This window comes from Neovison vison, chromosome 6 (genome assembly GCF_020171115.1).
Source record: "Neovison vison isolate M4711 chromosome 6, ASM_NN_V1, whole genome shotgun sequence".
Taxonomy (NCBI): domain Eukaryota; kingdom Metazoa; phylum Chordata; class Mammalia; order Carnivora; family Mustelidae; genus Neogale; species Neogale vison.
This window is the reverse complement of record NC_058096.1, coordinates 17144504-17216592: the sequence shown is the minus strand read 5'-3', so window position 1 is coordinate 17216592 and position 72089 is coordinate 17144504.

Sequence of the window (72089 nt, the reverse complement as noted above, 5' to 3'; positions counted from 1 at the left end):
CCTTACCTCCCATGGAGGAGAATCACAGCCTCTCAATTCGGTGCAGTAATTTTCCTTTCCTGCTTCAAGATCCCTACCCCAGGCCTTGCTGAATTCTGAGCTTCCTTAGTATCCTCTCTTTTTGTGGCCTGATGGTGGGTGCAGGGAGCGCCTCTCCCTGGCCCTTCCGGAGTGCCTTACAGACTCTGGGCCAGCCCTTTCCTCAGGCACCATCTGCTTTGCCAGTTCTAGTTCTCAGCAGACTTGCTTCAAAACTAGAGGTTATTTCAGTCACCTTGTGCAGTGCAGTTACGCAGGGCTGGTCCTTTTGTGACGGGCTTATTTCTCTTAGCAGAATGTTCTCCACGTTCAGCCATGTTAATCGCTTATAAAATAGTCAAACTCACAGAAGTCTAGAGGAGAGGGGTGGCTGTTACTATTCAAAGGGCACAGAGTTTCAGTTCTGCCACGTGGATAAGTTCCAGAGATCTGCTCTACACCCCCATACTGTATCGTATACTTAAAAATGTATTGAGGGTACGTTTTGTGTTAAATGTTCTTACCACGAAGCAAAACAAAACCAAAGAGTACACTTTGGGAGTATGGAAAGGAGTGTATTTACTCTGCTAGCTTCAATATGAATCCTAAATTTAGAGGATGAAACTTTACCTGATCAGTCCTTCTCTCTTTTCCCCATCCTTTACCCCCTTCTCCAAATCCCCTTGTATTTCGCAATGGTCTTACATGCATCTGGACACGCCAATCCACACGCACAATCTGGCACACATTGGACACACAACACAGATCAGCATATGCATGCACGTACACACCATCACCCCTAACTCAGTTTCCCCTCTAGGCTGCACTGACCCATGCACAGAAAGTCCTGAGAATAGAGTTGCAATAATAAGAGGGTTTCACACCAATTTCTCTTCACCCTTTGCAAAGAAAACTTTCTTGAGACAGACATAGTAAAAAAAAATTTTTTTTTTTTTAGCGAAACTTACTGGAATTCCTGATAAAACATAAAACTATTGCCTCTGCTATCTGCCTAAGATGTATTACACAACATTCTATCTGTTGTGATGGATACCATATACTTCAGAGTTAATTTTACTTAATATTATGGAAACTAAATTTTTGAAAAGATAGATTTTTATTTCTCTTATACACAGAAATTTTATACTGTATAAAAGTCTTCAAGTGAATAATGTACATGTGTATTATTTAAGACATACAGGTGCTATCTGTAAAGTAAAACCGACAAGTCAGTTTTTATGCTGACCAGCTGTGAAATGTTGTTTTAGCTTTTCTCACACAATTATGCGCATATTACTTGCTTTTATGAGTTACCCAGTTTCTTTTTTTTTTTTTTTTCTCCTTTATTTTCCGGAAATCATCTCAAAATCAAACCTTACTGGAAACACATGGAAAATCAGGAATTTCCAGCCTAAAGTAATTTGAAACACTTGAGGTTTTTATTTTTTCCTTCATGATGGCAAATTTAAGCAAAGGTTTCAAATTCTGTAATGAGTAGTAATTGCAATAGGTAGAAGTTGTTTCATAACAACAATTAATTTTTTTTTTTTTTAAGTTAAAGTTTCATGGAAACAATACCTTATGCAAGCTCCTGAGTATCACAGTCTTTGTTGACACACTTCAATCTCTCTGTTAAATGTTTTTGTCTTACTCTGGTCAGTGAAATAAGATGCTGACCTGTTAATTTAAACAAAATTGATAAACACCAATCAGTTACTGCCTCCCTCCCCACTGGGCAGGCAGGAAATAGGAACAGGAACCATGTAGTCAATTGGCCTACCTCCCATCCACAATGCTGGAGTCACTGCAAGTCCCTTGATGGTTTAAGAAAGATACCCGGAATCATTTTTTTATGACTGTCCATGGATTAATACGTATCTCTCTAACACACATCTTTCCCAGTTAGGCACTAACAGATGGAAGAACAGATGATTCTCCATGAAGACAGCGGTTCAGGTAAAGGCTTTGACTCAGGTAAAGGCCTTTTACTCAGGAGGTGTCCTTCTTCCTACACCCCTCTTCCCGTCCCCAGGATCATTTTGGAAACGCCAAGGGAGAATGCCACCATTACTATTGCCTGAACGAAGATGGGATTCTGTGTCTCAGGGAGGACCCTTCTTCCATGTCAATCACCATCAACTCTCTCCCTTTTCTCTCCCCAGCCAATCAGACTTGAGTCTGTTGGAAACTTCCTTTCCCCAGTAGCTGGAACACTCCAGAGTCCCAACATGATTGCTGTCTCTGATCTTTGAAAATAGGAGTAGATGAGCTTGAGGCAGCAGGAAGAGACAGAGAAGTAAAGTTTGATTGATTTCTAGTTCAGGGAACTTATCTTTGATGGCATTTTCCTGCATTCTTCCCCAAAGCCAGACTCTTGCTTTGTTTCTCTCTTTTCCTCATTTTGGGATCTTCTTCCAATCTATCCACACCCTTTCCAGTCCGGGTACATGATAAAACCAAGATTCCCCTTGACCCTCACACATGCAAGACATCAAATTTTTCAAGAACATATCTGGGTAAGAAGGGATGGACTTGTCACTCATAAGACTGAAATCTGTGTTCAGAATCATCCATAGGGAGTCTTCCCTGATGTAAGAAAGATGTTAAGGTTTGAAGCCAACAGCCAAGAAAGAATTCTTGAGACATCTTTGACAAAGGTGATTTTATTAAAAGGGACAGGACACATGGGTAGAAAGAGCTGTACTGGGATCACAAGGAGTGGCCCATTATATACTTCCAAATTGGGAGGGAGTTAGAGACAGCTTAAGTCTCTAAGGAGTTTTGGAAGCAATTTTCCAGGACCTTGATGGGTCTAGCTATTGTTGGGAAAATGTCACTTATTACTGTCTAATAAGACCTTAGTCTTGAGACACATCTGATGTATATTGGTAAGTCACATGCTTGGGGGATGATTGCCAACATGTATCTTGGGGATGGGGAGTAGAGAAAAAGGAAGTTTCCAAAAGAATTTTTATATGTTAAAGTAGATTTACAGGATCCTGGGGGTTGGGCTAAGGACTGCCTTTGCCCTTAGCAAAGTATTAATATCGAGGCAACTGAGTTTCTAGAGGAAGATCACTCTGCTTGTTTCAGGGACTTGTCAATGGGCTAGCCATAAGTGGTAAGGAAATTTAATTTTTCTTTTGCCTCTGTTTCCCACATCACTCACCAGATCTTCCCAGAAAGGTTATCAGGTCTTTGATGGCCCATGTCAGTTTAAGTCCAAAACTTTTAGGTGACTCTGTTGAATGGTACCTGAAAGGGTTCTTTTGATGCATAACTTTAGAACTGATTACAGTAGTTAGATGTGAATTACTAAACACATATTTACAGGTAATTATATAAACGTTAGCATTGTTTTCTGCATTTCACATTTTTGTTTATTTCTGCCAAAGCATTAATCGCATTGTCATTATTTCATTTGGCATCATTTCATTTCGTCCGTTAACAGATAAAGTGGCTTTCTTTCAGATAATAGTGTAGATTAAGACTCAAGGTGGAGGCATTCACAGAGGGAAACTGTCATGTATTGCAGAGAGAAAGTCTCTCCCCTATATTTCACAGATAAACCCTAGAGAACTTTTAGAAAACAACCACAGTATCTCTCATTCGTGTCCTCCTGTGTTGATACTCCTGACAGTATGAAAGCTGTTAATGGGCTTGTCTTTTTGTCCCTCCTGACATCACAGAGCGTGAGGACTGCTACCCTCGTCTACACGTACCTCCGGCACCACCAAAACAGACTTGGGCTTAACTGATTTCAGTTAAATCCCACAAGATTTAAGGGAGGAGAGACAAAGCAAAATAATAATAGTAAAAATAATAATAACAATAATAATAAATTATTATTGCTTATTCTTTATCATCTTGGCCTGAATTGAAGGAAAAGAAAAAGAATGACAGGTCATGAAAAGAACCATGACTCTAACTTAGTTTAATAGATGCTTTTGGATTCTAGACCCTTACATCCAGAAGAGAATTCAGGCAGTTGTTGGTACTTAAGGAAAGACTCCGTGATCCTTGTCTTCCCCACCACACAATGTAATATATCAGACCCTTAGGATTTACGGATATGGTATTCACATGTCCAGTCACTGGGTGGTTCCTTGAAGAACTTATGTATATAGTACACAGCGATTCATGACTTGAAATGTGGTCAGCCTAGCAGCTGTCTGGCATTCCTGGTTCTGGGTTTTGTTTATTTCATTTTGAATACTCATTATCACGTAACAAGCAAATAACGTAAAGAGATTGAGCAAAAACTAAAAGCACAACTCTTTGTTTCTTCCAAAGAAACCTCCTAAAGCCTCACAATGTGACCTTATCCGGAAATTGGGTTGTTGCAGATATAATTAATAAGATGAGGTCATACTGGGATCAGGCGAGGCTTTAAATCCAATAACTGGTGTCCTAAAAAATCACAGTTACTCACACACACACACACACACACACACAGAGGGAAGATGGTCATGTGGAGATGATATAGAGGCTGGAGAGACACAGCAGCTCAAGGCAAGGAAGGCCAAGGATTGTTGGGAACTTTCTGGAAGAGGCAAGGAGGGATTCTCCTCTAGTGCCTCCAGAGAGAGTGTGGCCTGGCTGACCCTTTGATCTTGGACTTCGAGCTTCCAGAAGGTGAGAGAACACATTTCTGTTGCTTGAAGTCAAAACCAACAAAACACACCTACAGCTTTTTGTTCAAAGGAGGTTAACTGCTATTGGTGGTGGTGGGAGTGACAAGAACATAAATAAGCCTGTGCTTTAAGATAGAAAAGAAGATGGAAACAGTTGGAAGGAGAATCCGGTGGTGGCTTAGATCTACTGCATGAACGTTTTCATCTCTGGAAGGATAAGGAAAGGAGGTAGAAGGGATGGAACCTCGAGGTGGTTAGTGCAATGCAGTTTACTCACCAGGGAGATGAACATTTGGAGAAAGTTGCAAGATGGCAAAATGCATTGTTATGCACAAGAAGTACACCACAGTGAATCGCCAATAAAGTGAGGTCGAAAGGTGAGAAGTACAAAGTTTTCTACAAAGCTGAAGATGGCGAAGATGAGACACAGGCAACTGGGTAAAGCATGCCTGGAGTAAAATATTGGTTGGAAACTTCCAGAATCATTGTATTTTTTGCCACATGTGAAGTCAACAAATGCATTATTTCACTCATTGCCCCACAGATGTTTTGAAGAGAAGCTTGTAAGAAGAAATAATATGTCCAATAAGGAAAATACCTTCCCAAATGCTCATCCATGAGATGGGTAAGAAAACATGGGAATTTAAAGAGGCCAAGGATAAAATGACTCATCTACTTTTGTGGCAATGTAACATATTTTGGGATTAAGACTCACTTGTTTTCCTGTTCTGTCATTTCCCAACCTTAAGGGACTTGAATAAGAACTCCTTGAATGTTTATTGACATTCCATTAAAAAGAGTATAAGCCATGGCCAATTTTTTTTATTTTTTCCTTCAAAAATGTCCACAAGTACTTTGTGCTAAGGTAGGATTTTAAAATGTGTGGGTTCTCAATGTTTTCTTCATAGGACGGAGTGGGATGCTTTCTCTTTCTTAATTTTTCTGCTGAAACAGGGAAAATAAATGTCCAGCCTCTGTAAAGCAGGAATCTCATCTATTTTGGAGTCTTCTATCCCTTTAAAAGTTACTGATAACCTCTAAAAATTTGGTTTATGAGCAGTCCTCTATATGTGGTTATATCTACTAATAGTTAGGATAATACAAATGAGACCTTAAAAATAAATATTTGTTGATTCGTTTGCTAATAACAACAATAAACCTATTCAATGCTAATTTAGGTAATATATTGTTTTTGAAAAACAACCAAATTCTCCAAAATAAAAAACATTTAGTAAGGTGAGTGGTATTGTTTTATATTTTTGCAAATCTCTCTAATTTGGATTCTCATACCTGCTTCTGTATTTGATCACTGTGACATCATAAGTCACATACCTTCCAGTGTGATGTCTTTATATTATTATAAAAATTACCTTGATCGGGACACCTGGGTGGCTCAGTGGGTTAAAGCCTCTGCCTTCGGCTCAGGCCGTGATCCCAGGGTCCTGGGATCAAGCCCCACATCGGGCTCTTAGCTCAGCAGGGAGTCTGCTTCCTCCTCTCTCTCTGTCTGCCTCTCTGTCTACTTGTGATCTCTGTCTGTCAAATAAATAAATAAAATCTTAAAAAAAAATATTTTGATCTTCGGGATCTCCTGAAAGGGTTTGAAAAACACTGCTCTAGGAACTTGGTACTTGAAACCAGTGTCTTCACGCCTTGGGATCTTATAGAAATCCAGAATCTCAGGCCTTGCCCCAGATCCACTGGACCTGCATTTTCAGAAGCTCTCCACATATGTCACACACGCATTAAAGTGAGAAAATGTGCTGTTCTAGGATACAAATCAAAGGACACTGTTGCTTGCTTTGCATCTCTTACTGACGTCTCCCTAGACGAAAAGAGAGGATCAGCTAATAGGTAAATGAAAAAGAAAACTGGCTTGACCAATTTGGATTGGTCAGAGTTCCCCATTGGGAATAATTAATATGGTAAATATCAGTATGCTTAGATGAACCATTTTGTTTGTTTGTTTGTTTGTTTGTTTGGTGGGGTGAGTTCTCTGTGCTCAAAGTTGTATGGAGCAAGGTTGGTAAATACCTGGTTTATAATTCTTCCTAAAATTAGGTCCAAAAGACTAAACAAGGAAGTCAAAAGGAAGGAGAATCAAGTGTGTGTGTGTGTGTGTGTGTGTGTGTGCGTGTGTGTACATACACAAAGTAAATATGTATCTAATATATATTTAAGATTTATTTATTTAAGAGAGAGTGTGTGTGTGAGCAGGAGGGGCAGAGGGAGAGGGAGAGAGAATCCCAAGGAGACCTCACACTGAGTGCAAAGCCCAACCTGGGACTTGACCTCATGACACTGAGATCATGAAATGAGCTAGAACCCAGAGTCGGATACTTCACAGACTGCCCCACACAAGTGTCCCATGTGACAGTTATATTTTGATCCTTACCAGGGTCTATGGCTTATTTTTCAGCTTGCTCAGAAGGGGATGTTTGTGATAAATTATTACCCTCTTATGTCTTTATTACCCTCCCATGTCTGTAAAGCCACCAGATGTTGAGTCTGCTGTCCAAAGCTTAGTCCAGTATGTGAGCCCAGTATTTATGCTATTGTTATTGGAGATGAAGTGATAGTCCAGAACTTAATATTTGCTCAATTATGCTTTTTTTGACAACAATATGCTGTATTCTTATTGATTTAGAGGGTGTTATTTTTAACAAGGTGTTGAGACTTATGATCAAAAACTCACCAAGCTTATGTGAGTTACCTGTTGAGTACATAAACTTATACTAAGTTTATACGTAGACATGTTTACATCCCTCTGCTCAAAAATGTCACAGAGATGGATAAGGTAAAACAGAAAAATAGGAATAGGTGTTTTGTAAAGGGTGTTTCTTTGGACCAGAAACAAATTCAGAGCCATAAAGGCATAGGTTTTCTGGACTCTGGGGCAGGTGGACAGTGGCACTAGGACTCAAGTTCTATAAGGGACTAGGGGTAAAACTATGGTGCTCAATAATACATGGAGGTCTGCGAATAAATAGTTTTTACTTGAAAGAATAGGATATTATAAAACAGCATGAAGGTATAATAAAAAAGAACAAGAGGGGAGTGTAAAAAGGAACACATTAGAAATACGGGAAATAAAAATACATTTTAAAAATATAAAACTAATATTCTGTGCCTAGAGCTGACTGAGGATACTGAGAGGTCCATGCCACTGGAGAAAGGTCAGCAATCCAGTTGCCCTGGGAATGACAGGCACAGCTTGCCTCACAGGGGTGGCCTGGGGGAACACCATGTGCTGGTCAGGACCCAGAAGCAGGAGATGGCAAGCACTGAGACCTTTACTGGTGTTTCCACAGCAAGGCAAGGCAAGGCAAGGCAAGGCAGGGTAAAGAGTTTAGGATTATCTAACTAGGATCATTTCATCAGGCTTTGAGCCATAGGTGAGGTCCCTGGTGGCCTGATTCATGGCCATGGGATGATTAAGGCAGAGGAATACTGTTTTCTGTAGTACATGAGCAAGATAGAGGAGGTATGGCTCTGGATTGGTCGGCTTGCATATCAAAGCCTAGTCCTGGGATGGACAGTGCCCAGTGCCTCCCTAGTCAGAAAGCTTTTTGTTTGTTTGTTTGTTTGTTTTAGGATGTCAGAACATAACAATACACAGAAAGTAAATTTATATACAATAGACCCATATACTCTGCATGCAGCTGAAGGTGATGACTTGGAAGAAGGTGCTGAAGATTTAATCCACCTAGTGTGTCTCTGTGTCAGTGCCTTTCAGCTGCTATGACAAAAAATACCACAGGCTGGGCGTCTTGTAAACAACAAATCCTTATTTCTCACAGTTCTGGAAACGATGTCCAAGATCAGGGTGCCCATATGGTCTAGGGGTCCTCTATTCGGTCACTGAAAGGAAGGGACTTTATAAGAAGTGCAGAAGGCTTTTTAGTGAAATAGAAATTAAGTATAAATAAATGAGAGAGAGAAAAAAAAGGAAGGCTAATTCAGGCTCAGATGGAGATAGAATTAATGAGCTTTAATAGTGAGGAGAGAAGAAAGAGAAAATTACCAGCTAATGTGTGGCAGTATCAAAGCAGGATTTAGCTTTAACGTTAACAAGCAAAAAATTTTCTATTGGGGGGAACTGAAGGAAAATGGGCAACAGGTACAAACTTTCCTTTATAAAATAACTAAGTACTAGGCATATCAGGTACAGCATAAGGATCATAGCTAACACTGTTGTATGATATACAGGGAAGGTGTTAAGAGATTAAATCCTAAAAGTTCTCATCACAAGGAGAATTTTTTTTTCTTTTTATTGCATCTATACAAGACGATGGCTGGTAACAAAGCCTGTTATAGTTATCATTTCGCGGTATCTGTAAATCAGACCATCATGCTGTATACCTTAAACTTAAGGAGTGATGTACATCAGTTATTTCTCAATAAAACTGGAGTGATGGAGGGGGGGAGAGAGAGAGAGACAGAGGAGAGAGAGAAGTAGAGAGAGATTTCCCTTAGCTAAGCTGAAGGGAAAGAGAAAAATAATCAGGTTTTTGGATGGTGATGGTGTTTGGTTTAGGAAAGTGAATTAAAGTTTGAATGCCTATATGTGGGACAGCACTCAGGCTAAGTGAGTAGGATAGGGCTTTCTAGTATAGTTTATACATGAAACTGAAGAGAAACACTTCCCTGTTTAATTTTGTAGAGTGATCCACAAGAAGGCAGAGGCTAGGGAAAGGGTTGCCATAGGAAGCCTTAGCCCCCACTTCCCAGTCCTCTCCAAAGAGGAGGCTTAGAAGAGATGCTTTGACCACATACAGGTGTGGCAAAGGGGATTCTTAGAAAGTAGAGCGGAGGACTGTGCCCTTTACCTCAGAGATCTCACTTTTTCCCTGAGTTTTCTCATGCTCTAACAAGCTCAATGAGGCACTTGTTTTAAACAACAGGTGGTTCCTCACTTACATTGATTGGACTGATGATAAGTCCCATGCTCAGTGCTCCGCCAACTACTCAGAGCTCTGGCAGGAGGCCACGCATGTTATGTAATTGAGAATGTCTGTTTTCTGACGCGAACCAATTCTTAAGACTTCAGATGGCCTCCTCACAAGCCTGTGCTCCCTCTGCCCAGGTTCTTTTTGACTCCTGGTCTTAAGTCTGCCTTACCAACAATTAATAAAAATCATGGAGGATACATGATGAAAAGCTTTACGACTTACCTTTGTGAACATATTCTTTCATTTTTTAACCAAGTGGTACCAACAGCCAAATATTTACTGTGCACTCTCCATGTGACAGTCTCGATAGCATCATTTTATTTAGATGAATGTATTTAATCTTTTAAGAAATTTAGGAGAGGGACATTATAAATTCTATTTTGCTTACAGGTATGTTAAAACTTGAAAATGATGTGTGACTTGGGCAAAGACAAAGAGTGGTATGTGGCAGAGGGGAGACTAATCCAAGTTTCCTGACTCCAGATCTTGATCCTTAAGAGACAATATTGTTATTCCCTCAGAGGTCCTTGGTTGCTTACTTTTATCTACAAAGTATTTCTATGAATTATATCTTCAGTAAACTAAGTATTTTTGTGTGTCTGGTTAGTGCATTACTCAAGTATATTAACGTCTCTATACTGCTCAACTTCTATACTGTGCAGTATAGAAATTTATGATTTAGTGAGAAACAGTTTTAATAGAGAAACTGATCACTTTATGAAAAAAATTGAGCATCAGGATATTGATTAGAAAATATCCTCTTATTACAACATGGCATCCATGGGAAAACAAAAGGGAACTGGAATCATTTCATTTACAACTCATGTGGTGAGCTATACATTTAACGAGTATCTTATAGCAATTGAGGAAAAGGATCAAGTAGAAGGCGAAGTCTTTGAAAGAAAAATTTCATCTTCGTTTTTTCAATCATCTTTATTTTTTTGATTCTTTGGAATATAGATGATGTGATATTGACCTAAAATCATAGATTCAGAAATCTAACCAGTTCCTTATGCCTTGACATCGTCCTTGTCAAGAACAATTCTTGTTGATGTTTCTGATGGTTTATATATCATTCTGAGGTGTGAATGGACTGTCTTCTGAAACCAGTTTACTATCTACCAAGAAACCTTGGGAGATTCTTACTGCCTTCGTGAATTTTCCTGGTCTAAGATTGGATCATTAGCTTTGCAGATAAGAAATTGGATCTTTCATTTTCCTGGCACACTCACTTTTCAGATCTGGAAACCCTCCTTGATATGTAATTTCTTTGGCATATTACATTTACTGATAAAGTCAGCAGCTCTGTTAATAGTGGAAAATGTTTCTTTCCCCTCTCATCATGTGTTCTGTCCAATAATGGGCCCACAAGAGAATAATCTCTTATCCTGGCTACAGGAGTATGATTTAATATATACCAACAAATTTATGTACTCTCTCCTCTTCTACTACTGAGTTAGTTCCTTTGCAAACGCTTAAAATGTTTTCTAAAATAGAATAAAAAACAGAATTTATTTGGTATAAGGAATTGTTGGAAAATTTTATGAATTATATAGCATTTAGAAATATTGAGAAAAACATGGTAAAATTATCACCCAGAATAACATCTTAATAGTAGGGCAACTATAATTTTTGTGTATTTTATTCCAGCCTTTAGTTTTACAATTTTATCAATTTTATTTTTTAGTATACATATTTTGAAGTGAATACTACAGGGCTTAGAGTTAAAAAAGAGTATTCCCATGCCTCCACACCTAATAGTTCTGCCTTTCAGAAGCAACTATTTAAAAATGTTTAGTTATTTCTTTTGATACTGATGTCCATATTGATTGGTGGTAGGCTAATAATGATTTACCAGTTTTGATAATCACACAATGACTTCTTATAGTAGCGAAAGATTGATCTCTTAAATAGTCTTCCTATCTATACCTAAGAGTTAAATAAAAGCTTGGATACGATCAGTAGTTTGTGAAAAGTCCCATTTTCTTAATTTGCAGGAAGCAAGTTTTTTGGCTGAGCGAAGAAAGGGAAGGAGGTGTCAGAGGCTGGAGGAGAGAGGAATCTTTGAGGCAGGAAAGTAGGAGAATAAATTGCTTAGTCTTTTTATTTCAGTGTATTCTTGAGGAGGTAAGGGAGAGGCTGTAAATACATGTGGTCAATCTTGCATGGTTGAAGAACAACAATAATAATTTTTAAATGAAAACAGTATCTAAAAAACGCATCTAACTTACTATACTGTGAGTTTTATTTAGATGAAGTATGGTGGTAATTTGTATATTTTAGATGTGGAGAAAGGGGAACCCTCTCACACTGTTGGTGGGAATGTAATTGGTGCCGCCACTTTGGAAAGAAATGTGGAAATTCCTCAAAAAAATTAAAAATAGAGCTACCTTATGACTTAGCAATTGCACCACTGGGTGTTTAACCCAAAGACACAGACGTAGTGAAAAGAAGGGCCATATGCACCCCAATGTTCATAGCTGCAATGTCCATAATAGCCAAACTGTGGAAAGAGCCAAGATGCCCTTCAACAGACACATGGATAAAGAAGATGTAGCCTATCCATGCAATGGGATATTACTCAGCCATCAGAAAAGATGAATACCCAACTTTAACATCAACGTGGATAGGACTGAAAGTGATCATGCTGAGGGAAATAAGTCAAGCAGAGAGAGTCAATTGTCATATGGTTTCATTTACTTGTAGAACATAAGGAATAACATGGAGGACATTAGAAGGACGGGAAAAGTGAAGCGGAGATCAGAAGGGGAGATGAACCACAAGAGACTGGACTTTGAGAAACAAACTGAGGGTTTTAGAAGGTAGGGTGATGAGGAGATGGGTGAGCCTGGTGTGGGTATTTGGAGAACATGTATTGCATGAGCACTGGGTGTTGTACGTAAATAATGAATCATGGAACACTACACCAAATACTAGTGATGTACTGTATGGTGACTAACACAACATAAAAAAAATCAATAAATTGATACATTTTTGAACTCCAAAGATATAGCATCTGTAGTTGAAATGAACAGAATTTCTACTTATGTCCTTTAAACAAACTAAAAGCAACACCCATAAATATGCTGAAGTTTGTTTGTCATAGAAAAATTGTATTTTTTCTCAAAGAACAAAATCTGGGTCAAACACACCCCAAAATATGTGCTTTAATTATTTGATTATTTTAAATAGTGTGTTTATGAAGTAGTTTGCTGTGCTAGGAATAGCTTGGCATTGGGGTTGAAGAATCACGTGTTTCGTTTGAAAGTCCATTCTGCCAGGTAAATTTCCTCATCTATTAAAATGTCCAAAATAACATTTTCTTCATCCATTAAAATGAGAAAATTACCAGTTTCCATAACTATTACAATAACATTTCTCTTCAGCGATGATGGGTGAAATAGAATTATTTTTATAGATACTTTGGAGCCTTTAATAATTAGAAATTGCTCAGGTCATGATCTCAGTCAGGGTCCTGGGTTGGAGGCCCCTGCCAGGCTTGTGCTGGGTGTGGACTGCTTGGGATTCTCTCCCTTCCCCTCTGTGCCCCCACTCTATTTGAATGCTCCCTCTCCCTCTTTCCAAAAAAAAAAAAGAAAAAGAAAAAATTTCTCTGTTGCAAAATTTTAGAAAACAATGCTGTGGAGTACCTCCCAAAAGGATATGATAAAGTTAGAACTCAGCTCAGGTTATGAATGGGACCCTTTTTACATTCATGAAAAGGAACCATTCACCAAACAAAAAGGATGCCAAGTCCATGTACATAATTCTTGCTATGGAAAGTTTCTCTATTATTTCAATTTACTTTCTTTTGAACAAAGACATCAAACTTGTGAGATGTTCGTATGTGGTCATTAGCCTGTGACGCTTTGGACACTGATTGATTATCAATAGAAAAGAATTACCAAGCCCATAAACAAAGAATGACCCTGCCTTTCAAGCAAAAAAGAAAATAAGAAAATAATCATTGTTTATTTTTGTGATCCTGTATCATTGCATCATGGGATGGGTGGGGAAAAAGAGAGGAATATTCTGGTTTATTTCCTAGACTGCTACATTTTTTAAAATGTGTTTGGACCCCATATAAATGTAATAAGTATCTCACTATATATAAATGTGTATCATTTTATATATACCATTTTGCTGTGTAAGAATTACTAAATTACAAATGCATTTTATTTGAATTTCTTTGTTAAGTTTGCTCCTGGAATTTTAATGAAGCTCAATACTGAGTGTGCCTCATTATCTAGTTGATGTTCACATCCTCAGATGTCCATATCCATAGATCACTGTACATTGTTATATAGTGCTACAGTCTAAGAAATTCATATAAAAGGAGGAGTAGACTCATATGGAATGCCATGTATATTTAAAGCCAAAACATTTCAAAGTCAATCAATCATTAAAAAGTTACTACGTTGCATTTGTGCTCAAAGAGAACATTTTTATTGACAGCCAATTCACCTCTTGTTTGAGCAAACTTTCACCTTCTTAATGGCACATTTACCACCTCCCCTGTCTAATTTACAACCTCTTCACCTACTATCTTTTACTTTCTACACTGCCAACCCACTCAAAATCCAAAGTGAAATAAAACAAACACAAAAAATTAAACATTGCCTGAGTGACTTGTTTCCTTCCTCACTCCTCTTGTGCTGCTTGACCTTCTTAAGGTCCTGGAATCACCCCAAGCTGAACGTCACCAGCGCAGAGCCTGGACAAAGTAGGTGGACAGTAAATATTTATTAAATGAATGAATGAGTTGAGTAAACAGTCTGCAAGCTCCCCCATCTTTCCTTTTTCTGTTCATAACATTGGCATCCATTCAATCCATGGCAGAAAAAAGGCAAGACAAAGCAAAACCAAACCAAACCTTGGATTCCTCCTCATTCCTGACATTTAATTTGGTCAGAAAGTCCAGGTAATCTGCACTCTAAAAAATAATGAAATTTATCTCTTCCTCTCTGTCATATTATCATATTATCTTTGTCATATTATCTCAGCTGGTGTGTTGCAATTGTTTTTTAAGTGATCTCATCTGTCAGCCCTCACTGTAGCTTCTAGGGAGAACAAAGAATCATATATATATATATACATATATATATATATATATATATAATAAACTCCTATTGACTAACTGTGTCAGAGTTTTTTATAAGAGTAAGTCTAAAATCTTCAGTACCAAATCAAAGACCATCAACTATAAGCCCCCAGATTGCCTCTGATACTCATCGCTGGCTTTCCTTACATTCATTTCACATTTCGGTTAAATAGAATTGCTTTCTGCTTTTCAAACACCTCATAGACTTTCATTGCCCCTACATCCTTTTACTTCTTATTTCTGCTACGTTAATGACCTCCTTTCTCTTATTTATCTGGAGAAGATGAATATAACCTGTAATTATAGCTAAAAGCATTGCTGTGATCTGCTCCTTAGCCCAAGGAGAAACCTCTTTTTTTTTTTTTTTTAAAGATTATTTATTTATTTATTTGACAGACAGAGATCACAAGCAGGCAGAGAGGCAGGCAGGCAGAGAGAGGAGGAAGCAGGCTCCCCGCTGAGCAGAAAGCCCGATGCGGGACTCGATCCCAGGACCCCGGGATCATGACCCGAGCTGAAGGCAGCGGCCTAACCCACTGAGCCACCCAGGCACCTCTTTTGTGCACTTGACCTTGTTGTAAGGGCTTGACATGTGTCTGGCCTCCATAAAACTGTGATAATCTCTGTGGAAGAAACCTTCTCTACTTTTGTTTGTACCTGTAGTAGTAGTTTCCTGTGGCTTCATCAACAAATGATCACAACTTGGTGTCTTTAACAACAGAATTATGTTTTCTCATTGTTCTGAAGGCCATAAGTCCAAAATCAGGATCATGAGACCAAAATCAAAGTGACGGTAGGGATGTGCTTTCTTGGTGGGTTTTAGAGGGGAATCTGTTCTGTGTCTCTGCCAGCTTTCAGCATTTTTTGCCTTGTAGCCCCACCATCCAATCTGCTGCCTTTCTGGTCACTTTTCCATTTCTTGTTTGTGTCAGATCTCTTTGACTCCCTCTTATAAGGACACGTGTGATAGGATTTAGGGGCCTGTCCACATAATCCTGGATAATCTCCTCATCTCAAAATTCTTAATTTGATCACATCTGCAAGTAACTTTTTTTTTTTTTTTTTCTTTTCTAAATAATGTAACACTTACTGGTTCTAGGGATTAAGGGACCACTATTCAATTCACTGTATCTGCTCTGGTCCCGAAGTGTCGTGTCCATCTTGACACAAAATACGGTCACATCATGCCCTCATTTCCAAAAGTCTCACCTCATTACAGCATCAACTCAAGTCCAAAAATCTTATTTAAATATCATCAAAGTCCCAAATGTCATCACCCAAATCATCTAAATCAGGAATAGATGAGACTCTGGGTATGATCCAACTTGATCCTCTCTACTGTCAACCGTGAAGCCAGAAAAGAAGTGACCTGTTCACCAAATATGATGGTGGGCCAGACTTAGTATGGTAGATATAAAACTTCCTATCCCTAAATGGAGAAAATGAAAGGAAGACAGGGGTTGCTGGTCTCATGCAATTATGAAAACCAACGGCATGTTCCCTTGGGTTTCAAGGCCTGGGAATAATCCCCTGTGGATTTGGAGTCTCTGGCCTCCGGGTCTATGGCTCCAATCCCTGGGTTTATGGTTCCAGCATCTGTGCCCATTGTTCCAGCCTTTCCAACTGTGGCTGTAGCTTCTGGGACAAAGTCTATGCTTTTGGAGTTGTATTTTATTTTTCTTGAATGGTAGTACTTGTCTGCAACTGAATCATATTATCAGCCTATTTCCTGCTTCTAGAATTTTGGGAGTCTGGCAACCCTCCTTCATTCTGTCCTGACAGTTTGTTGTTGTTATTGTTTTTCTGATATAACATTTTTCCTCCTCCTCTTCCTCCTCCTTTTTCTTCTCCTTCTCCTTCTTCTTCTTCTTCCTCAGGATTTTATTTACTTATTTGACAGAGAGAGAGAAAGAGAGAGAGAGAGTGCACATAAGGAGGAGGAGAAGGAGCTGCAGAGGGAGAGGGAGGAGCAGACTCTCCCCTGAGCAGGGAGCCCAATGTGGAGTTCAATTTCAGGACCCCTGGATCATGACCCGAGCTGAAGGCAGATGTCTAAACAACTGAGCCACCCAGGCATTCCTGAAATAACATTCTTAAGAAATGTTGTGGCTCTCTGGTGTATGTCATGTGGATTCACTCCTTTATGCAAAATTGTTCTCCAAACATCTTACCTGTGCAATCCAATCTTTTTCCCTATGTTCTCCTGAGAAGGCTAAGGAGATGTGTGCGTCCTATGCCTCATCTCTTTGCATGAGCAGAAAGTTGTCCGGCCACACTTATGCCTTCTCTTTGGAACACAGTTTCCTAACAATGAACCTGCTAATTAGAACCTATAATCTTATAGGCTAAGAATGCCCTCAATGATCAAGTACTGGTTTCCTTTTTGTTTAATGATTTTTTTCCTCAAATTACCTCTTTTCACTCATATCTTACTAGAAACAGAAAGAAGAAACCAAGATGCATCTTCAACATTTTGCTTAAAATCTCCTCAGGTAAATAGCCAAGTGCATGGCTTACAAATTCTGCTTTCTGCAGAACTGTGGGGCACATTTGAGCTGTATTTATTGCCATTATATAGCAAGAATCACATTTCCTCCAATTTCCAATAACATGCTCCTTATTTCCTTCTGAGTTTCACCAGAAGTGCTTTAACATCTATTACCAGCAGTTTGGTTAAGGCAGTCTAGGCTTTTTCTAGTAAGTGTCTCAAAATTCTTGCACATTATATTTAATTACCCAATTGCCAAGCCACTTCCATGGATTTACTTATTTGTTACAGCAGTATCTTACTTTCTGGAACTAAAATCTGTATCAGTTCACCTTGCCCCAGAGAAACAGAATGAATAGGATATATATGTTGAAACGTTTATTGCCAAGGAACCAGCTTGTCCAATTCTGGTGGCTGGCTATATCACTCTAAAAATCCCTAACACAGGCTTTTAGAAGTCAGGATGGACTTCTCAAGCACCCTCTGAAGCTGAAGTCCAAAGTTTGTGTGCTTCAGAAATGCCTCAGTTCTATTCTTCAGGCCCTTCAACTAATTGAATCAGGCCCAACAGATTACCAAAGATGATCTCCTTTACTTAGAGTCAATGATTATAGAAGTTAATCACTTATATAAAATACCTTCCCAGAAATACCTAGATCACTCTTTGAAGAATGGGGGAATATAGCCTAGTGAACACATAAAACTAAGAATCAGAGTGCTCCAGTAGTTAGGATGGGTTCTAACATACAGTGGCTCTCATTTTCCTTATGCTGAATAAGCAAATGCATGATGTCTCACTCTAGGAGTTATACTTCTGGTATACTTGACTTTCTGTAGAGTTTGAATTTTATGGTTTGTTTCATAAATATGTCATCACATTATTTTTATTTTTTGCTCAATAAAATTTTATTTGAATTTCCCCATAGCATTTTATTTGAAATTATTTTTATCAATTACTATCCTACATCTCTTTCCATGTCTATTTCTTCTCTTCTAAACTGCCTCCCAGAACCGTGAATCAGAGACATTATCTAGTGATTGTTACTTCCTACACATGCTTTTCCAGGTTCTCCTAGAAAACTTCCAATACGTCAAACAGAAGTTGAATCTTTAAATTTCTCAAGATGGGAACTATTCTTGAGTTAATATTCTAAGGTATTGCAAGTACATCCTATAAGTTTACCAGTTTATCAATGCTGAAATCCTCACTCTGCATTCTCAAGCAGTTTGGAAATGAAAATAAACATATTATTCTCTGTCAGTTCTCCTCTTTCCCACGAATTACCAAAGGTTACTTATGGGGACTTGGCTTTTCTTCTTATAGTTTTGCTCAGGTCCTTACAACACAATTTACCAGGCTTAGACACTGTAACATGTCGAAAAGCTAATGTCCCTTGCTATCTATCTATCTACCTATCTATTTATCTATCCACCATGCATATATGCATGCCATATATTATATATAATATATGGCATATATAAAAATATATATATATTTAATTTTTTTGCTAATTTGAGGCTCAAATTTTAATGAAATGAATTCACATGAGTATGATAATTACTTCCTCTGATAGGGAAAATGAAAACAATATATAAAATGGTAGTTTATTCTACCCTGTGAATCCCAGTTCTGAAATTTACACAAATTTGTTCTGTATCTCATCTGTTTGGTTTTTTCTCGGAGTATAAATAGTTGTTGAGGGAATAATACATTTTTATGATTCTTAGCTTTTCTCAAAAGAGAAATTTTTGTGCTCCGTCTCTTCATTAATTTTTTCCATTATAGTTTTTTTCCTAGTAACCAGCATGCTTCCTTCTATGTTTCTGCTTGGCAAATACTCAGGTAACCAAGGGCTCTCTGTCCAGATTTGTGAAATGCCTCGGGGACATCATTCCTTTCTTCTCCATGGACAGAATTTTTAATTACTTCTGATGTATCACCTGCCCTCTCAGTTCTTCCTCCCCTGCAGAGAGCCTGTTCGTGTGGTCATTCATATACTTTTCCTTGAGCTTTTTGAAATCCTGGTCACTAAGTCTCGTAGTGTATGGTTGAAAGAGTAGGACGCCAGGCGATGTGAGTATACCAAGCTGTTAACACTTGTAATTTCGAATTAGGTCAACCACCCGGGAAATTCTCGATCTTGTTTGGTATAAAGTTTGAATCAGGTACTGTGGAATATTTTAATCTGGGTTCCCATTAAATTGGCTGGACAAATGCCAAACTGTGTGTTGTTCGTGATTTGTTTTTCCATCCTACCTCCTCCACTGTTACCCACATTCATCTGACCGTAAAAGGCCTTCTAACTAGGGCAAACTCATCCATGTTTGGGTTCCTCAAATGTTTCAAGCTATTTTTCCAACTGTTGGGGTTTGGCAAACTCTTGTCAGCTTTTTGCCAAAGTGGTTACTTTTTTTCTTTTTAATTTTCAAATCCAACTGTATTTCCAGGGAAATGCAGGCCATATGTTTCTTATTTATTTATTTACTTATTTATTTATTTATACATAACTCATAAAATAGTTTCTAATAATTATTTTATAGACACAATATCTGTATGCTACTCTACACCAATACCTTGGTCAATACAGAACTATTTCCCCTTTTGTACTTGAACTTAGATGAAAAATTTTGAACCACATTTGACACTCATATTGGCCAAGGGGTTGGAACGTTGGCAAAATGTAGTTTTCATTTGTCTTATTACCCTTAATAGAAATGAATGTTGCCTCTTTTGCCTAATTCAACAAAATAGTCCATTCCAATAACAAGTAACATATGAAAATAGTATGTTAGAAATCAATGGAGAATAAATTCTTTATATTGTGTCCTTAATTGCTAGACCCATTTGTTTTGGAATTCACTTCCCTTTCCACTCCCCAAGAGAAACTTTTTTCCAGGAAAGAACATAATACCAGCCCTTCAAGTAGCATTCATTGAGATTCTTTTTATTTTTTTCCACATAAAAGCTTTTACTTGAAGTTCAGTCTTGAGGTCTAGGATCACTACTTCTTGTACTAAGTATTGACTTTTTTCCCCTTTCATCTTAATTTGTCCTATCACCATTTAAAGTAATTTTTGTCCAGTGTGTTTTCCTGTATGTACCCCTATCACCATCACCGCACTGTGACCACATTCCTAAGCATCACTCAGTGGGTCTCTTTCAACATGAGTCTTATGTCCATCTCCTCCATCCTCTCCCCCAGCCAGCCACGGCACTAAGAATTGTGTTGGGCTCTTTATACAGACCTCAGTTAAATTATCTCAATTCCAAAGACAGAAACATAGATTTAAATCCCCACAAGATTAGGAAAATAATTGGTATCCAGAAATCATTGCTCAATTTTAGCTTGCATAGATATTAAAATTTCTAATGAATGAAATCAAATCCACTGAACTATGACAATATACAAATATAATCCTAAACCCTGAGCTCAGGGAGAAACTTCAGCTATGTTAAAAATTCCATAGAAAGTGCGCATGGTACTAGTTATCAGTCAGGCCAGGCAGCCTGAAAAAAATGACGCATTTGAATGGTGATCATTCCGGGAAGCTTTAGTAAGGGACTGTTTGCAAATGAATGGGAAAGATGTGAGGAATCAAAAGATAGGGAGTGGTAATGGCATAATGACAGTGGTAACTGTTGAGCCTGCATGTGCAGAAAAGAGGTGAGATCAGTTTCTAGAACCTGGGGATGAAAGAGCCTATAGACAGGGTTATCCAGCAGAAAGGAGCCATGAGCTTTGCCCTTTGGTTGAGGAATGCAGCCAGCCTGAGGCAACCTCAACAGAAGATAGCTGTGGAGGTAAATATCTTACCTCCTCTTGTGGACCGAATCCAACAAAAGCCAGAAGGCAACAATGCCTACTAATATAGTCCATACAGGTTAGCCTCCAAAGGTAGGGAGTCGAGAGAAAAAGATTGAGAAATAGATTTGAAGGGTAATCAGAAAATAATCTGGGACATACTGAAAGGGCCATCAAAGTCTCCTGTTCAGTGTAGAAACAAAGAGTGTTGACTAGAATTCCTACGCTGAATGGTTCTAGGTAACTTCAACACCTATGCAATTCATTTACTTGTGCTGTTTCTCAGGTCTTATTGGTTGACATGTACTGTACATGGGCAATGGGCCTGTGTAATACCAGGGTGATGTCCGGTCTCTAATCAGGAATGGGGAACATAATGTTTAGTATGAATATAAGGCTGAGAAGGATTATCTGGCTAGAGGTCATGGCCATGGAAGAATATACTCGGGTTTTACACTGGGTTGCATCAAATTTCTTTGGATCGTGGTCCTCAGATCTGATTCTTAAAGGCATCCCTCACCCCCTAATCCTGCACATCCCTTAAGAGAACCTCTTCTGATGGAAAGAGCATTGTAATTTTTTTTTTCTGTAGTATCTTTTCTTCTTTTCTTATTTGACAGAGAGAAAGAAAGAGCACAGGCAGAGGGAGCGGCAGGCAGAGGGAGAAGCAGACTCCCGGGTGAGCAGGAGCCCGATGTGGGGCTCGATCCCAGGACGCTGAGATCATGAGCTGAGCTGAAGGCAGAGGCTTAACTGACTGAGCCACCCAGGCGCCCTTTTCTGTAGCATCTTTATAAAAATTTAAATGTCTAATAAATGTAACATTGATTAAATAAGCTTTACTATTATACTGTTTTTGAACAAAAAGGTTTAATACATACTTGGTAAGGGAAACAAAAACAACAACAACAACAATAACAAAAAACACTTCTTCCATATTTATGACCAGAGAAAAAATACTAAGGGCACTTATTCTATGGATGATTGGATCATCCCTTAATTTCCTTAATTTCCCTTGTGAAATAGCAGGTATTCTAATAACCTCTCATTATGACAATTTGGTAGTGATCATCAGTGTTTGTTATAGGTAAAGTATACCAATTTAGACTTTAAATGATTCAACTTTGAAACAGGGACTTTTTACTAGGAGTTTTTTCAAGATTTTGAGTTAGTTGAAGAGTGTACTGGGATTACAAAGCGAGTCACTAAAAACTGGTGTCATTACAACTGCTTATTTGTGTGTGTCCATATTTTCTCAAAAGCACTCTGGAAACATAAATAAAATACTTTGGTTCATATGAGATAGAAACAAACATGCATAACCCACACTTTTTTTTTTTTTTTAGTTAACACCGTTCCATTTTCTTATTGATTAATTCTGCCATAAGTTCTTTGGTTTTTTTTAAGATTTTATTTATTTATTTGACAGAGAGACATCACAAGTAGGCAGAGAGAGAGAGAGAGGAGGAAGCAGACTCCCTGCCAAGCAGAGAGCCTGGTGAGGGGCTCGATCCCAGGACCCTGAGATCGTAACCTGAGCAGAAGGCAGAGGCTTAACCCACTGAGCCACCCAGGCGCCCATAACTCTGCCATAAGTTTTAACTTAGCAGATAAATTCACACCAATATTATTTTTTGGTGATTGTGAATTTCAGTGAGTGTATGAGTGTGATTTTATTTAGGAGGCAATTCTCCTTGCTAAGAAACAACATTTTTCCTAACTATAGATCTTATAGATTTGTGTCCATGGAGAAAGCACTGTTTAATAGGTCAAAAAAGGATAAACGTATATGATGAGTTAGCTGGTTATGCCTTGGTGGCCACAATTGCATCTTTCTCTTTTAAAATAAATTCTCTCTCTTTTTTTTTTTTTCATTTCTGTCTCAGTCTTCCTGGCTTCTAACCTGTTTTATTTAACATGTTTATTTTATTTAAAAAATTTAGAAGATTTTATTTATTTGAGGGAAAGAGAGAGAGGGAGAAGGAATGTGCTTGTGGGAGGTGGTGGGTGGGGTCAGGGAAGGAAGGAGAGGAAGAGGGAAGGAATCCCAAGCAGACACTGTGCTAAGAGTTGAGATCCTCCAGGAGCTGATTTCACAACTCTGAGATCATGACCTGAACCAAAGCCAAGAGTCTGGTGCTTAACCCACTGAGTCACCCAGGCATCGCAATTCCAGGTGTTTAGAAAGAGAACTGAGATTGAGATTCCTGTATGAGTGGCTTACTGATGGAGTGGTCTCAGGAAGAACTTTGAAGGGAAAGAGGAAAACGGGAAGGATCAAGGAAGAAACTAGACAAGCATGTTGCTCCACAAAAGTCTGGACTTACCCACAGGACACTCTGGAGCATGAATCACATTACAGAGGTTGCTCTGCCCAGAGGCAAGGGAGACTGGATTATTAGACCCCTGTTCTATTCGTCATTGGCTCTGGAACAGCCCAATGCATCTCCAGATGAGACTGCTCCCATTCTCCAATGGTGTTCTTCTGGAGAAGGGTGTTGGTGTGAACTGTTAACAGAAAACTTCTCCAGATTCTGAAGGGTAAATACAGTGCCTCAGTAAAAGGAATCTGGGTAGGACACCAAAAACTTATGTTACATATATTCTGGGAAATTTCTGGATATTCAGAAATTGGATATCCACTGGATAAATTTCACTCCATAATAGGAATGTGATATTTGAGAAAGATAGGTGATTGGCAGAAACCAAAATATACCTGTCATTTAACAAAGCAGTTGAAATTTGGGCTCCCAGATAAGGAAAAACATCAGCTTCTCATGTTTAGTCACCTTCTAAACACATTACAATCTATGTAAAATGTAGCCAGTACTGTATCTTCCTCATAAAATTATACAACTACAACACCAAGATGATTCAGGTGTCCAGAGCTATGACTATATTTGACTATCTAACTGATGAGCTCTACCATTACTCCATTACACACAGTAACATCGATGTGTAATTACTGGGATATTATCACCAGCTCCCAAATGTGGGACCTACATGACTATTATCAGCCACCATAATGATTAGAGAGTAATGGAGTCACCATGGCAAACTTCCCATTGTTACAGTTTCTGAAATAATACAAGTTCTAAAAGTGGCAAGGGGTTTTGGTATCTCTTCTCACATTTTAAATGCAAGTGTCCAGGTGCATACAACAGTAGACACTGAGAATTCTTTGGGAATTGTTGGCTTTTTGATACCTCTACAGGCTTTATCAATATATTTGAAGACCTTCTAAATTCATCGTTATGTTATTTTCCCATTACCAGACAAAGGCCTCATAATTTAAGGGCTGTAGAACCAGGGCTTCATTAGACTTTGATTACCAGGCCTAGGATCCCCTTAGGTAGGCATCACCCACAGGGGAAAAAGAGCTCCTAAGTGGGGCGTTGGTTACCAACTGTAGGAAAAACTGACCAGAAAGCTAATGTTGCACCCCTCACTCAAACAAATCACATTATGGAGTTGTTTCTAAATCCTACATATTGACCCAAATCAATAGTCTAAAAGCTATCATAACTGGGATACTAGAACACATTTCAGTGAGAGCTTTACAAGCTTTTACTATGACCTGACTATCTAACTAAAACTTCATCCCGACTGAAGTACAAGAGGAAAATGTTACCAGGTTCCAAGCACTGCTAAGGCACCACAAATTCTTGCCTCTGGAGCAGTATACTAGGGAAATTAACCAAATTGTCTAAGATGCATCATACTGGGCCAAGATACACTATTGGACCATAGTGTCACTGAGACCAAACCACCGTTCTTTAGTATCGACCACGACATTCCTATGCCAAACTGGCCACAAACAGAAGTCACAGGACTCACCAGTTGTTAAACAACACTAGATTCCATGAACCTTCAATAAATGCACAAGGGGATAAAACCATTCTGACCACCACACCCAACCCACAAGTCTTTATTGTTGCAATAGATGAAAAAGATTCCTCTTCATCTTTGCCTGACAACTGACCTTTAGACTAAATGAACGCACTTAGCCTTGCAATGGTGTGTGCACTGCCTTCCCCTCAAACAAAGCTCAGGTTAAGGTTTGGCAAGTAAGCTAAGACCTTTAACCAGTTTCTTCTTGCCAAGTCCATGTCCATGGAAACTCTGCTTCTTGTCTCTTGAAGAGAGTTAAAAATCCTAGAATCCTACTTTCCCTAATGATAATGGTTTTCTTTCTAAGGACTTCAAGTTGGATTCACTGTTTTCACAAATTATGATATCTTAAGTCTCAGATCAGAGGAAAAACATATCTGGTACATGAGATTTTCACTCTGTTCTTTCTTTGGCAAGAAGTTTTGGAATATCACATGCTTGGCAAGAATCTCAAATTATCTTTTCAGGGCTGTTGATAACAGTTCTGCAAGAAGTTAGTCTCTGAAAACTTCACTAACTCAAATCCCCAGAACACAATAGCATAGAAGTTCCAGGTATGTGCCACACATACTTGGGGGATAAAACAGTGAATCCACAATGGGTCTTGTCCATAATGTGCCCATAGTTTTACGGAGGGATAGGAAAGACACATAAATTAACATGCCTCACAGAGCAATCATGGTGATGATTGGGTTGAGCATCCAATGCAATAGGAAATGAAGGGAAAAAATGATTGCTTTCAGCTGGCAGAATCAGGAAAGTCTTTATAAGAAAATATGTCAAAATTTTTTTAGAAAGAGTTTTGGTTTAGTTCTCTGTTTCTTATGAACACCAAAAATTTCCCTTAGAACAATTTTCATTAAAGAGTTAGCCATCCCTAAGACAGAAAGAATGAGGGAGACCAGACGGAGGACTTGGCTCTAGGTATCCCCACTACCTGATAGTGACCAAGCAAGGAGGCTGGTCTTGCTGGAGAACTTAGCTGTGTGATCAGTTAATACTTTTTCCTTTGTGGGCAGAGCTTCCCTGTGATGTCCCTAGGACTTGGTATCTGAGACGCCTTTCTTTGCCCACTGTCCTGGATAGCTAGTTCCTTGGCAGATGGCTTGATTTAAGCCATTATAAACAGTTTGCTAAATACTTTAAGTAATATTTCCAACGGGAGTCTGACACTCCAGGAAACTCCAGGCCACAATTCTTCTTCAACAGTGTCCTTAATCAGCTTAACATTTGCAGACAAAGAAGCTCATCAACAGACTCTGTTTATCAAACACAGACTGGGTCATTTACCACAAAAAGAGTTGAGGTAACATTAAAAATGTAGCTCCTGGGGCTTCATCCAGGAATCTGAATCTCTAGGGTGACACCTGGGAATCTGAATCTTAATAGATCTCCTATTGAATTTTAGTCACACCAGATGTTTGAGAACTTCTACCCTATCTTATCAACCAAATGGTGATACAATCTTAGGTAAGTCAAATGATCAACCTAAGTTTGATGTTTAATTTGTCACAAGGGGTCATTCTGGTTCTATCTGCTTTACAGGATGGCCATGAGGAAACACCTGGAAAGTATAATGGGATGCCAGTGAAAACTATAATGATTGAAAAAAATCAACATCTATCTGTTATGCTGACCTAATTTCCCCTCAGCACTGACACACACACCAGTCTCTCTGTTGTAAACCAAACACACATAATTGTTCACACCTATTGTCAGCTCACCCTACCTGTCACCTATATGACTTTTTTTCTTTTTCTTTTTTCTTTTTAGGTAGAGCTCTTACTTTGTTTCCTAATTTTCTGGTGATTTGCACATAGTAAGCCATGGCAGGCTATTCTGAGAGCTGTTTTGGACGTTAAGAGGCTTTTCGCACTTTGACCATGATCAAGGCTGGCAGCTCCACCAACAGCTTCCCAGAGAAGGTGAGAACCATATAAAAGCTATCTTATACAGAAGATGAATGGGATCACTGGTATAAGCTCATGGCCATCTAAGGAGAATGAAAGCTTTGTAATCAGGTTAACCAGATTTGGGTCTTGGCCCTACATTTGTGATATTGGAAAAATGGATCCCTTTTGTCTCTAAAAATAATCAGTTTCTCCTTTTAAAAATGAGAATAGGCATACTTATCTTACAGATTGTTCTAAGGATTAAATGAGGTGCTTAGAACAGTATCTGGTACATAGAAAAAACTTGAAATGGTAAGAATTTTTGTTCTTACCCCATAAAAAAATTATTCACAGAAATTATATCAACCAGACTCCCACAAGTTCACCAACTTTATAGTAGACTCACTAGGAAAACAAAGTAGAACAAACAAAACAATAGACTCATTAGTAATAATTTTTTTTGGAGAATAACTTAATATATATGCAAATTTGTCTAGTATTGTGGTATCATAATTAGATATCCATAATTTGTGCATAAATGGCTTATGAAAAAATTTCTGCTAAGTTATCCCTTCATGAAATAGTAAATTACTTATTTATTTTTTTGGTGACAATGTTACTTCCAAATAGAAATTTTAAAAAGCAAAAAAAAAAAAAAAATCATTTCTTTTCCATTGTCTCCCTTCTTTGGACTGTCTAGTTATTAAAAAAAAAAAAGTGCTGTTTAGATACTGAACATGGATATTTTATAGAATAGAGGCATACTTTTATGATGTTGAATTTATCTATAACATAAAATCCTCTTTGTGTGTATTTCCATTTTCACTTAGCTCTCAGATTATACAAAAAAAAAAAAAATCTGATTTCAGAATTATGTAGAATTCCAGTTCCGCTTACACTCACATCCAAGTAGTAAATGATATTGTTCTGGTTTTATCCAAAATGCCACTACAGAGTAGAAGTTGAAAGGGCTTAGCAAGAACATGTTTTCTAAAATTATTTTATTTTATTTTATTTGTTTCATCATGATAAGCCTACTCTTTAATCCCCATCACTTATTTAACTTGCCTCCCCTGTGGTAACCATCAGTTTTTTTCTCTGTAGTTAAGACTCTGTTTCTTGGTTTGTCTCACTCTCTTTTTTCCTATCTCACTTCTCCTTTTTCCTTTGCTTGTTTGTTTTGTTTCTTAAATTCCACATATGAGTGAGATTATGTGGTATTTGTCTTTCCCTGACTGACTTATTTTGTTTAGCATTATACTCTCTAGCACTGTCCATGTTGTTGGAAATGACAAGATTTCATTCTTTCTTATTGTATATTAATATTCTCATATATACATTTTATAAAGATAAAAATATATTTTTTAATATGTTATTTACATGTATTTATATATAATATATATATTAGTATATATTATAAAGATAAAGAAGATGTGATATATATACATACACACACACACACACACACACACACCAGATGTGGGATATATCCCACATCTTCTTTATCCATTCAACTATCAGTGTACACTTGGGCTCCTTTCATAGTTTGCCTGTTGTAAATAATGCTGCAATAAACATCGAAGTGCATGTATCCCTTTGACTTAATGTTTTTGGGTTTTTTTGGTAAATACCCAGTAGTGGTATTACTGGATTATAGGGTAGTTCTGAGAAACCTCCATACTCTTTTCCACTGGAGCTGCACCGGTTTGCAATTCCACCAACAACGTAAGAAGTTTCCTTTTTCTCCACATCCACACCAACATTTGTTGTTTCTTGTGTTTTTTATTTTAGCCATTCTGACAGGTGTGAGGGCAAAGGACATACTTTTAATCACTGAGAAAAGTTCCACAATAACAAAGCAACAATGGGAGGCACATGGGTGGTTCAGTTGGGTAAGGGTCTGTCTTCAGCTCTGGTCATGATTTCAGGGTCCTGGGATGGAGTTCCTTGTCTGGTCCCCTGCTCAGTGGGGATCCTGCTTGTCCCTCTCCCTCTGCCCCCCCCCCAATAAATAGATAAGATTTCTAAAAAATAAAAAGCAGAGCAACGTCAGCAATCAGTTTCTGTTATGTTCACTTCAAATTTATAAATTTATAAAATAAATTTATAAATTACAAATTCTTAATACATAAACTCATTATAAATAATGGAATGTTAGAAATAACATTCTAAATAATGGAATGTTAAACTATAGTTATGAAAAAGAGCCAAAATTATGACAATACAGATCAAATATTGACATTTACTTGAAGAAGCAAATGGGTGAATGCTATGGCTATTAATTTTAATTTATTAAGCTCCTACTATCCTCCAGACACTTCATATGCATTGAAACGTTCAACTGTTACAATATCCTTAAGACATAAATATTCTTACTTTTATTATGCATTTAATCCAACCAATGATTAGAAAGGTTTTATCATTTGTCCCTAGTCCTGTTTGTAATCAACACTTGAATTGCTGTTGGAATCCAGTTCTTTCTGATGCTAATACAGGATTCTTTTCCACCATCCTGCGGCCCCTAGCTCAGTGAAATGGTCACTTAGGAGAATGTTTTCAGAAAGTGGTTTCTGGGAAGGTTCCTACTCCAAATAGTCTTTCACCAATGATTATGATGCTTGAAATTTTTCCAAAGGATATTTATTTCTGTGAGTCTTAAAAGATTTCAATTCATTTAGAATCTCACATTAAAATCCAATTGCACTTAAGGTTAAAATAAATTTTATTAGCTGACATCTTGACAATTATTGGTGAATGGCTGGCCAGAGCTTTTGTGAAGCAGAAGAAAGAACTATGCTGAATGATTTAATGAAAGCAACAATGAGAATTTGTTACTTTTGCTATTTAGAAATTATGCCTTTTGGGTTCTTGTTTCTGCCTTTGCTATGTGGCTTTTCAAACATGAATTTGAAGAGCAAAATATTTTGCTAGAGTGGAATGATTTGTAACATTCATATTTCAGAATGGTAGTTGGATATTCCTTTTGATGGAGTGTCTTAAAAGCGGTGGGAAGTGGCCTCAGGAAACGTTTTAGGGGTAAACAGATGGCACTGGCTTGTAAACACCACACATGAGTTTGGGAAGCTGCTCTTTCTCTAACTCATCCACAAACACATTAGCGTTCTGGTGGTTTACCTTAAAGGCCAGAATTATTTTGAAAGGAATGGTCTTATTTTAATTGTAGGGGTTATGGATGTATATGAATGTGTGTATTCATGTGTGTGTGTCTGTGTGTGTATGGAATCTGAATAAAATGATTTTATTTACAAATTTTCTGGATACACTGACAAAATAGAAGGGCAGCAGAAATAAATTATTTTGATGGTTCTAGTAAAGTGATGAGCACTGGGTGTTATACGTAACTAATGAATCATTGAATACTACCTCAAAACTAATGATGTACTATATCCTGGCTAACTGAACATAATACTAATTTAAAAAAAATAAAGTGGCACTTTTACTTCAAACACAGAGCTCTTTCAAGATAAAGAGGCAATTGCTTTAATTCCAAATTCTTTCATATGTAGATATTCCTAATACATAAACTCAGTTGTATTTCAAGTGAATTATTAGCCTCCATGATGAATGGTGATATAACCTCTCACCAGTAGCCAAACATTTTGAAAGAGAATTAGACTTTAAAACTAAACTACTTTAATAATAATGCTCTTTGCTTTTAGATTGAAAGAATTTCCAATTGACAGATTTAATAAAAACTTTTATAGATAGGGCTATTTTGAAAATATCTTGATTTGGTTAAAAATAATAACAATCATTTTTATTTTTATTTATTTTTTATTGACATATAATCAACATACAATGTTATATTACTTTTAGATACACAACATATTCGACAATTTTCTACATTTGACAATTCTGTACATCATTCACGCTTACTATAATCCACATGTTCACCATCTGTAACCATACGATGTTATCACGATCCTATCGACTATGTTCCCTATGCCATACTTTCCATCGCTGTGACTTATTTATTTTATAACTGAAAGTTTGTATCTCTAAGTCTCCTTCACCTATTTTGCCCATCCCCCCATTCAATTCCTCTCTGACAACTACCAGTTTATTCTCTGTATTTAAGGGTCTGTTTTTTGTTTGCTGCTTTGATTGTTCATTTGTTCTGTTTCCAGATTCCACATATAAGTGAAATCATATGGGGTTTAGCTTTTTCTGTCTGTCCTGACTTATTTCACCTCACCTAATACCCTCTAGGTCCATGCATCTTGTCACAAAGTGCAAGATCTCCTTCTTTTTATGGCTGAGTATTATTCCGATTGTATATACATACCACATCTTCTGTATCCATTCATTTTTCGATGGACACTTGGGCTGCTTCCAAAGTTTGGCTGTTGTAAACAATGCTGGAATAAACATTAGGGTGCATTTATCTTTTTGAATAAGTGTTTTTTTTTCCCCCCTTGGGTAAACACCCAGTAGTAAAATGACTGGAGCATATGGTATTTCTAATTTTAAGTTTTTAAGGAAACTCCATACTGTGTTTCACAGTAGTTGCACCAATTTATTATTATTTTTTTAATATATTTTATTTCTTTATTTGAGAGAGAGACAGCAGATATAGCAAATATAGAGCTAGTGGGGATGGAGGGACAAAGGGAGAGGACAAAACCTCTCATTGAGCAGGGAGCCTGATGTAGGGCTCCATTCCAGTGGGATCATGACCTGAGCCAAAGGCAGATGCTTAACTGACCAAGCCAACCCAGGTGCCCCCACATTTCTACAAACAGTGCACAAAGGTATCCTTTTCTTGACATCCTCACCAATACTTGTTATTTTTTTTAATTTATTTTTTATTTTTTATAAACATATATTTTTATCCCCAGGGGTATAGGTCTGTGAATTGCCAGGTTTACACACTTCACAGCGCTCACCATAGCACATACCCTCCCCAGTGTCGATAACCCCCCCATTACTTGTTATTTTTTGTCTTTGATACTAATCAGTTTAACAGGTGTGAGGTGATATTTCTTTGTGGTCTTCATTTGCATTTCCCTAATGATTAGTGATGCTCAGCATCTTTTCATGTATCTTTTGGCCATTTGTATTTGTTCTTTGAAAAAATGTCTGTTCAGGTACTCGGCTAATTTTTTAATTGAATTGTGTTTTTTAGGGGTATTGAGTAGTATAGTTCTTTATATATTTTAGATATTAACCCTTACTGGATATATTATTTGAAAATATCTTCATCCGTTCAGTAAATTATCTTTTTGTTTTGCTGGTGGTTTCCTTCCCTGTGCAAATAGTGATGACTTTTAGATATAACACCTATGGTATGATCAATGAAAGAAAGAATTGATGAGCTAGACTTCTATAAAATTTAAAATTTCTGCCCTCTGAAGGACACTGTCAAGAAAATGCAAAGACAAACCACATACTGAGAAAAAATATTTTCAAAAGAAATAACTGATAAAGGACTATGTCCAAAATATGTGAAGAAATGTTCAAACTCAGTAATAAGAAAACAGACAACCCCATAAAAAAATGGACCAAGGACCTTAACAGACACCTAGTCAAAGCAGATAAAGAGAAGGCCAATAAATATACAAAAAGATGTTCAACATCATATAACATCATGGATACACAGATTAAAATGACAATGACATTACAGCTACACACCAATCAGAATGGCCAAAACCCATAATATGGACAACACTAAATGCTGGTGAGAATGTAGAACAACAGGAAATCACATTCACTGCTGGTGGAAATGCAAAAGTGTACAGCCACTTTGGAAGACAGTTTGGCAGTTTCTCATAGTGTGATACTAATACACAACTGGACTAAATCTGCAAATATTGCCATGGGATTTTCATAACCTTATTTATTATAGGGGAGAGAGTTCTACACTCAATCGTGTGTGTATGAAGGTGTCTAGGCGTGGGATTGTGTGCTCTATTCTCATTTCCTAATGGAAACATTTATTGGGAAGCTGACAAAACTTGGCTTTCAGAGCTTCCCTAGCATTGGCACTTTCCAAATCTCTTTACCAAATTTCATATTCATGTGTGTCTTCTTATTTTTTTTCAAGCAGACCCCCACAATGATATAAGCAAAAGACCTCCAAAACTTGGATCACTCTTTGGGTGGAACATATTAATATTTCTCAATTAAAAAAAATTCTCACCATAGAAATTGTGATACTAATTTTAACTCTTGGGACGTGGAAGGTGCAATCATAATGCTGTAGGGGTTGCCATGGACCAAGCCTTAAATCCCTGCAAGATTTTTGTGTCTTATTTTCATAGATTCTTCTGGTTGTCATAATGAATTATATCACAATGAATTAGATTATGGGGTCTGATGAGACTACATGAACTAAAATTTTATTGATCACAGAAAAGGAATTATATATCTGACTTAGTTTCCTGTCCTATGTTATAAATTTCAGGATGGTGAGGACTTTTGCTTTTCTCCACAGTTCCTATTAGAATGTGAAACACACATTTAATAAACACAAATAATCAATGATTATTTGTGAGAAACATGAGTGATCTTGGAATTAAGTTTGCCCAGAACAAATAATATCATTTGTCTAGGATGCACTTTCTGTACATGGTTGAATGTAAGAAAGAGTGGAAAAGAGCTCATTTCTTCCAAAGTTGGATGAATGATTACTCTTTCTGAGAAAAATCTGGATTAATTTGCTTAGATGTTTCAATTTACTTAAACAATTATTGAGCCTGTCCTACCATGATCAAGTTACATATTACCAACTTTCATTGAGAGAGCAAACAGCCAAGCAAAGAAGTTTTTTGGTTTTGTTTTGCTTTAATTTAATTTAATTTTTTCAGTGTTCCAAGATTCATTGTTTATGCACCACACCCATTGCTCCATCCAATATGTGCCCTCTTTAATACCCACCACCAGGCTCACCCATCCCCCCACTCTACTCCCCTCCAAAACCCTCAGTTTGTTTCTCAGAATCCAGTCTCTCATGTTTCATCTCCCCCCTCAGATTTCCCACAATTCACTTTTCCTTTCCTTCTCCTAATGTCCTCCGAGTTATTCCTTATGCTCTACAAGTAAGTGAAACTGTATGATAATTGACTCTCTGGGCTTGACTTATTTCACTCAGCATAATCTCCTCCAGTCCCATCCATGTTGATACAAAAGTTGGGTATTCATCATTTCTGATGGAGGCATAATACTCCATTGTATATATGGACCACATCTTCCTTATCCAATCGTCCGTTGAAGGGCATCTTGGCTCTTTCCACAGTTTGGCAACTGTGGCCATAGCTGCTATGGACACTGGGGTACATATGGTCCTTCTTTTCACTACATCAGTATCTTTGGGGTAAATACCCAGTAGTGCATTTGCAGGATCATAGGGTAGCTCTATTTTTAATTTCTTAAGGTATCTCCACATTGTTTTCCAACGTGGCTACACCAACTACCCCAACTTGCATTCCCACCAACAGTGTAAGATGGTTCCCCTTTCTCCACATCCCCTTCAACACTTGTTTCTAGTCTTGTTATTTTTGGCCATTCTAACTGGTGTAAAGGGGTATCTCAATGTGGTTTTGATATGAATCTCCCTGATGGCTAATGATGATGAACATTTTTTCATGTTTCTGTTAGCTATTTGTATGGCTAAGAAGTATGGCTTTGTATGGCTAAGAGCAAAGAAGTTTTGACGTAAGAAAAAGAAATTTAGGAAATTATTTGAATATAGATTAAATTAGTCCAAGAAAGGTAAGAATATATAATGCATGCCTCCAGAATAATACTCATTTAGGGTTCAATTCATTCTACTCTCATCAAATTTAGATGTCTAAAGTAAGAAGGAAAATGATATCGTTTTCATTGAGCAAAGCATGTTATTTTAACCAGTACACCACTTTACTTGAAAAAGAAAAAAACAAATGAAAACTCAAGGAGTCCTAATTGCTAATAAAGGAACACCATCTGAAAACTACAGGCAGACGTTAGATGGGTTAATTTCATTGCATACACCATGAAATGTTCATCTTGTCCCTTCAACGCAAGTCTGTGGCATAACTACAGGCTTTTGCAGTATAATCCTATGTCCTCTTCTTTGATGGAGCTGCCAGCATTCTGTCCTTGGATTTCAGGGAGTATTCAACATGAAATAAAGCCATGTTATTAAAAACTATTTACTTCTGAACCACGAATGAATTTATTAAGAATCTATATCTTATTTCTGCTGCTTTCTCAAGAAATCTCATTTGGGGAAACTGTTGAATTGCCACCACTGTTTATCAGGCCACAGGAATATCTCGTCTCAGTTTCTAAAACATATCTGCACCGATTATTCACTAATGACCAGTGAATGTGCATGTTTCATGATACCAGAGATGATGTCTTTTCGCTTTTTGTATGTAGGTATGTGCCGTACCCTAACAGAATCCTGCTTAAAGCAACACATAAGTAACAGTATGCACAAGAAATAACACTCCCTTCATTTACCCCCATTGCCACTTACTTTCTGAGAGCAAATTATTTTTCAATATATTCTCTATCTGGCACACTTTATAACACATTTTTCCTTTTCTGCCTCATTGGTAAGAATTACCAAGAGAGATTGCTTGTTGTGGTAATTATCATACAAACATCTCATCTTTGTTAAATTTGTCTCATACCTCACTTGGCAGCCATACTTGAGAAGCAAATATCCAGAAATGAATGATCACTTACAGGCATTGGAAGGAACTTCTGTGAGATTATATATGCAGGCTCGATTTTAAAGTAATAGTGTCCCATGCTTCACTTGGAAACATAGTCCTGAAACATGACTTATTGGGAAGAACACTGACGTTACATTCATGGTAGCATGAACAATCCTGAATTCGACTTACATATCTGGCAATTGCTGGTTTTCTTTGATTCTGAGATAGCTACCTCAATTTTCTCTTTTGTAAAAGTCTACAACATGGAATACATTTTTCAGTGATGAAACACAACACTTTTTTTTCAAAATATCTTTAGTATACCAAAATACACATAAATAAAGATACATTGCGTCATCCAGGGATGTCATTACATGGTATTTCCGCTCAGAGGTCATGCCGCGTGACTGTAGCTAGCAATATGTGAAAACTCACAATCAAACATCACTTTCCCTGGAGGAAATTGAAAAAAAAAATCCATGAAATTTTAGAGTGTTCCATTCAAGCTTTTTATGACCAAGATTTGTGTCTTCTTTTTTTCTTTTTCAAGATATTATTTATTTATTTTAGTGGTTGTGAGGGGGAGAGAGAGCAAGCAGGGGGAAGGAGAGGAACAAGTGGACTCCATGCTGAGCACAGAGCCTGATGCAGGGCTCAATCCCACCATCTCAAGATCATGATCTGAGCCAAAATCAAGACTTGGATGCTTACCTCACTAAGCCACCCAGTCGCTCTGTCTTCTTTTATTGGCTTTTAGATAGTAGATCCTAGAGAAGAATTTCAGAACCTACCATCAAACCGAGGGGAAAAAATATATAGGTAGAGAACAGCCAGAGCAGTCTAACACAGACTATGTTGCAAACAGGCTGGCGATGGATCTAAAACCTCAAAAATAGGGCGATAGTCTGCCACACTACATTATTCTTTTTAATAAAGAGCAGTGAATGATTGTAACTAACATTAGAGCGGGGAAATTAGTTTTTGAAAGCTGCCATTGTGTTTACGTTTTAAAATATCTAAAGCCAAGATTTGATTTGAGAGATTTTGAGGACAAAGTATGGTAAATAGCCTCTTAAGTCAGAGCTTTGGAGTCCTATTTTCTTTGTGGGTAATGTGAGGAAATAAGAAGAGAGAACATTAAATATGAGGTCCAGTCACTGCTTGGATAATATTTCCTGTTTGTGTTAGTACATTTCAACCATAAAATAATTTGGCATTTGGATTTCACATTTTACCTATTTGTTTCTTTCATTTTGTAGAAACAAAATATTTTCATTATTGACATGTACATATATGTATTATTTTTTCCCCACAGAGTATTTTGCAAATGCAGTGGGGGAATCAAGACAAATAATGAAATATTTATACCAAGAGTCTCAATATCTCAGTGACCTGACTTTCTGGGGTGGAGGGGGTAGTAAAAACCAATTTTAGCTCTGAAATCTTGGGAAATATCCCCAACACCTCTGCATCTTAGTGTTTTCATGTGTAAAAGAGAAATATTAATAGTATCCACTTTGTAGGGTTTTGTTAGGATTTCCAAGAGGTACACTTATTAATTAAACTTGAGAAACCCTGCTCTAAGGTCCTGTGTTTCCCTTCTTATGAAACCGGGTTATCCAGTGATGATCTACACCCACCCTTGCTTCCTCAGTGCACACCATGCACCTGCATACTGTCAGCTACCAGCATCTAGGCCTAAGAGCTTTCTCCTGGTGCTGGAACTTCTTTTCTGCCCAGTGAAGTACAGGAATGCAGTCCTCAAACAATGATTTTTTTGTTTGGAAATACCCCAGGCCTCTTGAACTCATGTGTGATAACTGCAAAGCCTGTTCTGCATTGAATCCCAGAGTTTTCCCAAGGGGGTTAAGCACTAGTCCCAACACAGGTAGCTACCCTTTGTTACCTGCCTTCTCTCTCTTCCTTCCCAATTTTCCTACCAGGACTCTTTTACCTCCAAAAGTAAATGTCTTCTATATAAATTCTTATCACTCGTTTTGCTTCAAGCCCCCTAACTTTACCTCTTCCTAATGTGGTATAGAATATTCAAGCAATTTTGGTGTTCAGCTAAGCTAATTAACCCAGTATGAAAGGTTATCAACTGAGGTTGTTGTTTATACGGTGATCAAAGTGTTTGTGTTCACCTGCCTTGTTCTAATTCTTATAGGTGGGCACCGCCCACCACAAAATGAAAAAACAAACAAACAAACAAACAAACAAACAAAAACAACCCCAGAGGAAGGAGATGAACTTGCTTGCCAAATGAGATCCCCAAGTGGAAATACTTAACAAACTTGAGTCAGTGATCACATTGCAAATATATGAGAACTTAGAATACAAGAAATCTGATTTTACAAGTCAATGGTTAGAGGACAGATTACTTAAATACCTTGTATTGAGAAAACTACTTTTATGAAAGAAAATAAAACTTTAGACTGTTTAAATAAGTAAATATGAAAAGCAGAAAATTATAGTTATTAAAAGAAAAATAAGAATTCTTTTTTATTTTTTTAGGAATTTATCTATTTGGCATAGAGATTAGAAAGGATTTCTTTTTTTTTTTTAAAATGACTTTATTTATTTGACAGAGAGAGATTACAAGTAGAGAGAGAGAGGAAGGAACAGGCTCCCTGCCTAACAGAGAGCCTGATGCGGGACTCAATCCCAGGACCCTGAGATCATGACCTGAGCTGAAGGCAGAGGCTTAACCCACTGACCCACCCAGGCAGACCTAGAAAGTATTTCTTAAAACACTGATGGCAAAATAACAATTTGATGCTATAAAAATTAAGGATTTTTTTTCCAAAAAGGACAGCACCTACAAAGTTAAAGACAAGTTGCCCGAGTGGAAGAAGATATTTGCAATGCCTAAAACTAAAAAGAGGTTAATAAAAAACATTAGAAAAACTCATGAAAATCAATGGTATGTAAAGAGAGCAATATAAAATGGGCAGTGTCAATGAATAGTAAAGCTGAAGAGGAAACACAAAAATCTCATAATCATATAAGATACACAGAATATTTTGCATCTGAGAAATTCACATGAAAACGACAATAGGAATAAACATTTATACATCCAAGACTGGAAAAAATTACAAATCCAGCTAATGTCAAGTATTGATATGGTTATGAAGTCTGTCTGTCTGGATGGATGAGTGGAAGGTATGACAGTAAAGAGTTGGTGGCTGATTCACTGAAGGTTTATTTATTGCTCATGCTACATGTATACTACAGAGTCAACAGCAGTCCTCTGCTCACTGAACTCAGAGACCCAGGCTGATATAGCACAGTCAAAATTATTGGTCATTCCAGTGGGAAAAGGAGATCCCTCTGGGCAGAGAGTGTGGGTAGGGATAGAGCTCGAATTCAGGGGGAGGTGGGCATTTGGATTGGCAAGTAAGTTACATATGACATTTCTACCCTAATTATTGGTCAGAAGTAGACATATGTCCTCAGTCACATGGAATCAAAGGAACCTTCATGCATTTCTGGTGGAAGTCAAGATAGCTGTATTCATTTTGCAGAATAACATGACAGTATCTAGCCAAGTAAGCTATAGCTCCATTCTCATCCCAAGATTAGTGACTTTTTATTGTTTCTCCCTTTCAGACTGGAGACAAACATCTCTTAATTACTTTCAGTCTGAAATGCTGTAGGGTCTGAGTTTTGTAACCTAGTATACCCATCATTACATTAGACCCTCTTAGAAATTGAAAAAAAATCCTTGCTTTAGAACTACCAATACCAATGAAGTGAGATACTTACTTCATTTGATCTTAATTACATAATAAAACTTTTTTTCTTCTGCAGTTGATTTTTTTAAGATTTCATTTTTTATCGTAAACAAATAATTCAAAATGACATTTTGAATTTGTCATATAGATATTTCCTAATAATACATGATAAATAGTGATATTAAGTCATAGATATAGATATTTCCTAATAATACATGACAAATTGTGATATTAACTTACCTACTCCTGGTTTCAGAATAGTATCTTCCTTCTTACCTTGAGGCCATAGTCACCATCAAGTCAGAGATTTCAGTCTTGCCTAGCTTCTCTGTATCCTTGTTGCTATTTTGGTACTTAATGAATTTTTCTCCATTTGCCTTATTTGTACAATTCCCATGGGCTCTGCGGTCCATTTGAATCTTATCCCAGTGTGCTTCTTGAAGAATGGCTTGCTTAGACTGCTTGTGGCAAAGAACAAAGCATAAAAGGGAAATCACTTCTAGAGTGAAACTTCTCTATTCACATTTTTGAACATTTGCTCATGGTCTTAAGAATATAATCCAAGGGGCACCTGGGTGGCTCAGTGGTTAAGCGTCTGCCTTCAGCTCAGGTCATGATGCCGGGGTCCTGGGATGGAGCCTTGCATTGGGCTCCCTGCTCAGTGGGAAGCCTGCTTCTCCCTCTTCCACTTCCCTGCTTGTGTTCCCTTTCTCGCTGTGTCTCTCTCTATCAAATAATAAATAAAATCTTTAAAAAAAAAAAAAAGAGAGAATATAATCCAAGCCAAAAAAAAAAAGTCTTCCTGTGGCTGCTGGACCACAGATGATCAGTGAGCCCTCAAAAATACACTCTTGTAGAGTCTGTTTCCTCTTGCTAGGAACCATTCCCTTTGGAATGTCAGATTGTCCCCTAAACTGATGATTAAGAATGAAAAATTAAACTTTGGGAAAGGCATGAAAATTTAAGTTCTTGACTTATTTAGTGTTCTGTATGTAGAAGACAAATGTAGTTTCTTTAATAACTACAATTTCTCAATTACAAAATTCTCTATGCTTTTTTGACTTTCTAATTTGACTGAACATTTATCGGAGCTGGAGGTGTTTCGTGGTTTTTTTACACATTGTCTCTTGTACCTACAAGATATTATAGGCTTGAAAAATGTGTTCATTGAATAAATAAGTGACTTCTCTGGTTTCAAAGGGTAGATGAGAATGCATTGGAACCCTGTGTATTCCAAGCATAAATAAGTAACAGGAATGGAGAAACTTGAATTTAGGAGATTAGAAACAATATCAAATGATGAATTGAAGAGTTGTTATCACCAAGGACCTACTGGTCAGTTTCAGGTGTTGAATTTTTTCTCCTTTAAATTTATATGCTGAAATACTAACCTTTGGTATTTTACAGTGTGACCTTATTTGAAAATAGGTCATTGCAGATGTAATTATTATAGATAGGGTTATAGTCGAGTGGGGTTGGTCCCTAGTACAAAATGACTGATGGCTTCATAAAAAAGGGAGATTTAGTCACAGTCAAGCAGACAGGGAAAATACCATATGAAGATTGGAGATAATCTGCAACAAACCAAAGAAGGCCAAAGATTTCTGGAAAATGATCAGGAACTAAGAGAAAGGCATTGAATGTATTCTTCGTCATAGCCCTTCGAAGAAACCGATGGTGCTGGCATCTTGATTTTGAGTTTCTAGTCTCTAGAACTCTGAGGAATAACTTTCTGTTGCGTAAGTCATCTAGTTTGTGGTACTTGTTATGGTATGACAGCCCTAGAAAACCAGTAATTAATACTAATCTGATCTTTAAAAGTTGGTAGAAGTTCTTGAGCCAAAGTCAGTAGCTCAGACAACATCTCTTCCCAGTAAGATTCCACTAAAACAGGGAAGAGATTCTGTTTTGACATCTGCAATTAGAAAGATCTGAGTGGCGGCTAGAACATTTATTACTGAATCACAAGATGTGTGTGTGTGTGTGCGTGTGTGTGTGTGTGTCTATGTGCATGAGTGTAGTGGAAGTTTCTGGAAGAGAATGTATTCCTAAGAAAGCTGAGTTAATTCATGAAATGTTTCCATTTTGAAGGTACCAATTGCTGGAGCCTAATAGCTCCTATTCAAATGGTTCACATGATCAAGTTATGGGCGACAAGACACATTTTTCTAGCCCTTATCTACTTCCCTAATATTAAAGTAAGGCTCTTAGTAATTTTAATGGAAAGCCAGAGACATTCATACCCAACTTAAGAGTAGGGGTCCAAGAACTGTAAAAAAAAAAAAAAAAGTGGGCAACAGTTTAACCTGAAAGACTGAAAGACATAGGCTAGGGTCCCTGGGTGGCTCATTCAGTTAAGGTCTGCCTTCAGGTCAGGTCATGATCCCACAGTCCCGGGATAAAGCCCTGCATCAGGCTACCTATTCAGTGGAGACTCTGCTTCTCCCTTCACTCCCCCCGCCCATGCTTTTTCTGTCTCTCAAATAAATAAATAAATAAATCTTTAAAAAATAAAAAAAATAAAAGACAGGCTATATCAACTATTGGGAATACATATTGTCTTATTTTCACGCTTTTCTACGGCAGGCAACCATAAGATAGGATGGGAAACTCATAACTGAGGAAATGTTCAGGAGACACACAGTCCAGCAGAAATGCCATCCAATATACAAGCTAAGGATAAAGGGTAAAATAATTCTACAATGCTTCTACACCTTTGATATAGATGGGTCTTTGACTCCATTTCAGTAAAACATATAGAACAGTACAGCACATGCCAAATCCTGAAGTGGTTGAGGGGGGAGTTTTCCCATAATTCCTTGAAAGAACCCCACTGATAGTCAGTTTTTCTTCTCTTCATCAAAGATTGGAAAGAAGCAGTGAGCCAAAGCTAGGCAGCATATTAAATTCGGTGAAGAGTGGAAGCTATTTACATGACTTTTTTTTTTTTTTTTACTGTTGCTTTCCCCACTTCCTACTCTGACTCTTTTTAAACTTCACATTGGCCATTCAGAGTAAAGAGACATTTTAAGGGACATCTTAACCTGTTATGAAGGCAGCTGCCCTAGCATTTGGGGCTTGTGTGGGAAGGAATGTCTTAGCCACAAGCAATTCCTGTTGGCATTCATACTAAGACAGCATCTAAAGAGATCCTTCTACTCTTCAAAGTATAATAAAACACATATTTGGAAAACAGCATGGTCATTTGTGAGTTCTTCGGGATAACCCTCCGCTTAACTTGTTCAGGCATATATTTGCAACCAATCTGTTTTCATATTCCTTTTTATTGAGACAGATATTAGACTAGCACCCACTAATTCTGTAACTGCATAATGGCAGAACAGTTCTTAAGTTATTAGCTAGATCTGTGAAAATAACAAATGTAGAAAAAATATGTACACGTGGAGTCAAGAGTAAATAACAATGCCAAAGTGGAAACCATAGGAATGCAGAATCACTGGTTTTAGCCATTGACCAGAGACGAGACAGCCCATCCAAATGTACGGATTCAGTTAGTCTCCTTTTACAAAATTATGTGAACTTATTTTGCTTTGTCCAGTTCTAGAACCTGGAATTCCTTCTTGTTTTTTTTTCCCCTCCTCAAAAGAGAAATAGCACAGAGATAAAATATCAGTTGTTCTGAAGAGTCGCTGAAAATGTGTTAATAACCATACATTTACACAGACAACTTTATTTTTGTCATTCTGTTTGTCTAAATGAAAAAACAGACGTATCCAAACTGAATTTTTCCTTTGCTGTTATTAGTCATCCAAATATTTGCGTTCCCCTTGACTTAGGGTTTTAGTCTAAATAGCTTTCAATATGTTAAAATAAGTAACACACTATTAAGTACCGGTAGAGTTTTTAATTAAAAAATTGAATGTATCATGCAGTGGAGTTCGTTTGATAGTTTATTCAAATCTATGCTAATTAAAATGTTTTTCCAACGGTTTTACATTTATTAAAATATTGAAATAGGTAACAGTGTGACCCCAAATTAAAATTGTATTACTATTTTCTTAGATTAAAAAGAAGGAGAGATTTAAAAACTCCTTCAAATGCAACACAAAACAAAGTAGAGTGGGTTACTTCATTTTGCTAAAAATGGATTGAGCATCATTATCTGCCTTGGGACTAAAAGACCCATCACCCCTTTTATCTCTGAGATGTCAGTTTCCTCATTTTCCTGTGTCTCTAATCTCCCTTCAGAGCGAACATTGCTACTCTGAGCCCACCTCCCACTCCCGACTTCCATCCCTCCCACTCAGGATTATTTTCATCCTTTCCCCCGTTTTGATGACACAGCCAAATTCTTCATATCCTTAATCGTTTCATGACGGTTTTCTTTGCCTTCTTGCTCTGAACCCTGGCTCACTGGCACACAACTTCTCCTGTGGTGTCCAGCGCAGCTGTGTTGTTCCAACAAAACGGGTCTTGGGTCTCTTGTGCTCGCTTCGGCAGCATATATACCAACAAAATGGGTCTCATGGGCTTAGAGATGAGTAGGCATGCTCTTTGCTTTCTTTGCTACTTTGAGACAATTCTTCCTTCCTCCTCTCTAAATTACCCAGTTTTAAATATTAAGTCTTCAGATTATAACATTATTAGTGTCAGCAAGCATCTCCTGATCCTGAGACAAAGCCCTTAATTCCCTGAAAATATTAGCCCCTCGTAAATACCACTTTCTCCAAAGTACTCTTTTCCTAGTTTTTTTGTGCTTGAAAACAACTGTGTGGACCTTTCCGTAGATTATTCTCTCCGGTTTTGACTTCCTTTACAGTATTTTGCCCTCCACCTACTCGGCCGCTCAGCCATGTAGGCATGATTTTGCTGTTAACAGCAGCTGCAAACCTTCTCTACTATCAAATCTATACTATGTACTTCATCTCCCGCCTTTCTAACCCATGCCTTCCAACACTCTGATTCCAACCGTCCCAAGGTCTTTTCCTTGCCCCAGGTCCCTTCAGGTTACAATGGCCCTGTATTCTGGTTTGCAGAGGAGAGGGTTGGGTTAAACCTGCTAGTTATCTCCGCATAAGAATGAAAACCATCCTATTTTAAATGATAAATCATATGGTCGCTTTACTGGATGTTCTCACTTTTCTTCTTACTCAGACTCAATTCTATAATCAACTAAGAGCTTTTCTTTGCATGTAATTTTCAACCGCATGTAATTTTCAACCGCCTTGTCCCTCTTTCCCATCATCGATACTTTGGCAAAATCCCAACGCTGGTTAAATCCAACTCTCCACATGCTTTACAGCTGCACCTTCATCTTGATGTGGCTGGAATCAAACACAAAACTGTTCTGTCTGATCTCCTACTAGGTTTACCACCCTGAACTTCAAGCTATTGAGTACTGCATCTGCTGGTTCGTTTACCTTTCTGCTTTCCCAGATGATCCTTTCATATCTCTTCTCTCCTTCGACTTCTAGAACTTCCTAACACATTTTCACAGTGAACTGATGAACTTCCATTTGACTGAGAAAAGTGAAGCAATCAGAAAAGAACTTGAACCAATTTGCATCCCCAAGGGCAGACCTACCTAACACCAAACTCTCCACTAGTGCTCTAGACCGCACCCCATCTCACCTTCTCTTTCTGTCATATCCCAGGCACAACTACTTCCAAATACACTTGGCTCATCTTCAGAATAACCTTCTTCCACTTTCACTGCCTTTATTCTGATCCAAGACATTGACATTTCTCACATCTCTCAACTGAACAACTGTATTAGCTGAATCATTGCCCTTTTTTAAAACTAACCCACATTTCCTTGCCTATTTGCAATGCATGTGTTAAGTGATATTATTCAGCTGTAAGTTACATCATATAATTTCTCTTTTCAAATCCTCCCAAGGGCTTTGTATTCCATTCCAAATAAAAGCCAAAACTCAACAATGACTTAGGAAGGCCTGTGAATGCCCTTACATTTCTGGTTTTATCTTCCACTATCCAGTTCTTATTTATTATTCCTCAGCCCCATCAGCTTTCTTGCTACTCCTCGAACTCCTCCAGGAATCATGCTTCCTTAGGGATTTTTCACTGGAAGTTTCCTGTCCCTCATGTATCTTCTGTCTTCCATGCCTAATGCCGTAAGATTTGCGTCACAAAGACACCTTCTCTGTAATGCTACTCTAGTCTTCTCTTCTTCTTCTGTTTTTAAAGATTTTATTTATTTATTGGACAGAGAAACAGAGGGAATACAAGCAAGGGGAGTGGGAGAGGGAGAAGCAGACTTCCCGCTGATCAGAGAGCCCAGTGCAGGGCTCAATCCCAGGACCCTGGGATCATGACCTGAGCTGAAGTCAGGCACTTAACCCCTGAGACACCCAGGCGCCCCTCTAGGCTTCTCTTCTTAAAATGGAAGTTCCATCCCAAGCCAGACCTTCCTTATCCCTACCTTCTACTTTGTTTCTCTCCTTAGAACCTACCCTCTTTCTACTTCCATAATTACTTCTTTTATTCAGGGGATTAATATATGGTTATATATTTTATGCTTATATATACAGGTGACCCTTGGACAGCACAGGCTTGGTTGTGCTGGGCCATTTATATGTGTGTGTGTTTGTTTGCTTGTTTTCGGTTAGTATACCTATGGTACTATAAACGTATTTTCATTAAAAAAATTTTTTTGTTTGTTTTAGAGAAAGACACAGAGAGAGAGAGCCTATGTAAGTGGGGGAAGGGGCAGAGGGAGAGAGAGAATCTCAAGCAGGCTATGTGCTGAACACAGAGCCCGACTCAGGGCTTGATCCCAGGACCCTGAGATGATGACCTGAGCTAAAATTAAGAGGTGGCTGCTTAACTGACTATGCCATCGAGGCACCCCTAAGTGGATTTTCTTTTCCTTAGGATTTTCTTAATAACACTCTTTATCTAGCTTACTTTATTGTAAGAATACAATATATAATACACATAGCATGCAAAATAGGAGTTAACCGACGGTCTATATTATCAGTAAGACTACCAGCCAACAGCAGGCTCTTATTAGGTGAGGTTTTGGGGGAGTCAAAAGTTATATGTGATTTTTGACTATGTAGGCAATCAGTGCCCCCAGCCCCTGTGTTGTTCAATCATTGCCCCCCCTTTTTTCTGTATATTTTTTCTGGAATTCACTGTATATTTTCTGTATATTTTTTTCTGGAATTCACCGATGATATAGATACAAAATCTGATGGTGTGGTGGTGAGGAATACAGCCAGAATTTTCCTTTTCCTACTTACTCACTGTAAGACCCTTGACATATTGTATGACTTCCCTGATGCAACATACCACTATCAGTCTAGAGGAAAAAAGGCTAAAATTGTGCCTTACTTTTCCTTTATTATTTGGAGATGAAGTACAAATTTTTAAGTGTATGTATAATAGAAGTTCATTTAATGATAAATATTTTTCATTATTCTTAAATCACTATTATTTGAATCATTTGACTGTTGATAAGATGGGTGATAAATTCAACCTACATTTTATCTTTTATTTTTTTATTTTTGTTTTAAAGATTTTATTTATTTACTTGACAGACAGAGATCACAAGTAGGCAGAGAGGCAGAGAGAGAGGAGGAAGCAGGCTCCCTGCCAAGCAGAGAGCCCGATGTGGGGCTCAATCCCAGGACCCTGGGATCATGACCCGAGCCGAAAGCAGAGGCTTTAACCCACTGAGCCACCCAGGCGCCCCTCAACCTATATTTTAAACTCCATCACTGCATCCCTGCATCATTTTTGTGAAGTTATTATAACTACAATGGATAAATACAACGTTGACAGAAAAATCAAAGCTTGCAAAATTAAAAAAATTGCTCTTATGCTAGGCTACGTTGAAAAGGAAGATTTAAGTTGGTTTGGTGTCTGCAGAAAGTACTGGGAAAACACATACATTCCTTACATGGCTAATTAAAACACCTATGTTTCAAGTATAAATAATTCAATAACAGTAAGAATTTCGAGTGGATAAGTTAGAGCCCCAGTACCGCTCCAAATTCAGTTTCTGTGAAGTGGAGGCCAAGATTAAAGTGACGAAATCTTCAACTCAAAGTGGGTACTTACTGGACCATTTTAGGGATTTTGCAAACCCAGTTTTCCAAAAAATGGTTAAAGCCTGGTTCTCTTTGACAGTTCTACAAAAGTGTCTTAATTTCTAGAAAATGATACTATCACACACCAAGTCTTTAAAAAAAAATGTCTGCTTAATAGTTTCATTTGTAGTAATTGCTAATTGGATAAGATCTGGACTTTTTTGAAATAAGACTTCTGCAATGGTGTAAGAATGTTAGTAGGTCATTAATTTATCTTGCAGAGAAAGACAAATAGCAAAGAATTTTAAAGTAATAAAGAGAAAAATAAAGCTTTAAATTCTTCATTGTACAAATACAGAGTCAAAAATAAGATTTTCCCCAAAATTGCAGGATGAAATTTTTTTGTACATTGGGGTGTCAGATTACCAATGTTATCTATGTACTTTCACACATGTAAATGAACATCCATTTTAAATGTAACCTTCAGAATGTTGTTTGTTATGCTTTGGAAAATGAAATACAAACACACACACACACACACACACACACACACTCTCACACAGAAGAGAGGGGCGATGGACCACATTTAAAAGAAAAGAATCTTGCTGATGAAAAGCATTTTAAAAAGGAAGCCATTGGCCTTATCTCTGGAAAGATCTATTCCACTGCAACTAATTACTCTTCAATATAGCTTGGAATTGGAAACAGCCCCCTACTCCCACCATCTAAATACCGGTACACTGTAAATTCACTCTTCGGCCAGAACTGATTGTTGCAAGGAATAATTCAAACCAGAAATACTCAAGTAGGGAGAACGCATACCAATCCGGCCCTCTTTGTGAATTGCTTAAAACAACAGATTCTTGGCAGAATAACCCACAAAAGTTGCTCTTTACAGCAAGGATCAGTATCAGCCAATATTTCTTAATTTCTCCAGGGTATCCAAAGGGTGGAAACATTGTGAAGATAGGTCAACACCCTTCTTATAGGTTTCAAATTGCTGGCTGTTAATATTTTGTGAATTGTCTGCTTTTAATTATCCACATCCATACTGGCCAGTTAGCAGGTGAAATTGCTTAACTCCTCAAGGAATACATGTGGACTCAAATCAGCAATTTTTTCATTAATAACCTCTCCTTAGAGGAAACTTATATCATATCAAGTGAACCCTCCCAGCTGCCCCCCATCTTACAAACAGAATTAATTGTTATCATTCTTCGTAAGCAGTTGAAAGGCTGCAAAAGTGGAACCAGGCACAGCACCGTGATAGTTTTCCGCAGACAAGTTGGAGGCAAAGCCAGACTACTGCATGAAGAAAGCTGACTCGGAATTCTCTTCCCCAAGTGAGATGGACTTTTTCATCCTCTGGACCTTGAGCAGCACGTAGTTGAAAGGGACTGGGAAGCAGAATCTCATAAGAAAACTTTACAGGGCAATGAAGCAGGCAACTCGGACTCACAAGCATTGAGAGTGCAGGAGCCAGTCATATAGGGAGACACAGAGACCTTAAAAAAAAAAAAAATTCTAAAATCGAGGCAGTCCTGCTTTTTGGCTTTCCCCTTACCTTGGTATGAAAACTGGCTTAGAAGTGAGCCTCAAAAGCCACAGGTGATGACAACTCAGAAGAGCTGAGTACTGACAGCAAGAAGACTGCCATATAATGGGGCACCTGGGTGGCTCTGTTGGTTAAGCCTCTGCCTTCAGCTCAGGTCATGATCTAAGGATCCTGGGATGGAGCCCTGGGATGGAACCCTGGGACGGAGCCCTGCACGGAGCTCCCTGTTCAGGAGGGAGCCTGCTTCCCCCTTCCCCCAACTTACACTTTCTCTCTCTCTTTCAATAAATAAATAAAATCTTTTTTTTTTTTTTTTTTTTTGAAGAAGACTGCTAGATAACATTTCCAGCCCTTTCCATTACTACTATGCTTGAATTTTCAGATTCTCTGCTAATTACAAATTCATTTGAGCTAAGGTTAAACTCAAATGAATTGAGCTAAGGTTGCAGCCCTCAGCTACATTTCATGACCCATGTTTGACAAGAACTTTGCTAACAGATGTGGGGAGGGACAGCTTGTGGAATTCCTTGAGGTAATGTTATGTTATACCAAAAATATCTACTAAGGTTTTACAGAAATGCCAGACATTTTAGTAGAGCCTTTGGAATTCTTGCAGAAATGTTTTACATAGGAGCTGTCATATCTAATGTGCAGATTTTATTATGGTTTCATCATGGGACATTTTATCCTTTCAAATATATTTTTAAGAAACAACTTTGAGAGAGAAATTATTGTATAAGATCAAGAACCATCTTTATCAAGTGTGGAAATTTCCTTAATTTTCTTTCTTCTTCTTCTTCTTCTTTTTTTTTTTTTTGTTAAGCAAGGGGAAGAGAAGGGTTGGGCAGATGGAGAAAGAGAATCTTTTTTTTTTTTAATTTTAAATTTTAAAATTTTATTTATTTATTTGATAGTGAGAGAGGGAACACAAGGAAAGAGTGTGTGAGAGGGAGAAGCAGGCTTCCTGCTGAGCAGGGACCCTGGAATCATGCCCTGAGCCCAAATCAGGAGTTGAATGCTTAACTGAGCGACCCAAATATCCCTCCTTAGAAGAATACCCTTCTAAAACACATACATAGGGGCACCTGGGTGGCTCAGTGGGTTAAAGCCTCTGCCTTTGGCTCAGGTCATGATCTCAGGGTCCTGGGATCAAGCCCCGCATCGGGCTTTCTACTCAGTGGGGACCCTGCTTCCCTTCCTCTCTCTGCCTGCCTCTCTGCCTACCTGTGATCTCTGTCTGTCAAATAAATAAATAAAATCTTTTTAAAAAATAAATAAAAAAAATAAAACACATACATACAAACATACATACACACACATAATATATATTACATATATACATGAAATACTTTTAATTTTCAGGTGGGTAATTTATAAAAAGTAATTTATTCAACTACAGTTGGCTCTTTAAACAACACAGGGGTTAGGGGCATCAACACTTCCCCACTTCCTCCAGCTGAAAATTTGCATTTAACTTTTGACTCTGAAAAAGCTTAACTACTAATAGCCTACTTAACTGGAAGGATTATTGATAACAAAAAATCAACTGGCATATTTTGAATGTTATATGTGTTATGTACTATATTCTTACAATAAGGTAAGCTAGAAAGAAAATGTCATTAAGAAAATCACAAAGAAGAGAAAATACATGAACAATTCTGTACTATATTTATTGAAATAAAAAAAGTCTGTATAAGTGGGCTCGCAGTTCAAACCTGTGTTGTTCTAGAGTCTGTTATATTTCACCCAATTTAAATTAAATTCACCTAATTTATTTAATTATTTCACTAAGGCAAGATAATCACAGCAGGATGTATCAGAACTATAACACTGTTTTTGTTTTGTTTTGGTAAATATTTTGATTAACTAGCTCTTTGAAAACAGATCTTTAGAGTTTGTTTTGGAGAGAGATCCAAGTATTACCCTGAGATGATGTGAAGAATTGGTGGGAAAATTGAGAGTAGCAATCAATATAGTGGTTACCTGGACACTCCATGGCTTCCAAATGAATAAGCTACAATGTTAATGAGGATCAAGGTCAAAGATTCTCGTCTACTCTAAATGGGTCAATACCAGTGAGCAGAAACACCCTGTTCCAAGGTTAGATATGAACTTATAAATGGCGTGCAGAAACAAAACTGACTTCTTGCTCTCCCTTTACAATAAATTATGGATCAGTGTGCTCATCATGTTCTAATCAGGAAAGCAAACAAACAACTTTATATCCTAAGGTAAAAGCAAAACAAAGCAAGAAAATGCAAATGAATATGAAAGGGTTTTGCTTTCCAGCTCTAGTTCCTCCCAAATAAATAAAACGTTGGCTATTATACCTCAACTAAAAAAAAAAAAAAAAAGTAAAAAAAAATTAATCCTGGTATACTGGTTAATTTTTTATGTCAATTTGGGCCATCAATGAGTGTCCAAATAATTGGTTAAATGCTTTTTCTAGGTGTGTCTATGAGGGTGTTTGTGTGTTGAAGGCCTGAGTAGAAGAAAAAGTTGAGTAAAAAATAATTATCTCTGTGCCTGACTACCTACAGCTTCCACCTGTAGTTTCTGACTTCCTAACAGAAAAAACTTCTGCAACAGTGATGTCCGAAGACATAGCTCTTGTGTGTACAGTAATCCTGTGAGAATATTGTTTCCTTCTCACCATGAAGAGACCAATTGTAAACTCGGTGATTTTGTTAATCTATTGTTAGTTCCCCTTACCCCTGGTCCCTTTAAATACCCATTGTGGATTTTTGTTTGTTTGTTGTTTAATGGTGAGGGAGTCTTTTGGAAATCCAGGTTTGCTTGCAAAAATTCTTTACAAATACATGCCCTTTCTAAAATCTTTTATATCTGATTCATTCTTTTCCAGATATATTCTAAAATTGAAAGGGAAGAAAATGAGAGAAAATATGGAAATCAAAGCAGACAATAAAAACAGATAATATAATTACAGTTATAGAAGTTATCAGACATGTAATAAAAAATTGCCAATACATCAAAAAATAGATGAAAAGAAAGAGGCTATCACTAGAGAATTGAATTTATTAAACATGTGAGGATGTAGAAGACCCAGAACACTTGTGTACTGCTGAGTGGAAATGGAATGAGAGCAGTTGCTGTAGAAAATGATATCATGGTTCCTCAAAACATTGAATATTAAATTATCATATGATCCAGCAATTCCACTTCTGGGTATATACCCAAAAACTTGAAAGTAGGGCCTTGGAGACATTTGTACACTCAAGTTTATAACATCATTATTCTCAGTCATTGAAACATGGAAGCAATCCAAGTGTTTATTGATGGATGAATGAATAAACACAACATGACATATACATACTATGAAATATGATTCATCTTTAAAAAGCAAGAGAATTCTAATGTATGCCACAACATGGATCAACCTTGAGGACATTATCTTAAATGGCATGATAAGCCTGTCACAAAAGGTCAAATACTGCATGATTCCTCTTAACTCGGTACCTAGAGTAGTCACCTTCCTAGAAACAGAAGTAGAATGGTGGGTGCCAGAAACTGCGTGGAGGGTGAATGAGGAGTTACTGCTCAGTGAGTGTGGAGATTCGGTTCGAGAAAATGAAAAAACGTTTTGGAAATGGATGGTGGTGATGTTTTCACAACAACGTGAATCAAACAATGTCATTGAACTGTACACTGGAAAAAATCATCAGTTTTATGTTATGTATATTTTACCGCAATAGCAAAAAGAACCTTAACAGCAACCACAAAACAAGAATAATAGTAATATTAGAATGTGCTATTAATCAGCTAATAGAGGAGGAGGAGTGAAGAAATAAAAATACTTGATCTATCCATAAAAGGCAAGAAATGAGAACAGAAGAAAGAAAGAACTGATGGGACAAATTAGAATGCAAATCATATGATGGTAGAAATTAATCTAAATTCACAGACAATGTTAATTATAAAGACTGAGTTAAAAAATCAAGCAGCCATAGATTGCTTACATGGGATGCATCTTTAATATAAAGGCATAGAATAGTTGAAAGAAAAAGGAAGGAAAAGATGAAACAGTACAAATAGTAACCAACATAAAGCTGTAAAATTATTAATAAAAGTCAAGTATTTACAGAAATGATTATTCACAGAAATATTCAACAAAAAATCTACAGTACTTAAATTTGTATACAACTAATATTATATTATAAAAACTTATGGGACAGCAAGATGAATTCAATCATAATTTGAGATTTATATATACCACATTTGGTAACTAATGGATGAAACAGACAAAAATTCAGTGTTAGAAACCTATTAATTAAACAACTTGACACAATTAAATGATTTGATATGGTATATAAATATATAATGTAAATACTGTGTAATAGATGTAATTCTCTCTGTCCACACACACACACACACACACATGCTCACACACACACCCACTGCACTCAACAATCGCAAAATGCCATTCTTTTCAAGTGCACATGGAACAATTTCTAAAATAGGTCACCACATGCTGGGCCACAAAGTAAATCTCAATAAATTTCAAAGGGTTTGAAAATAAAATCATAGAAAATATGTTCTGATAAAAATATAATTAAGCTGGAAACAAAATTAACAAAAATAGAAAGGTAACTAGGAAAATCCCCAAACTTTGCAGATTAAGCAATGCATTTTTAAATCACCCATGGGCCAAAGAAGAAATTACATGGGAATGATAAAATATTTTGAACCAAAATATGATGACAATATCACATAAAAATTTTTAGGATATTCCTACAGCTTTGCTGTGAGGAAAACCAGTAGATATACATTAACAAGGACAGAAGAAAGTCTGAAAAATTAACAATGTAAACTTCCATGTTAAGAAATTGAAAAAAGAGCTGAAGTGGAAGAAAGGACGTAATAAAAAGTAAAAGCAGAAGTCAGTGGAAATGAAAACAAATACATAGTAGATTGTTAAAATATAAAATAATACATAGATGGTTGTTAAAAAAATTGAAAACTTAAAACTGTTTTCAAGTTTTTGTTGGGTTTTCAAGTGGAAAACCTACTCTTGATTAAAAGAAAAGAGAGTGTAACTTTTTAAAGAAATAAAAAGGATATATCTCTATTAGTAGATATGGACAATATCTATCAATTAAGATTATAACTAAAATGATTACAATTAAATGAGCCAATGTCTTAAAAACCACAACTTACTGAAGCTGACACAAGATGGAAGATTGCTTGTAAATTGTTGTATATCCTTAAAAAATTGAATTCACAATTTAAGCTTTCCACTGGGAAGATTCCCTGTCAAAATGACTTCATTTTGAATCCTTCTAAAAATTTAGGGAGTCGATATCATTACTATTATAAAAAGTCCTTTGGGAATAGAAGCAAAGGGAATAGTTTCCCAGAACCTTTTAATGGCAAGCATAAGTTGATGTCAAAAAAGATGAACCATGAGAGACTGTGGACTCTGAGAAACAAACTAAGGGTTTGGGAGGGGAAGGGAGTTGGGGGGGTCAAGTGAGCCTGGCGGTGGGTATTAAGTAGGGCACGCATTGCATGGGACACTGGTTGTAATGCATAAACAATGAATCTTGGAACCCTGAAAAGATAAAATAAAAATTAAAATAAAATAAAATAAATAAAAACTTAAAAAAAAACAACAACAACAAGGCACGGACATCTTAAGGAAGGAAATCTGCAAACAAATTTATTTTGAGAATATAGACACAAAATCTGAAGCCAAACATTAGTGAAATTAATCCAGTAGTGCATAAAGTTGTTTTTTTTTTTTTGAGTAATGTAAAAACAATGTAACATTTGTAACAAATCACTGCAACTTACTACATTAATAAAATAAAAGAGAAAAGATAAGATCATCTGTTTATATGGAGAAGAGTATTGGTCAAGTCAATATCTATTTCTTTCTTTTTTTCCCACTTTTTGGGCAAACTAGTATTAAAGGAAAATTTTGTTAAACTGATGAGGGACACTGTCTACTATTGATTATTCCAGCCTAAGAAATCATGTCAAAACTCAGTCATTAAATATATATATATGTATATACATATATATATATATATACACATACATATACATATACATATATATGGCTTTTAATTCATAATATATACATATATATGGCTTATTCAGGGTAGGTTTGAAATTGACAAATAGTAAGTGAAATATTAAAATAGTATCCTTTAAAAAAGCATCAAACATATTAAATATCTGGGAGTAAATCTAATGAAAGATGTGCAAAACTTCTACACAGAAAATTACAAAATACATATTACTGAGAAAAAAAAAGAAAAAGAACAAATAAATGTAATAAATGTACCTTGTTTATGGATTGGGAGACTCATCATTTAAAGGTATCAACTCTATTCTCCCAAATAATATATGTAACATGTTACCAGTCAAAATTTCAGCAAGGTTGTATGTATGAGGTTTGAAAACTGATTCTAAAATGTATGTGGAAATTCAAAAAGCTAAGAAAAGCAAAGACAAATGAACTGGAGGAGGTACACTACCAGATATTATGTTTTATTTTAAAGTTACAGTAAGCATGTGATATTGACGCAGACAGACAACTAATCTAATGGGACCTCAGAAAGGATCCAGAATGATACACCACACCATTTACAACAATGATACGGCATACCATTTACAACCCTTACACCATTTATAATGAAAGAGCCCCTGAAACGTAGGGAAGAAAGACTGATATTTATAGTATATGACGCTGGATAAATTGTGTCTCTTTATGGGAAAAATGATTCTCAGTAGAAGATGCTGAAGTCACTGGATATTCAATTAGAAGAAATTGAATTAAGATTTTTTTCACATCTCACACCATTAATAAAAATTAATTCTGGATGGATTGAAGATTCCAAATGAATTGAAGATTTAAATGTGAAAGGCAAATCATTAAAGCTTCTCTCCAAAACTAGAGACTATTTTCATGGCTAGGACATGCATGAGTAGCTTTATTGATTTGATTGTGAGAAGTCAGTTGTGACAGAGTATCTTCTAAGCTCTAGAATACCATTTATATAGAGTCCCCCTCTCCCAAATAAGTAAAACTAATCTCAATGATGCTGGAAGTTGCAACAGTGGTGAAGTTGGCTAATTACTGTGAATTTGTACAGTACAATCTTTTGAATTTGTGCAACCTTTTAAAGTGCTGGGTATGTTTATAAAGCCATTTATAAGAGTATCTTAAAGTATCACATGTTTATGAATAAATAGAATATAGAAAAACCTCTAAATGGGTAATTAAAGTATAAAAATTATGAGAAAAGGAACAAGAATGAATGAAAAATGAATGATGTGACATTTTCATGGGCTGGAAGGCTCATTATTATAATGATGGCAACTGTATCCTCAAATAAAAAATGCAAAGCAATCACAATCAAGAGAAGTTTTGCTATATTACAATATAAAATGTGTATATGTTATACTTCAACAAAAAATTATCACAAGAAAGAAAACATGAAGTGAATTGTAATTATCCACCAAAAAAAGAAAAAAAAAAAAGAAGTATGCTTGAACTGCCCTGTATTAGTCTTCTTCCATGTTTTGAAGGTGAGGACGTATGACTATCTAGGTATGCTGCTAATGCATTCCATTCCTTGTGTCAAATTTCTCACCTTCTCCAGTTGCATGAGCGCAAATGTTTTGGACCTTTAAACCCATGACATCTGGGAAATGGCTTTACCATTCCTCAGTAATATTTTACAAGTGAACTTGGTGTGGAAAAAGATCACTGACCTGAAATATATGTTTGCTAGTAGAACTGTTAGCAGTCTTCTCAGAGACTATAGAGAACAGTGATGTGCATGCGTGTGTGTGTGTGAGTGTGTGTGTGTATCTTGAGGTCATCCTCATGTATTTCACTATTGCATGAGATGCAGCATCAAAGAAAATTGGACAGAATGTGCCCTATTATTTTGCTATTTCTTTTACAACTCAAATCCATGATGAAGCATAGCATACAATAGCTTTATACAGCAAAAGAATTTATGAATGTGAACTTTAAGAAAAGAAAATATATTCTACATATATGATAATTTAATAATTTTATTATAATTCTGCACAATATTTCATAAAATTATTGAACAGAAGATTTGTGAATCTTTAGAGATAAATTAATTCAGTTTATACTTGACACAGAATTTACCTGACATGTGGTTTTCCAAATCCTCTTTCAACACCTTTAGAATGGGAAGTTCATTATTTTATGATGCAATTTATTAATTTTTTTTTAGGTCTTCTTTATGTTATTAGGGGGCTTTTATGCTAATCTAAAATCTGATTCTTGTAATTTATATTGGTTTTTATTCTTCCCTGTGGTACCATGTAGAAGAACAGTTTAATTTCAGGCCAAGTCACATATACTTTTAAATTTTTCACAATATTGCGTTGCCTGGGTGATTCAGTCGGTTATGTATCTGCCTTCAGCTCAGGTTATGATCTTAGGATCCTGGGATGGAGCCCCACGTCCCTCTGCCTTTTCTTCTTCTTCTTGCTCTTTCTCTCTCTCAAATAAATAAATAAAATCTTAAAAAAAATTAAAAAATACATTTTTACAATATTTTTGGACTTCTAAATAAAATCAAATTGAAAAATAATCTAGTATATTTGAGCTAGGGAACATATTTTAGTCAAGAAACATTTCTTAAACATGTATTTTGATTTTTTGTGAACAAAGTGCCAATTGGTTTCCACTCTAGACCTTCTTTATATATATCTTCTTTATCCAAAAGAATGTCATTATCAACTGAGTCACTGAAACCAGATATGCTTGGGTCCTCTCTTCATTAAATCCTCCACATCTAACCCATCAGCAAATTCTATAGGCTACACCTATATCGTTTGCTCCACTTTTGATCCCTATAGTCCATTCTTTGCAAAGAGCTAGTAATTTTTCTAACATTATAAAATCATAATATTTTGTAGGAGGCAGACTTCTAAGATAGCCTTCTAAGAGCTGAATGGACATACTAGCATCTAATGAACAGAATATGGCAAAAGTAATGGTATATTACTTCTGAGCTTAAGTTACAGAAGACTGACTTCTATCTTGTTTTCTCTTTTGGTCTCTCTGGCTCTGCTCAATCACACTCCTTAAAGAATCAAGCTGCCCTGCTATGAATTACCTTATGGGGGGATCCATGGGACAAGAAAGTAAGGGTGGCCTCCCACCAACTGCCAATAAGAAACTGAGGCTCTGAGTTCAACAGTTCACACAAAACTGAACCCTGCCAACAACCACATGAGTGAACTTGGACGTGATCTTTCCCCAGTCAAGTCTTGAGGTGCCTACATCCCCAGCCAGCACTTCAACTGCAGCTTCATGAGAGACCTTGGGCTAGAGGTTCCCAATAATCTGCACCTAGATTCCTGAACAATAGAAACTATGTGGTGATAAATGTTGTCTTTAATCGCTAAGTTTGGGATAAGGAAGATGTGGTCCATATACACTATGGAGTATTATGCCTCCATCAGAAAGGACGAATATCCAACTTTTGTAGCAACATGGACGGGACTGGAAGAGATTATGCTGAGTGAAATCAGTCAAGCAGAGAGAGTCAATTATCATATGGTTTCACTCATTTGTGGAGCATAACCAATAGCATGGAGGACAAGGGGCGTTAGAGAGTAGTAGGGAATTTGGGTAAATTGGAAGGGGAGGTGAACCATGAGAGACTATGGACTCTGAAAAACAGTCTGAGGGGTTTGAAGTGGCGGGGCGGGTGGGAGGTTGGGTACCAGGTGGTGGGTATTATAGAGGGCACAGCTTGCATGGAGCACTGGGTGTGGTGAAAAAATAATGAATACTGTTTCTCTGAAAATAAATAAATTGGGGAAAAAAATAAAATAATAAAACAACAACAACAACAAAAAACAACAACAACAACAAAAAAAACCAAAACAAACAAACAAAAAAGAAATAGATAAATGATACCTATACCTTTGCTAAAAACCCTTCAATCACTTTCAATTTAAAAAAAAAAAAAAATCAACGGCCCACTGCCTACAGTTCTATTCTCCCCTTGTGCTTCTCAGCTGTTTGCAGAGCTCCAGCCTGAGCTTCTTTTAGTGCTTGGAGCAACGGAAACTCTTGTTTACTTGAAACTTGTTCATGCTGATCTCCTGCTGGCACGTTTTCATGCCCTGTCTTCTCCGGGCGGGCCTGTTGTCATCTTTTGTCTTCCTTGAACTTTTAGCTCATCAGGCTCTTTAGATACCTTAACCCTATGTTAGGTTCAGAATACTTTTCTAACGACATAATTTCAGTTATTGGGCTGCTTCTCTTTTTTAATCCCCCCTTCTTACTGAGATCTAGTTAAGCCAGGATTCCGACCTGGAGCCCAAGGATCCCCACTGTGCACCACTGCCAAAACATTAGCCTGTGGTTGTTTGTAACCTTCTAGAAGGTAATGCATTTGTTATCAAAACTTCTTTGTAGTTTTAGAGGATACAATCTGAATATGAAAAAAAAAAAGTTAAAGTAACATTAAAAATAAAAAAAGGGCAGTAAAGAGCTACAACATAGAGTAAGTGCAAATCAATATCAAAGGCCAGCTAGGCTTTTCTCATTACACAGAAACTTGCTTCTGTTCATGTTGTTCTTAGTAGAGTTTTCTTTTTTTTTTTCTCTCCAAGATTATATAGTGAAGATATAATTGAAGAATTAGCTTTTTTTTAAATAATGTGACATGTAGGTTACAATTAAAATTTTAAAGTCTCTGGAAAGATTGAATTGGATTCTTAGCTGTTAAAGGAACAGAGCATTTTTCTCCTTCAACAGCCATTATGTCCAGCATGAAGAACACTTGAAACTGTTTAAAATACATTGGTATGAACTACCTTTTTCTTTCTTTCTCTTTCTTTCTTTCTTTCTTTCTTTCTTTCTTTCTTTCTTTCTTGTATGAACTGTTTTACCTTAATATCTTCATAGTTATATATTAAGGAGAGAGTCATCTGAGATGAATGAATATTGAGGAAAAAAAAAGACCAGGGAATGGTTATGTTTTAGGATTATTTTACCAATTATATTACTTAACAACCTTAACAGTTGTGAAGACTCCATAAACTGAGTAAAGTCATACCAAAAACGTTGAAAGCCCAGAGCCTAGAAGACTTTAACATAGGAACTCAGAAATCCTGAAAGGTAGAGCAATGTATTACTCCCATTTCAGTGAAACGTAATAGCATTCAAGACAAGTCTGTCACTTAGTTTTTACTACACTGGGTACTCAAAAGCCCAATACTACTTTTAATGTGATTCCAACTATAAAATGAATTCATTCTCAGTTGGTCAATTTCATTCGCCTAATTTATCGCATGATTCTCCAAACTACAAGAAAGGACAGTCAGTCCTTTCTTCCTTTTGAAAACATTCAAGCTTCCTTTTCTTTTTCCTTCTGCTGCTTGCCTCAGGGACATTTTATGCATAAAAGCCTTTGGATTGATTTCTGTGCCCATTGGTGCTTCCATTTGCCATCTGTTAGTTGAAGTATTTATATATAGCAACACAGGAAAGATGGAACATGAGAAATTAGGGAAATTTGAATAGATAGGACAGAGGGACTGTCAAACTCTTTGTATGAATAGTATTGCTTCATAATATCTGGATAATTTCAATAAGATATGGGGTTTTAAGACTACTGAATAGCTTGATATAAAAGCACTGAAGCATAGGAAAAAATAGGGCTTTGATAACATTGATTATAAGAATATATAAAGAATTTTAGTAGATACTGAGATTTTTGAAAATTGAGAAGTAGAAAAAAAAACTTCGCTCATGTTCTTCAAAAATTGTTAACTTGTGAAAGATTTTATTAATTGTGGAGGGAAAATGTAGGCATTAAACCGTACACAGCCACTTGATCAATTTATTGTTGCGTTAAGAGCAAAGGAAGCTCTTTAATGGGACAAAAAACCCTTCACCTCATTGCCCATGATAAGATTAATTTAGTGAAAATGTTGGAATTTCATTATGTAAATGCTTTTGTAATTTTTACCTTGTGTAAATTAACCCTCTTAAAAGTGGATTGAAAGACAAGCATCTTATCAGACTCAAGGAAAATAACTTGTAGAATCTTTTATTCCACAATTTGTTCTCTGAGCTTTTCACACACACACACACACACACACACACACTCACTCACACTTGAACAACCAATGAAAAGCATTACTCACTTGTTTATGTGTCTGGTTTTCTTGGCATTCTCTTTTCCTTCTCCTCTCACTGCTTCATATGTTTTGCCTTATTTTCTGCACTTCCCCTCTGGTTCTCTTGTGACTCTGTGTACCTCCTTATGGTGGAGCCTGGCCAATGTCAACCATTGTTCCCATGATGTTTACTACCTCAATTAAATCAGGCTGCAACTGGAATGTACTTCCAAGATTTCTCTTCCCACAGCAGTAACTGCTCCCACAAAGAATATATTTGCCTAATATGTCAACATCTGGAAAATCTGTGGCAGGGGCAGCTTATGATCCACAGTCAAAGCCCTGACATCAGCAAACGCATGAGGCAATAAAGAGGAAGGAACTCAGGACATCAGAAACAGTACACACGGGGAGTATTTGACCCAACTCAGTCCTGTGTCCTCTAAAGGAATTCAGCAAATTTTTTTTTCTTTTCTTAAGGACTCATCTTCTGAGGGATAGGATCATAAGAATTATGGGAATTTAGAGCCACAAGAAAACTTAGAGATCATGTGGTTTGTATGCCTAATAAACTAGTTTAGAGGTGAGAATCCAGATAATGAGGGCAAGAAAACACAAACTTGGTGACTTTTAATTATCGGAGATTTTTATATAGAGGCAAATCAAAGCTTGAAATGGATCAGGTTTTAACTAACCACTGCACTCTCAACCTGGAAAAATTGTGCATGTATAGATGAATATTTTTGTTAGTATTTTTGTTAGAAAAATCATTTTTAATTTACTTATATAAAAGAAGGATCAGACGTTATATAAAAATAACATATTATCATGTAATGCATGTAATAAAATTAACATATAACTATATAAAACCGTAAAAATCATGTTGTAACTGGTAGTTGACATAAATTAATGTTGTCTAGTTATTTATGATGTATTTATGGATTTCAGTTTTGTATTTTTTAAAAAATATTTTTAAGTTGGTAAGTTTTTTTTTTTTTTTTTTTAAGATTTACTTATTTTAGACAGGAGGGGTGCAGAGAGAATCTCTAGCAGACTCCACTCTGAGCACAATGTGAGGCTTGAACACAGAACCCTGAGATCATGACCTGAGCCAGACACTTAGCTAGCTGAAACACCCAGGCACACTCCTAAGTCAGTATTACCCACTTCAGGTCTCAAACATTGTTATATGTCTTTGGAAAACTACTGGGCAACTGATAATGTGACTGCACTGCCTAGCGAATGGAATAGTCCTGAGTTGATATATTGGAGAGAGATCTGAACTAAGCGAAAGAGTTAGGTTCATGTTTTGCCACTAACTTGATAGATAGCCTTTGGCAAGTCACTTTTCCTCTGTGGACCTCAGCTGAGAAACGATGGGATTAGACCAGTCATCTTCTGTCAGGTCCAGCTCTAGGATACTCAGAGACTATTTTGAAAACAGGGAATCAAAATCTAAATCCAGGAAGGGAGGTGAAACATCAGTCAAGTAATAAATGTTGTTTGGGTTGGAGTGAAGTTAAAGTGTTCATCAAAATTTACAGGTAATAATCACTCCCTGAAGAAAAGTATTACTTACTTAAAAAAAAAAAAATTATAATCTCTATGGGGTCCAGAACTAGAAAGATACATACTTTGCTCAAGTCTCATTTTTCATGAACATGCTTACTTGGTCAACTTACACTAGACAGACTATTGCAGCTGAACAGAAATTAGAATCCTAATGTTTAAACGTACCATCTTTTCTTTTTTTTCCCTCTCCTTTTTTTTTTTTTTTGTTTGTGAGTTTTAAGACCCAGATTAAATTCTCAAACACTCTCCTAAAGAGCATCTAGCTTTCAGTTATTTTTGAGATTTTCTAAGATGATTGATAAATACTTCTATCAGTTGAAATAATAATAAATATACCTTTTTTTTTTTTTTTTTGAGAACTTAAGTAGTCATCTCGTTAATGTTAAGGTCAATTCCTACACTTTCATCATGTCCTTCAAGACACTGCTCACCCTGGTCCAGTTCTAGGTCTCTGGCTCTCCCCCTTCAGTCTTCTCCCTGCTAACTACCTTCCCTAGAGGCTTCTTTCTGGGTTGGAACAGGTCATGTCCATTCCCTCTCAGGGCCTTTTAAAAATATATATACTTTAATCTAATTTTAAAAATGTGCATAATGTCAAAAGTCAAATTATTTTCTACTGTTTATAACTAAAGAAAATTCTGAAAGTTACAAAAAAAAAAAAGAAAGAAAAGACTATCTCTGCTGCAAACTTGATTCTCATTCCCTAGAGAAAGTCATCTTCACATGTTTTAATATTTCTTTTATTATTGTCCCCCATAGTTCTATATAACATGCTGCACTGCTATTACTTGAGTTTTCAATAAGGTAGTACTACTGATTTACTGTTTTGAAAAATAGCTTCTGTAATCCCCTTTGTCCTCTAACCCACACAACCCTAACCCCACTTCTCATCTTACCACAATTGTATCAGAATTTGAAAAGTCAAAAATTAATGATCATAATGTTTGCTTACCCAAGTGCTTTTATCAGGTCAATCATGGCTATATTTTATTTATTTCTTTTTCTTTACTTTTCTTATCTAGTTTTGCATGTGACTGTCAATAATTTATCCCCAAATTCTTGTGCTAGGAGGTCAGATCTTCAAATACTATGTTAAAAAATATCCCTGAGACTTTTTTTTTTTAAATACTTTTTCTCTAAGGATTAGTCTCCTGAAGCCTACTATCTTCCTGCTGCAATCAAAATGGCCTGCGGGACAGTTATTAACTTGAGGTTTGCCTTCATTGTGGTCTTAGTGCTTCCCTCCTCCTTTGTTGTTATTGTTGGGTCCTCTGCTTCTTGGGTTCTGTGTCTTTCTTCTCTGGGTTTCTTTCCCTGACTAGCAGAAGGCACATTTGTAGATGTGTAAAAAGTGAGCATAGGGAAGGGATTTAGTTTCTGAAAACTTGTTTTACCAAATTTCTTTGTTGTGCCTTCATTCTTGATTGAGAGTTAAAATGGATGATTCACATTGTAAGTCATTTTCTCTTAAAAACTTGATCTTCAACTCCTATTGAAATGTCTATTTCTGTTATTGTATTTTTTATTTTTATTTTCAGAACTATTTGTTGTTTTTGCCTATTTCCATTAATTTTATAGCCTCCTCTCTTATTCCAAGTCTGTCTATTCCATTCTTGTCTGTGGAACTCCACCATATTTTTTGTTTCTTGAAAGTTCTTTTATGCTTCATGCATTATTTCTATTTCTTTAAAAAAATTAAACTCATGTTTAGGTGTGGTGCTGTCACAATGTGATTGGAAACTGGATTTCCCTATAGCATAATCTGGATAGGCTGTTTTTCTAGGTATATCTTTCTCCAGAAAAGAGTTTTATTTCTTGTCTACCAGTTATATATATATATATATAGATATATATAGAGAGATATATATATCTCTCTATATATATCTCTATATCTCCTGGTTGCTCATTTGGGGAGATGTTTGTGAAGAGACCTAGTGTGTTCTTACCTTTCAGTGTGCAGACTTTCACTTCATCTATTGGTTCTCCATATGTTATCTGATCCTCAACTATGACTGGTGGCCAGGGTCTCAAAATTTCTCTGGTTTTCTATAACATAAATATCTAATTTTTTCCAGAGTTGGGCTTTGTCAATCTAATAGAACCAGACAGTAAAATATTGGCTTCCAGGTGTTGGATGATGGTGGAAATTGTGAGATAATTAGGCAAACACCCAGTTTTAAGATAAATTCTGGGAATCCAATGTACAGCATGGCACTATAATTAATAATACTATATAGCACACTTGAAATTTGCTGAGAGGTAGATCTTAAGAGTTCTCATCACCACACACACACACGCACGCACAAAGGTGACTATGTGAAGTAATAGATATGTTAGTTAATTTGATTGTGATAATAATTTTACAATGTCTACTTCTACTAAATCATCACATTGTATATCCTAAACATACATACTTTTGTCAATTATACCTCAATAAAGCTGGAAAATTTTTTAAAAAATGAAACATAGAAGTTTATTCCTCACTTATACTAAATCGTCAATGAGATTACCATTTTCACTCAGGGTCTTTGACTCTACCATCTGGAACATTGTTGGTTGTGGTAGAGAAAAGAAGGAAAGAAAAAAAAAAACAAATGCTTGCTGGATCTTCTAAAAGCCATTTTCACCCATCACCCATAAACACTGTCTACTAGTTATATGATCCCAGAATTCAAGGCAGCAGGCAAGTAATCCCAAATGTCTCACCTAGAAATAGATCTAAACTTGACATTAGTGACTAGTTGTCATGCTTCGTGGGCTGGTGAGTGCTTCTAATCAGAACTTAGAACATACTGGTGTATATGAGCCAAGCACCCCCTGTGTATACTGGCCTCAAAATCTAACCTGACACTCCCCAAATGCTAGCTTCAGAAAATGAACTATGAATGCCTGCCATTGTCAGATAGGAAGTAGGTATCACTTTTAGAAAGGGATCCTAGGAAATACAGGCCCAGGCTTCTTCTCTGGGATAGGATGCAGAAGCAACTAAGGCTAAAGAAGTCTTATTGTTATTGTCCACAGACAATCTAAGCATACTCAAAAAAATTAAGTAATTTGTCTGGGCTCAAACAGCAAATACAAACTAATCCTTTATGGACCAATGTCTTTGACTCCAAATTCAATATAATTTTCAGCATGTTGGTATGTCTCAGACTTCACACAATTGTAATTTGTACTGTACTTAAAAAAAACCTATTCTGATATTTTTATCATACTTTAAATTATATATCTCTGGCTTACATGAACTTACTTTTAAAGGAGAATTAGTGCATAAGAAAATAAAGGTGAAAATTACAAAGAGACAGAAAAACAACAGAGAAACACAGAAACAACAGAAAACAACAGAAAAAAACACAGAAAAAGTTCTTTCAGAATTCAAAAGCAGAATCTAGGAATGCCAGAGAGAACAGAAAGGTATGTTCCTGATCTCAAAGGACTAAGAAGACCAGAAGGTAGGATTAGAGAGTGGAAAGACATGGGCTTCTCATGGTTCTGCAAGAAAAGAGAGAACTTGAAAGAATGAGAGAAAGTTCTCCCAGAGATGAAGATGGAAAGGAACTGAAGTTTGGAATTGAGGGAGGGCTGGAGACAGTTGTGGACTTCACTGAGACAATGAAATAGAGGCTGAGTCTAGAAAACAGCACTGGAGTTGAGGAGAGAGATCTTGAGGAAGAGGAATCAAGGAATAGGTTGACCAGGGAAACGTGGCGCTGGAAGTTCAAATGACCATAGGCAGTGATTTAGGGAAGGGTGATTCAGGAAGAGTGCAAGGTCTTAGGTTGTTTTCAGGGGAGGGATGCAAGAAGAGGATCCTGAGGTGTGAGCAAAGGGATGACTTTGGGACTGTGGTGGCCCAGCAGCAGTTTCCCAGGGGTCCTGGGAACCAAGCGTGTTGACCTGGGCTGGAAAGAAGGAGTCATGCATCATATCAAAGCCATGACAGTTGGTGAGACCCCACTGTAGGAGGCATCTCTGCTTTTCTGAGAACTTCCTTTGTTAGAAGTGGGCAAAGAACCTCCTTTGTTAGAAGTGGGCAAAGACGATTGACATGAATGCCATGTTCCCTCGTTTACTTTTGCTTAGTGCTCAATGATTCTTTTCCAAATCAAGTCTACACAAAGCAATAAACAGTATAGAAGGAATGTTTTTATGACATGTATTATTTTAAATAACACATGATTCTTGATCCTTTAATGTTTTTGTGGTTACAATAAATACATGGGGAAAGCTACTGAGGAGATTCTAAATTGACCAGACTTTTTTTTTTTTTCAACTTTTGTTTTAGATTTTCTTCATAATTTAAACTGATAAAAATAATCAAGAGCTCAATCAATGGAGTAGGAACATGAAAGTTTTCTTTTTTTTAAAAAAAAAGATTTTATTTATTTATTTGAGAAAGAGACAGTGAGAGAGAGCATGAACGAGGAGAAGGTCAGAGAGAGAAGTAGGCTCCCCGTGGAGCTGGGAGCCCGATGCGGGACTCGATCCTGGGACTCCAGGATCCATGACCTGAGCCGAAGGCAGTCATCCAACCAACTGAGCCACCCAGGCATCCCAGAACATGAAAGTTTTCTAATTTATCTGATGCACAAAATATTTTCTGATTGTTTTCCTCAATAAATGACATGGTAAAGAACTCTGACATTTTAAAATAGGGAACCCTGCTATTGATACCATTGTTTTTTGGGGGGACATAGGATTAGAGGGTATCTTATCCTCCCCCCCCTCTTTTTTTTTGGTCAGGAAGAAAAATTGAAATTAGTACTAAAATCTGTAGAGAAAGAGTTTGCAAGTTTGCTTAACATTATAAAGTTTGCTGATATCTAGGCCTTGGGACCCAATGTTTTAAGCATCTTGTTTTACCTTGAAAGGCATCTCCTTGGGCGCCTGGGTGGCTCAGTGGGTTAAGCCGCTGCCTTCAGCTCAGGTCATGATCTCAGGGTCCTGGTATCGAGTCCCGCATCGGGCTCTCTGCTCAGCAGGGAGCCTGCTTCCCTCTCTCTCTCTCTGCCTGCCTCTCTGTCTACTTGTGATTTCTCTCTGTCAAATAGATAAATAAAATCTAAAAAAAAAAAAAAAAAAAAAAAAAGAAAGGCATCTCCTTGTTAGAAAGACTTCTCTTTTAACAAAGAAAAGTCACTGGCTGTTAATCTAATCTTTGAAAAAGAGTTTGGATTTTCTGGCAACAAAAAGAGAAAAGTAGTATTGGGGGAAAAATGTATATACTTGAAACTAAAAGCTTGAAAGGAAGAGGAAAAAAAAATGTCTTGAACATAATTACTACTCAGTCTGTTTCATCTGTTAAACGACTTGGTGCTTGGTGAGAGAAATTATACTGTGGTGTCCTGTCATCAGTTTCAGTTAGAAACCTGTCCTGAGTTCACCAGAGGGAGGAAGCAACTCGCAAAAGATAATTTTTCTCTTTAAGGATATTCTTGTTTTTCCTGATGGAAAACAAATGAGCCTCTCTCCCTCCCCACCTCCCCTAGACTGCTATATTTTTAGCAGTAAGAACAACAGCACAACAACATTTTTTACTGCTCTGGAATAAAGCATGCCACATTTTTCTGTGGAATATAATCATGATGATAAGAACGATTGGATTGTTGTTTTTGTTATTGTCACTGGGTCATATTGGCAACCTTTAAAAAACCAGGGAGTCAGGAAGTGATATGGGATGCAACTATGAAAAACAAACGTGCCCTCCTAACTTTATAGATACTTCCAAGTTGTTTTCAGCTTAAAGTCTGTATTTTCCACTGTAATGTTTCTTAAATTATTTTTTTCTATATTTCTTTGAAGTAGTGTATTAGCTTCTGCTATAACAGAATACTGCGACTTAAGCAAGGGAAATGTATTTTCTCACAGTTCTGAAAGGTAGAAGTCAAAGATCCAGATTCAGCCTATTTAGTTTCCGGTGCCATTTTGCTGTGTGATCACATGGCCTCTCCATTGTGTATATGCATGGAGAGAGAGAGAAGGCGAGGAAAGAGAGAGGGATATATATATAGAGAGAATCTTCCTCTTCTTATAAGGCTGCCTGTCCTACTGGGTTTGGGCTCTACACTTATGACTTTATTTAATCTTAATTACTTACTCCCTTAAGACCCAGTTTCCAAATACAGTCACATTGGGAGTTAGGACTTCAATATATGAATAGGGCAGAAGGGTTACAACTGAGTTCATAGTAATCCATATACAGATCATATATTTGTCGATGAGAAAACACGAAAGATAACCTGTTTCTTGATAATAAGGCATTGTTGTAAAAACCTAAAATTACCTATAAAGAGACTGTTTGAACTTATGGTCATTGTTTAACTTTAAAGAATAGGTTACATTTGGGTTACACCTAATATTTTTTTCAGTATACTTCCTGGTCAAATATTTTATGTGATCCTTACAAGGCACTTTGATGAGAAACCTATCATTAAGCCTTGGCTGAGGAAACTGGGTCATAACAGCGTGGAGAGAGTGGTAAGTGCCTTGTGAAATGAGAAGATCAGGAGAGAAGTTCCAACTCTTCCCCTATAGGGGTTGAATTAGTGACTTGGGGTATGGGACGGTTTCTGTAGAATGGAAGTGTGTTTTGGATGAAACTCTAAGGTTCTTCCTGACTCTAAAAGAGTGTGTGTTTCTATAAAACACAAAGAAAGTGAAGAGATCTTCTGTCAGCCACACAGAGAATCAATAAAAGTTGTGGCTTTAAAATCCTGTTTTCCTGACTTACAGGTAATGGAAATTTCCAGAAATATTAAAGGTCTACTGTCAAGTCCCTCTTCCTAATTCTCTTGACAGCACTGAAGTCTTATGTTTGCTTACTGCAGTGGTAAAAACACAGGAGAACATCTCCCTTTAAGGTTTAATAAGGGAAAATACCTGCTTTATGTCCTACAGAGAGGTGCTTTTCCTTAGAAAAGAGAGGGAAAAGGATGACTGCAAATGTTTAAGAGGATGGCTATAAATTCAGTGAGCTATAAACAAGGATTGTGATGGGAATAAAATCCAATGCCCTTATAGGGAAACCCAGACATGCAAAGATTTGTACATGCGCCTCGCGTTAGGGTTGGTTTTTTCAAGAAGTTTGTGGTGGTACTAAGGGTTTGCCTGTAAAATGAGACATGAATGATGTCTGGCAGATCTGAAGCACAAAGGAGGATGTGAGAGCCCTTGTGTTTACTCTTGCACAATGACGGTTGTAAGCAGATCTTTCTAACCACGACAGAGCAATTTAGGAGGATTAAGATCTGAATTTAGTAGAGTGTGTGCCACAATTTTCCTCCTTTTTAAAGCTTCATGAAATTAAGTTCCCCCATACTGATAAACCTAGAACAAAAGGATTTTGAAAGTTTCTTTTAAGGAATTCGCTCTCTCATGAGATCTGGTTGCTTGTCACTTGAGTTTATAATGTTGCTTCTTTGTTCTATGGGGATAATCCATTTTGGTTATTTTCCATGCAGTAGCAAGTCATTTCTGGGAGGTAGCTCCCTAAAGATAGTGAAGAAGGCACAGAGAATTTTCAGTCTCATCCTGAAGAGAATGTTTGCATATCTTCGGAATATAATGGAAACTGTCTTTCAGTTTCTAAGTGGTTCTTGTTTTGTCTCCATTCCAAGATAAATTCAGTTTGGGGGAAATTGCAATACAATGCTCAGTCATTTTTGATTTATGCTAGAATAAAAGAAAAACCCCAACGCTAGAGCTTTTCTCTAAGGCTGTCCTGAGAGTTCTCGTCTTAGCTCTGCCTTTCAGGTGAAATCACATCAGGATTAGTTCTTTGGCTACTGCATTCAGTTAACACTCAAATTCTCACATTCACCTCCTGTGGGGGAGAAATCTCAGCCGTATGGGAAGAGGACATACGTTCTGATACATTAAATTAGAAATAACTCACAGAAGAGTCATAAGTTTATGACAAAGTTATATATCCAGACAGTTACATCACTGAATGCTTCACATCAGTAAGGATGCTGCTTGAAACATTATGTGCAAAGGCACAGGACTGATTAGCATATTTTTGCTGATCGGAAATTTTATATATAATTGCAAACATGTTAAAATATGCACTATATTAACATGTAATTGTATTCATAAAATAACATAACATTGATAACATATTAATTCTATATAATATTAACCACATAATTATATTAACCATATTTTTTTAAATGAATCTCATTTAGTGAAGTGCTTTTTGAGCAATTTTATGAATTCAACACTCTTGTTGGTACTGCTGAAGATACAAAAGAAGAATAAGACAGTCCTTTAAGTGCTTCAGAGAGCTTTCAGGAAGTTCTTTATTTCCGCCCTTCCTAACATGAATGTTACCTCTTGCAATCCTGTGAGTTAAGTTACCTTTTTGGACTATATTGCCAGTCTTCTATGGAAAACAGATTCTCCTTATTTCAGTGACAATAGCCAACATTTCCTATAAATATAGACACTATTAGGAGATTTATGACTTGTTTTGGTTTGAGGAAGAAGGAAAACCTAATCTTAATAAAAATAAATTTTTATGGAATATAGAGCATCATCAGTATTTTGTATTATTTTGAAGGTAAAGAAAAACTGTTCTGGGATGGTCCTCTGAGGACCGATGATCAACTGCGCCAGAGACTACTTTTGTTTGGCTGTGTAAGAACCAACTGCCATGTGTTGAGAAAGTTTGTGACTGATGGACTTCCCACACCACCCCTTGCTGGGAAGGTAGTGGCCTCACAAATATTATTGCCCATGCTGTTAGATTGTTTACACATTCCATTTTTTTTCCATACCTAGGGTAAGACACATGATTTTGACAAATGAATATATTCCCTGTGTGTCCCTCATAATCATCATTTCCAATCTTCATTATCAAGAAAATGGTTCAATAAGAAAATGCTTTGGGATGCAGTGTTGGTTAGAAAGGGCAGGGAAGGGGTGTTGTGGTGGCACTGTCAGTTAAGCGTCTGACTCTTGGTTTTGACTCAGGTCCTGATCTCATGATTGTGCATCAAGACCCACATTGGGCTTCATGCTCTGCGTGGACTCTGCTTGAGATTCCCTCTTTCCCTCTGCCCCTCTTTCTCATCCTCTCTCTGAAATGAACAAATAAATCTTTAAAAAGGGGGGGCAGGTATTACAGAAACAATGGAATTTTCTTTCTCCAGAAAGCAGTTTGATACTTTTAAAAGAGTTTTCTAGTGGATGGATCAGGATCTATCCGTAAATCTTGGAACCATATTCATTAGTTAGATGCTGCTCCATTTCCTTCTTTGCATGTTTTTCTTGCCAGTCCCAACTCCCCCACCTCCACTAGGCCCATCATCCAGCAGTTCATCAGAATTTCTAGAAGATGAGAAACACAGAGTTGTGCGACCAACGAGGACTTTAGACCAGCACATTCCATACCACCATGTGTTCTCAATTATCTCTGGAATTTGATTAGATGACTCCGAATGTCTGGAGACTCAACTTTAAATTCAAAGATATGATATTGTTAATGCATTTAATGATCCTGTGGAATTCTCACACATGTTTTTGTGTAGATTTATTATTGTTCATTATTGTTCATGTTAGTCTTCGCCTAATGTGTTTGAATAGATTTTTACATATAAATGAAATAACCGTTCTTACTCT